The following is a 72,089-nucleotide window of genomic DNA, read 5'->3' as shown; positions in this document are numbered from 1 at the left end:
GCCAGGATGGGGGACATTATTACAGTAAGAGGCCCAGGACCAAGGACATTATACCAGGAAGGAGCCCAGGATTGGGACGTTATTGCTGAAAGGGGCTCAGGATGGGGGGTATTATACACAGAAGGTGGATATTATAACAGGAAGAGGCCCAGGATCGGGGATATTATAACAGGAAGGGGCGCAGGATGGGGAACATTATACCAGGAAGGGGCCTAGAATGAGAGACATTATTATAGGATGGGGCTACAATGGGAAACATCCAAGGCAGGGACGAACACGCGCATCATTATCGGATCTAGAATGCTACAAGGGCCCATACATCTGACCAACATGCTGGTGGGGGCCCAGGTCCAAATTTTGCACATCTGCAGGAACATGGCATATGGCTTAACAGTATGTCATATGTTGGGAAGGGGTTAAGCTACAGCACATTACATAGCCTCTTGCAGCTATATCAATGGAAAAATTAAAAAATGTATGGCTTTTTGAAGAAGGGAAGGAAAAAATGCAAAACAAAAAATTATCCGGTCCTGAAGGGATTAAGGAGTTCCCACCCACAGTAAATGTTGTCACTCAGCTTAAAATCTTCACTTGCTTATTAGCAGAAGCTAAGGTTTCATTAGGATCTCCGAGGCTAAAGTTACATGCGGCTCCAGCTTACATGTAAAGGGGATGGTATCAAGGAGTCTCGCCAAACTTTCCCTACAAATGTCCAACAATTCAGAATTCATATCCATTGATAATTTATCTTCTAAAATGATAGCATTTTTTTTCTATCCTTTTCATTTTATGTGTAATTAACTTTTTGCTCTCCTCCTTTAAGCAATGGGAGGAACGACTGATAAGGATCCAGGAAACCATTGATGAATGGCTGAAGGTGCCGACCCAGTGGCTTTAATCTTCTCTTCTGAGGACATCATGCAGCAAATGCCTGAAGAAGGACGCTTATTCCAGACTGTGGACAGAAACTGGAGAGAGATCATGAAACATTGCGTTAAAGACCCGAAGGTAAATGGATGCTTCATGGTGGACTGATACAAGAAAGCACGGTCATCTTGCATCCAGGATTGATGTTTTCCAAGAGTCCGTGTCCTGATGCTTCCATCACAAGGATCCCGGGTTATGGGGCTCCGCACTGCCTGGACTCCAGCCTCCCGCATCTTCTATTTTCTATCCAAATAGGTTCTAATTTTTCTTTTAATATAAACTATTGGCACAATAGTCAATGAATGTGACCTTTTTTCAGTCTCTATAACTATGTAATGGAATCTTACTTATGGGCTATCTACTTTGTTTTAGGTCTTAAGCGCCACTTCTCTGACCGGACTAAGGGAGAAACTTCAGGACAGCAATGTGCTTCTGGATAAAATCATGAAAGGGCTGGAGAAGAAGAGGCTTTTTTCCCACCGTATAGTCCTTTCACTTGTTGCAATGATTGTATATATTCCTTAAATATTTTTTTTTCTTATTTAAACGCATTGAAATCATTTTTGTAATTGGATTTCATTAATAATTTTGCACTGTTTGCCTTCTATTGGCTCTGTGTTGCGCTGGCTATTGGACTTATTTTTAATCTGTCTTTTTTCAGCTCCTCTTAGCCGATTTATGACCACAGATCACATCAAAGCTGAATGTGCAGGAAACAAAAAGCCTAACGGTGCAACATTTTTAATGAAACTGAATTGTCGCAAATACTCGCAATTAAATGGGTATTCCCATCTCCAAGATCCTATCCCAATATGTAGTAGGCGTAGTAATAATAATAATATTAGCAAATACCTCCAATTAGAAGTGTAGTATAGTTCTTCTGATTCACTATGTCGCTTTCCCCATGTGCAAGGCATTGCAGTAGCTTCGGTATCCATGGTTACGACCACTCATATAGTGACAGTTATTTGCTAGTGGTCGTAACCTAAGCTACTGCAATGCCCTGCACATGGGGTAAGCGACAAAACAAATCAGAAGAACTATACTAAACTTCTAATTGGAGGTATTTGCTAATATTATTATTATTACGCATACTACATATTGGGGTAGAATCCTGGAGATGGGAATACACATTTCAGTTAAATAAAAAAAAGTTCCCAAAGCTGGATAGCCCCTTTAAGCTAACCATACGCATGACATATGAGATACCCGTGGTCTGAATGGTTATTTGGCTATTTCTCCTGACTCCCACCTATTCTGCTGATTTAATGGGGAGAGAGGAGAAAGTCGGTACTGGACACCTCCGGCAGCGGGTTATCTCCCCTGAGAACCAAAAGACCGGGTATTGAAATCCCATCTGCCCTATCCTTCTGGCCCTGACATCCTCTATCGGGGGAGAGTCAGGAGACCCCCATACACATCAGTGGGTAGGCCGGTCCTGCTGCAATCGTCAGGTTTAAACTATTTTAATCCAATGTGTATGGGGACTGAATCTTTACTTTAAAGCTTTGCTTTTCTATTTTCTCACATAGACACTAATACAAATGGCGCCTGACCCAATACTTTAATGACATCTTTATCATATTGTGCATTTTCGCTTTAGCTTTTTCTTCCTGTCCAACGATGAAATGCTAGAAATTCTCTCTGAGACTAAAGACCCTCTGCGGGTCCAACCACATCTAAAGAAGGGCTTTGAAGGCATCGCAAAGCTGGAGTTCCTTCCTAACCTGGACATCAAAGCCATGTACAGCACCGAGGGGGAACGCGTAGAGCTCATCCAGACCATCTCCACCTCCGAGGCTCGGGGGGCCGTGGAGAAGTGGCTCATCCAAGGGGAAGATGTCATGTTAAGGAGCGTGCATGATGTTATTGCTCGGTTACGAATGGTACGGATCTACCTACAGACCAAAAGCATTAATTGGAACTAATCTAGTCTATATATATAATCGTCTTATCCCGTCTGTCTGTCTGTCTGTGTGTCTGTCTGTCCAGGAAATCCCGCGTCGCTCATTGGTCCGGCAGCGGCCAATCAGCGCCGGGGGATTTCTAAAAAAAGATGGCGGCCGTTAGCGGCTCATCTGCGGGACGGAGCTGAGCGGCGATGCAGCCGGGAGATGACCGGCGCAAGGCGCTCATCTCCCGGCCGGCAACAGCAGAAGGAACCCGACCGACGGACCCATCTGCGGGATGGAGATGCAGCCGGTAGCAGCGGAAGGACCGCCGGCGTCGCTGACCTCCATGCGGAAGGGAGGACCGGGGAGCGGCGCTGCGGGTCGGGATACTTCTGCTGTGAGCGCCCGCTATGTCCCGGGTTCTCGCAGCGGAAGTAGCCGCACAGGCAGCGCCGCTCCCCGGTCCTCACCAAGACGATTCGATGATTGATCGCGGTCTTCGGACCCGACCAATCACTGATCTTAGCGCAAAACTTAAACACCGCTGTGCTGATTGGTCGCCGACGCTGCCCGCGACCAATCACCGATCTTGGCTCCACATTTAAACACCGCTGTGGTGATTGGTCGCGGCCGATATTTAAATTTGGCGCCAAAATCGGTGATTGGTCGCGGCCGATATTTCAATTTGGCGCCCAAATCGGTGATTGGTCGCGGTCAGCGTCCGCGACCAATCAGCACAATAGTGTTTAACTTTGGCGCCAAGATCAGTCATTGGTCGCGGGCCAAGACAGCGACCAATCACCGATTTGTGCGGCACTTTTAAATAGCGTCCGTGACCAATTGGATGTCAGCGCCACTCCTCGGTCCTCCCTTCACACCCTAGCCGCATGGATGTCAGCGCCGCTCCCCGGTCCTCCCTTCACACCCTAACCGCATGGATGTCAGCGGCGCTGCCTGTGCGGATACTTCCGCTCCGAAAACCCGGGACATGAGCGGGCGCTCGCAGCAGAAGTATCTGGACTCGCAGCGCCGCTCCCCGGTCCTCCCTTCACACCCTAGCCGCTGATGTCCCCACAGTATCCGCATGGTCTTACAAAGGTCCGGACATTTGTGTTAAAAATCGCTGATTGGTCGCGGGCGCTGCCCGCGACCAATCACCGATTTGGGCGCCAAATTTAAATATCAGCCGCGACCAATCAGCACAGCGGTGTTTAAATGTGGAGCCAAGATCGGTGATTGGTCGCGGCCGATATTTAAATTTGGCGCCCAAATCGGTCATTGGTCGCGGGCAGCGCCAGCGACCAATCAGCGATTTTTAACACAAATGTCCGGACCTTTGTAACACCATGCGGATACTGTGGGGACATCAGCGGCTAGGGTGTGAAGGGAGGACCGGGGAGCGGCGCTGCGGGTCGGGATACTTCTGCTCCGAGCGCCCGCTCATGTCCCGGGTTCTCGGAGCGGAAGTATCCGCACAGGCAGCGCCGCTGACATCCATGCGGCTAGGGTGTGAAGGGAGGAACGGGGAGCGGCGCTGACATCCAATTGGTCGCGGACGCTATTTAAAAGTGCCGCACAAATCGGTGATTGGTCACGGTCTTGGCCCACAACCAATCACGGATCTTGCCGCAAAAGTTAAACACTACGGTGCTGATTGGTCGCGGCCGCTGACAGCGACCAATCACCGATTTGGGCGCCACATTCAAATATCGGCCGCGACCAATCACCGATCTTGGCTCCACATTTAAACACCGCTGTGCGGATTGGTCGCGGACGCTATTTAAATGTGGCACCAAAATCGGTGATTGGTCGCGCCCAGCGTCGGCGACCAATCAGCACAGCGGTGTTTAAATGTGGAGCCAAGATCGGTGATTGGTCGCGGCCGATATTTGAATGTGGCGCCCAAATCGGTGATTGGTCGCTGTCAGCGTCCGCGACCAATTAGCACCGTAGTGTTTAACTTTGGCCGCAAGATCAGTGATTGGTTGCGGGCCAAGTCGGCGACCAATCACCGATTTGTGCGGCACATTTAAATAGCGGCCGCGACCAATTGGATGTCAGCGCCGCTCCCCGGTGCTCCCTTCACGCCCTAGCCGCATGGATGTCAGCGCCGCTGCCTGTGCGGATACTTCCGCTCCGAGAACCCGGGACATGAGCGGGCGCTCGCAGCAGAAGTATCCCGACCCGCAGCGCCGCTCCCCGGTCCTCCCTTCACACCCTAGCCGCTGATGTCCCCACAGTATCCGCATGGTGTTACAAAGGTCCGGACATTTGTGTTAAAAATCGCTGATTGGTCGCTGACGCTGCCGCCGACCAATCACCGATTTAGGCGCCAAATTTAAATATCGGCCGCGACCAATCACCGATCTTGGCTCAACATTTAAACACCGCTGTACTGATTGGTCGCGGACGCTATTTAAATGTGCCTCCAAAATTGGTGATTGGTCGCGCACAGCGTCGGCGACCAATCAGCACAGCGGTGTTTGAATTTGCCGCCAAGATCGGTGATTGGTCGCGGCCAGCGCCAGCGACCAATCAGCGATTTTTAACACAGATGTCCTGACCTTTGTAACACCATGCGGATACTGTGGGGACATCAGTGGCTAGGGTGTGAAGGGAGGACCGGGGAGCGGCGCTGCGAGTCCGGATACTTCTGCTGCGAGCGCCCGCTCATGTCCCGGGTTCTTGCAGCGGAACTATCCGCACAGGCAGCGGCGCTGACATCCATGCGGCTAGGGTGTGAAGGGAGGACCGGGGAGCGGCGCTGACATCCAATTGGTCGCGGCCGCTATTTAAATTTAAATGTGGCGCCAAAATCGGTGATTGGTTGCGCCCAGCGTCGGCGACCAATCAGCACAGCGGTGTTTAAATGTGGAGCCAAGATCGGTGATTGGTCGCGGCCGATATTTAAAATTGGCGCCCAAATCGGTGATTGGTCGCGGGCAGCGCCAGCGACCAATCAGCGATTTTGAACACAAATGTCCGGACCTTTGTAACACCCTGCGGATACTGTGGGGACATCAGCGGCTAGGGTGTGAAGGGAGGACCGGGGAGCGGCGCTGCGGGTCAGGATACTTCTGCTCCGAGCGCCCGCTCATGTCCCGGGTTCTCGCAGCGGAAGTAGCCGCACAGGCAGGGGCGCTCCCCTGTCCTCTCTAATACGATTCCGCTCCCCGCTCCTCACCAATACGATTCGCTGATTGGTCGCGCTCTCCACACCCGACCAATCAGTGATCTTGGCGCTAAAGTTAAACACCGCTCTGCTGATTGGTCGCGTCCGCTGCCCGCAACCAATCACCGATTTGGGCGCCACATTTAAATAGCGGCCGCGACCATTCACCGATCTTGCCGCCACATTTAAACACTGCTGTGCTGATTGGACGCGGACGCCGGACGCGTCCAATCAACGAGATTGGCGCCAAATTTAAGCAACGCTCTGCTGATTGATCGCGGTCGCTGGCCGAGATCAATCAGCAGTATTGGCGCAAAATTTAAACAACGCTCTGCTGATTGGTCGCGGTTATCGGCCGTGACCAGTCAGCAGTATTGGCGCCAAATTTAAACCTCACTCTGCTGATTGGTCGCAACCACCGGCCGCGACCAATCTGCGTTTTTGGTGCCAAATTTAAACAACGCTCTGCTGATTGGTCACGGTCGCCGGCCGAGACCAATCAGCAGCATTGGGGCCAAATGTAAACCCCGCTGTGCTGATTGGTCGCGGTCGCCGGCAAAGACTCATCAGCGATTTTGGTGCCAAATTTAAACACCGCACTGCTGATTGGTCACGGCCGCCAGCCGCGACCAATCAGCGAGATTGGCGCCAAATTTAAACGCCGCTCTGCTGATTGGTCGCGGCCGCCATCCGCGACCAATCAGCGAGATTGGCGCCAAATTTAAACAACGCTCTGCTGATTGTTCGCTGTCGCCGGCCTCGACCAATCAGCGATTTTGGCGCCAAATTTAAAGAATGCTCTGCTGTTTGGTCACGGCCGGCGACCAATCTGTGATTTTGGCGCCGAATTTAAACCCCGCTCTGCATCGCTCTGCTGATTGGTCGCGGTCGGCGGCCATGACCAGTCAGCAGTATTGGCGCCAAATTTAAACACCGCTCGGCTGATTGGTCGCGACTAATCAGCGATTTTGGTGCCAAATTTAAACACGCTCTCCAGTCCTCACTAACACGGTTCGCTGATTGGTCGCGGCCGCCGCCCGCGACCAATCATCGATATAGCCGCCAAATTTAAACACCGCTTTGCTGATTGGTCGCGGTTGCCGAACGCGACCAATCAGCGATTTTGGCGCCAAATTTAAACACAGCTCTGCTGATTGCACCCGGTCGGCCGCATACCTATTCTAGAATACCCGATGCATTCGAATCGGGCCACCATCTAGTTCTTTTATATTTGTATAAGATTATTTGGCGGCAGTGAATGATTTGTGGATGATGTATCTCTTGCAATAGAGCCAGGTAGCAGATCTTCTACCTGCAATCGGTAGAAATGAATTTGCTAGATAATACTAGTAAGGTTGTCCCTCTCTTAAATGCTTCTGTCAACGTAATTTAACTTTGTTTTTTAAAAGGCATACCCTGCGACTGCAAGAAAAGACTGGGTGAGGGAATGGCCGGGACAGGTCGTGCTCTGTGTGTCTCATGTTCTGGACAAGTGAAGTGCATGAAGCTATCGGCAGTGGCCCGGAGGTACGGCATAAGCTCCTTTACTGATCAAGGTTGCTTCACTATAAACAGTCATGGCCGGAAGTGTTGGCACCCTTGAAGTTGTTCCAGAAAATGAAGTATTTTTCCATAAAAAATTGCATGTGTATTTTCTGTTATACACATGTTTATTTCCTTTGTATGTATTGGAACAACACAAAAAAAGGCAAATTGGATATAATTTCACACAAAACCCCATAAATGGGTCGGACAAAATTGTTGGCATCTTTCCAAAATTGTGGGTAAACAATTTTGTTTCAAGCATGTGATGCTCGTTCAAAGTCACCTGTGGCAAGTAAAAGGTGCGGGCAATATGAAAATCACACCTGAAACCTGATACAAAGGGGAAAAGTTGACTCAGTCTTTGCGTTGTTACGTGCCACACTAAGCAGGGAGAACAGAAAGAGGAGAAGAGAACCGTCTGAGGACTTGAGAACCAAAATTGTTGACTAATATCTTCTTTTTGTGTTGTTCCAATATACACAAATGAAATAAACATGTGAACAACAAAACGTGTAATTGTAATAATTTTCTGGGAGAAATACATATATATACATTCATAGACAGACTTCATGAGTTCTCCTGCTAATAGACTGTCATACCCAGAGACGCAGCTTATAGGAGTTTCCAGGGGGGGATATACCATTGGTGCAACAGAGGTAAGGGGACCCACATTCACATCCAAAGATGCAAGCAGCTTATTTCACAGTACGTTATTAGACTGCAAAGAGCCCATGTAGTGTTCTTGCCCAGGGGTCTTCTCCTGGGGGTTGCAGTTGTACAGCGGCTCAATATCTTGAAGGTACCCAAAAGGCTCCATAGTATTGTTGGGATTTTGCATTGATTCATGCATCTTGTCTAGAGATGCGCAACTAAATTTGCAGGACCTTGGTCTAAGAGAGCAGGTTAGTAGTCTGTGGCTGTTGGATGGGAGCCTTGCTAACCGCCTCTTACATGCCGGCATCCCTGGCTCCTCTTTTGATTAGCCGGCCAGGCGTGATGTCATTTGTGCCTCACACCACAACTATGACATCGACATCAAAAGAGGAGCCGGAGATGCCGGTTCACGGGGCTCCGGTCCTGCGGCCGTGGAATACTGACCGGACTGTTGGACCAGAGTCCTGCAAATCCATTCACTCATCTCTACTCTCGTCATATCTACCAATAAGGGAAGACATTGTATGGGATTTCCCATAATACCAGCATAAAATGAATCCATCTGCATTGAGTTTTCCATGCTGTTTGTAGCAGGGTTTTATAGAGGTACATCTGGGTATTTGGAGCAATTTGCGAGGAGGCAAATTGTCCCAGCAGACTCGCAGCACATTGGGGGCTCTCGTCACCATAGAGGGGCACGCTCGTGACGTGGTCAGGGAAATGATCGAAACAGGTTTGTGCAAACATCATGGCTGGCAGCAAACTTTCCAATACCATGTTCTATTTATTATACACTACATGGAGAAAGGTATTGTGCCCCCTCCACATTACACCTACAGGGGCTTTTATGGCCTCCTATTCTAATCCATATCCAGGATGTTAATATGGAGTCCGTCCCTCTACAGATATCACAGCTCAATATGCCGAGCACCTTCATACATTTCACCATATTCCTATGTTCTTTCCATATCTATGTTATGTTCCCCCCTCTTTTCTTTGAGTTTTCATAGGACACAATTGATCTTGTCACAGTAAAGCAATCTTGGGGTGTACTTACAATGACGTCTATGGGGCAGTAGTCATTTCTGCATATTGAGATGGTGGTCCCTATATAGGAATGTTTTGGCATCTGTATGTGTCGGCATCCCCTGTATATGACTCATTGCCACAATTGATCTTCTTTATAGTCAGTGGTTTGGATGGCCTAGGTGCGGTTTGTAATATTTTCTATCAATGGTGTGTGCGCCCTCCTCTGTGCAGTGTCGTTCTATAACCATGGATGGACTAATAAAGGGGTTTTATGTCAATTCCTTTAATGACCTTTTGTTCGGTTTCTTTGTAGGTATTATGTCATTCTCCGAGTGGTCAGCCATTCTAAGCCTGAGCAGACATATGGCAATGTAATTGATGTGTGCCTGACATTGTTCTTCCCTATGTGGCGGTGACATATTTATGCTGCCATTCTCCAGTATTTGTTCTAATTAATCATCCTAAAGGTGTTTAGTGGGGTTGAGGTTGAGAACGTGTGGGAAACAGTTCTGCTCTTCTATTCCCTTAGGGTTGGAAGCTACAATTGTTTAAAATGTGTAACATACCTGGCGGCGTCCTTGCATAGTGGTCCATCTCCCACTGTGCAAGAGCGCGCACTTGATCTCCTGTCCAGAATGTCTCTCTGGCTTCCCTCCATGCTGTCTGTTTGTGTCTGTTTCTGCTGCTTAAGGGCGGCGCCCGATCACTTCCTGCTTTTTGTACCTGCTGTGGGTCACACCTCTTGTGCGTCCTCAGCCTATTGCTGTCTGTCACCTGGTATATAGCTCAGCTGCGCCCATCTATCCCTGCCTGAGCATAGTGTTTCTTTCAGTGTGTGCTTGCACTCTGAAGGTGCCAGGTCCCGTTCTGTGTTCTCTTGTCTGCCTATCCTGGAGGCTGTATTTCCAGGCCTGTCTGAACACGCTCCTAGCCTGTTCCTCCTGCCTTCTAGGGGCCGATTACCTAGACCTGTTCCTGTATCTTGTCTGACCTGTCTGAACACGCTCCTAGCCTGTTCCTCCTGCCTTCTAGGGGCCGATTACCTAGACCTGTTCCTGTATCTTGTCTGTCCTGTCTGAACACGCTCCTTGCCTGTTCGTCCTGCCTCTCTGGGGGCCGTATTCCCAGACCCGCTCCTGTATCCCGCTGCAGTGTCGGTCTCCTCCGTACACTCAGTTCCAGTCTGAACTCTCTCCTATCCTTTACCTGTTTTGCCTCTATGTCCGTTCCCTTCCTTTTTCTGCAGAGTCTGAACTCGTACCTAACTCCTGCTTGTTGTCTCTGTACTCCCGTTTGTGAGTTTGTGGTCCACTCGCTACTTCACTGCAAGTACCCTGTGGGTGTCTGGCTCTGCCTTTCCCTTCCTGTCTGTTCCGTGTGTACAGAGCCCTGTCCCCCCTACTCAGCCTAGCCTGCTCTGACTCCTTTGCTCACCGCTCTGGCGGTTCTAGCCTGCTCTGACTCCTTTGCTCACCGCTCCGGCGGTTCTAGCCTGCTCTGACTCCTTTGCTCACTGCTCCGGTGGTTCTAGCCTGCTCTGACTCCTTGCTCACCGCTCCGGCGGTTCTAGTCTGCTCTGACCCCTTTGCTTACCGCTCCGGCGGTTCTAGCCTGCTCTGCTTCTGCCCGCTGCTCCGGCAGTCCTGTCCTGCCCTGCTTCTGCCCGCTGCTCCGGCAGTCCTGTCCTGCCCTGCTTCTGCCCGCTGCTCCGGCAGTCCTGTCCTGCCCTGCTTCTGCCCGCTGCTCCGGCAGTCCTGTCCTGCCCTGCTTGTGCCCGCTGCTCCGGCAGTCCTGTCCTGCCCTGCTTGTGCTCGCTCCTCCTGCAGCCCTGTCCTGCTCTGTTCTTGCCCACCGCTTCGGGCGTTCCCTCTCTGCTGTGGTTGTCTACCGCATCTGCGGTTCTGTGACCCAGTCTGTACTGGGTCTTAACCTTTCTGTGCTCCAGCCCGTCCTTTCGGCCAGTACCTCCCTGCCTGCATACTCGCCTGTATCCACCCATCTGCATACCTGCCGTGTTTGCTTATATCCACCAGTCTGTGCCAGCCTAACCTGCCTGTTCCTGAGTCCCAGTGTGTACTGGGTCCTATCCCGCCTGTGTTCCTACCTGCTAGTGCCTCCCTGTCTGCACTCTAGCTGTGCTTGCCTGTACCCCTCTACCTGTATTGTTCCTGAGTCCCAGTGTGTACTGGGTCCTATCCCGCCTGTGTTCCTACCTGCTAGTGCCTCCCTGTCTGCACTCTAGCTGCACTTGCCTTTACCCGCCTGCCTGCATACCAGTCGTGCCTGCCTATACCCTCCAGTCTGTGCGCCAGCCTAACCAGCCTGATCCAGTAATCCCTGTGTGGGTCAACCCCCGTGTCCGGAGTTTGACCTGGAGTAGCACCTGGTCCCTCTGCCCGGTTTCTCCCTGGTGCACTGGCGTCGTATGCCGTCGTGCCATCTTGGTCGGATCGGCCAGATACTTAGTCACGCCCCTCCAGGCACTCTCCGGTTCATGGTCCAGTGGAATCACTACAATCACACGCACACTCCGCTCAGCCCGGGCGTGTGCATAACAAAATGTCTTGTGCTGAAGCATTAAGATATCTTTTCACTGGAACTAAGGGGCCTAGACCACCCCCTAAAAACAAGGCCATACCTCCACCACCAAACTGCCCAGCGGGCACAATGCAGTTAATAGGGTAACGTTCTCCTGGCATTCACCAAATCCAGACTCGTCCATCAGATGCCAGATAGAGAAGTGTGATCCGTCACTGCACAGAACAGGTCTCCTCCAGAGTCCTGTGGTGGCGGCTTCACACCACTCCATCCGACGCTCGGCATCGTGCTTGGTGATGTAAGGCTGCATGCAGCTGCTCGGCCATAAAGCTCCAGGCGGGGGCGCAGTGTTTGTGGTGATGTTGTTACCAAAGTAGATCTGGACTCTGCAGTTATGGAGTCAGGAGAGCGTTCTGCCCTCTGCTCCTCAGCACTCAGTGACCCCGCTCTGTAATGTTCTGGGGTCTCCTGAGTTGCTGCAGTTCCTTCCACTCCTTAATAATATCACTCACATGTGATGGGGGAAGATTTAGGAGGGAAGAAATGTAATATCCAGACTTGTTACCCCGGTGGCTCCTATTACAGGACCGCGCTGGTATCAGAGGGCTCTGCACCACCAGCCATTCTGTCATATGTTAGTAACAGCACACCGCATGGGAGGGCGGATGTTATACACCGGGGGGCGTGGGGATTGATGTTATACACTGGTGGGGGGCGAGAGTCTTAATGTTATACAAGGCCGAGGGGCCAGATGTTATACCCTAGGGGTACGAGGGGCTAGATGTTATACAAGTCCGAGGGCTGGATGTTATACACTGAGGAGCAAGGGGACGGATATTATATACCGGGGTGAGGGGACGGATATTATACACCGGGGGCGTGGGGATTGATGTTATACACTGGTGGGGGGCGAGAGTCTTAATGTTATACAAGGCCGAGGGGCCAGATGTTATACCCTAGGGGTACGAGGGGCTAGATGTTATACAAGTCCGAGGGCTGGATGTTATACACTGAGGAGCAAGGGGACGGATATTATACACCGGGGGGGCGAGAGGCCGGATGTTATACACCAGGGGGAGGGAGCGAGGGGACAGATGTTATACACCGGGGGGAGGGAGCGAGGGGACAGATGTTATACACCGGGGCTGGGGGCCGGATGTTATACCCTGGGGGCCAGATGTTATGCAATGGAGGGCTTGGGGTTGGATGTTATACAGTGGGGTTGAGGGGATGGATTTTATACACTGGCGGGGGGGGCGAGGGGAGAGATGTTATACTAAACTAGGGGCGAGGGGTGGATGTTATACACCGGGGGAGGCGAGAGGCCGGATTTTATAAACTGGGGGCTGAGAGTCCGGATGTTATACACCGTGGGCAATGGGACTAAATGAAAAAAGCAGAATTCGGTGACTAGGAGTTTTGTCCTATAATGTATGTGCATTTGCCTTCCCTTTAGAAACTCTCCCTTGTGATTCTGCAGTGTCTTAGAGGTTGACTATCTTTTCCTACATTCCTCAGGAGTTTCTCATGAACAGACTTCCGGTGGCTTGCCCAACTCCGCTATTACTGGGAGAATGAGAATGCGAGAGTGCGAATCATCAACTGCAATGTGAAGTCCGCCTATGAGTACCTGGGCAGCTCCCCACGCCTGGTCATCACTCCGCTCACTGACCGATGCTAGCGGACTCTGCTATGATGTGATGGGTTATGCTCAGAAATGTTTTTGACTTTTGTATGATGCATGAAACTTATTAGCAATTATTATTGATATTTCATACCAGTTCTTTCATGTTTCATTGGTAGATCGGTGCTTTTTATCTAAATCTTGGTGGAGCTCCAGAAGGTCCGGCCGGCACAGGAAAAACTGAGACCACCAAAGATTTGGCCAAGGCGCTGGCCGTGCAGTGTGTGGTCTTTAACTGCTCTGATGGTTTGGACTACATAGCAATGTGAAAGGTACATACAATGTTAAGCTGCTCCATTGCAGATAATAAACTGACTCCATCCGATGTTCTGCTGACATCTTTTGATTATATAGTACAGACCAAAAGTTTGGACACACATTCTCATTTAAAGATTTTCCTGTATTTTCATGACTATGAAAATTGTACATTCACACTGAAAGCATCAAAACTATGAATTAACACATGTGGAATTATATACTTAACAAAAACGTGTGAAATAACAGAAAATATGTCTTATATTCTAGGTTCTTCAAAGTAGCTACCTTTTGCTTTGATGACTGCTTTGCACACTCTTGGCATTCTCTTGATGAGCTTCAAGAGGTAGTCACCGGAAATGGTTTTCACTTCACAGGTGTGCCCTGTCAGGTTTAATAAGTGGGATTTCTTGCCTTATAAATGGTGTTGGGACCATCAGTTGCGTTGTGCAGAAGTATGGTGGATACACAGCTGATAGTCCTATTGAATAGACTGTTAGAATTTGTATTATGGCAAGAAATAAGCAGCTAAGTAAAGAAAAACGAGTGGCCATCATTACTTTAAGAAATGAAGGTCAGTCAGTGCGAAAAATTGGGAAAACTTTGAAAGTGTCCCCAAGTGCAGTTGCAAAAACCATCAAGCGCTACTAAGAAACTGGCTCACATGAGGACAGCCCCAAGAAAGGAAGACCAAGAGTCACCTCTGCTTCTGAGGATAAGTTTATCCGAGTCACCAGCCTCAGAAATCGCAGGTTAACAGCAGCTCAGATTAGAGACCAGGTCAATGCCACACAGAGTTCTAGCAGCAGACACATCTCTTAAACGACTGTTAAGAGGCGACTTTGTGCAGCAGGCCTTCATGGTAAAATAGCTGCTAGGAAACAAGCAGAAGAGAGTTGTTTGGGCTAAAGAACACAAGGAATGGACATTAGACCAGTGGAAAATTGTGCTTTGGTCTGATGAGTCCAAATTTGAGATCTTTGGTTCCAGCCACCGTGTCTTTGTGCGACGCAGAAAAAGTGAACGGATGGACTCTACATGCCTGGTTCCCACCGTGAAGCATGGAGGAGGAGGTGTGATGGTGTGGGGGTGCTTTGCTGGTGACACTGTTTGGGATTTATTCAAAATTGAAGGCATAATGAACCAGCATGGCTACCACAGCATCTTGCAGCAGCATGCTATTTATTTTTCAACGGGACAATGACCCCAAACACACCTCCAGGCTGTGTAAGGGCTATTTGACCAAGAGGGAGAGTGATGGGGGGCTACGCCAGATGACCTGCACTGCAGTCACCAGACCTGAACCCAATAGAGATGGTTTGGGTTGAGCTGAACCGCAGAGTGAAGGCAAAAGGGCCAACAAGTGCTAAGCATCTCTGGGAACTCCTTCAAGATTGTTGGAAGACCATTTCCGGTGACTACCTCTTGAAGCTCATCAAGAGAATGCCAAGAGTGTGCAAAGCAGTCATCAAAGCAAAAGGTGGCTACTTTGAAGAACCTAGAATATAAGACATATTTTCAGTTGTTTCACACTTTTTTGTTAAGTATATAATTCCACATGTGTTAATTCATAGTTTTGATGCCTTCAGTGTGAATGTACAATTTTCATAGTCATGTAAATGCAGAAAATCTTTAAATGAGGTGTGTCCAAACTTTTGGTCTGTACTGTATATACTTTTTTTTAGTTTTTCAAAGGGCTGGCATCATCGGGAACATGGGTGTGTTTTGATGAGTTTAACCATATTGAGCTGGAGGTGTTGTCCGTGGTGGCCCAACAGATTCTCCGCATCCAGAGAGCCATCCAGACGAAGATGGACATGTTCAACTTCGAAGGAACAGAGCTGAAGCTTAACCCAAATTGCTTCTTAGCCATTACCATGAATCCTGGCTACGCGGGACGTTCTGAGCTGCCGGATAACCTCAAGGTAAAGAGTCCCAGTGCCTTGCATCGGGTCCTTCCACAACATTTCTATAGGATTAAGCTCAGGACTATGACTCGGCCATTCCAAAGCTTTATGTTTATTCAACCATTCTTTTGTAGAGCGACTTGTGTCTTTGGGCCATTGTCTTGCTGCATGACCCACGTTTTCTTGAGATTCATTACATGAACTGATATCCTGATATTTTCCTTTAGCATTTGCTGATAGATTTTAGAATTCATTGTTCCATCAATGATGGCAGCCGTCCTTGGCCAAGTGCAGCAAAACAGGCCCAAAGCATGTTACGATTACCATCTTTGTGTTTCATAGATGATAGGAGGTTCTTATGCTGTAATGCAGTATTTTCTTTCTGCAAACATATAGCTTCTCACTTAAAATCTCTATCTTGGCCTCATCCTTCCACAAAGCATTATTCCAGTTAGCTATTGATGTGCCCAGGTGAGTTTTAGCAGTGACATTTTAAATCGCATTGCCTTTCTCCTTGCAATCCTGCCATGCTCACCATTGTTGTTCATTGTCTTTCTGATGGTGGACTCATGAACAATTACATTAGCTAATGTGAGGAGAGGCCTTTAGTTGCTTAGCGGTTACCTTGAGTTACTTTGTGACCTCACAGACTGATGTAGCTTTAAGTCAAATTTATGCAGTAATACAGAAATTTTTGAGGGGTTCACAAACTTTCAAGTAAATGCTAGGTTTACAAAAGAAACATAAGATTTCATCAAAGGGATTATTCTCCCCCAAACCTATATGAGATTGCACATTTCCTATGTATAATCACCACACCTGATGCCCTCATTTCTGCAAGCTCCTTAATATTGATGTCCCATTCTCCTATTTTCCAAAATGGACACAGTAGAGGTGTGGAGAGAGATTTGGAAAGTGTTAAAGGAGTATTCCCATCTCCAAGATTCTATCCCAATATGTAATAGGTGTAATAATAATATTAATAGCAAATACCTCCAATTGGAAATGTAGTATAGTTCTTCTGATTAGCTATGTCGCTTACCCCATGTGCAGGACATAGCAGTAGCTTAGGTATCCATGGTTACGACCACTAGCAAGTAACTAACTGTTACTATGAGTGGTCGTAACCATGGAAACCTAAGCTACTGCAATGTCCTGCACATGGGGGTAAGCAACATAGCTAATCAGAAGAACTATACTACATTTCTAATTGGAGATATTTGCAAACATTATTATTATTACCCCTATTACATATTGGGACTGGATCTTGGAGATGGGAATACCCCTTTAACCACACTTTGACTGACTTTCCTCTGATGTGGAATAGACACATCACTTTTAGGTCTGGGGTGGAGGATAGTGTAAATGGACATAATGGGTTCCCCGGCTCTCTGCCTAGTTTACAGTAATTTAGTTTCATTTGTTGACTGACCCATCTGGTTTGCGCATTTCTGGTTCTTTTCCGGACTGTAGCAATGATGGTCCCCAACTATGCTCTGATTGCGGAGATCGGCCTTTATTCTTACGCTTTTCTGCACGCTAAACCTCTTTCGGTGAAGATGGTAATGACTTCCCGGCTGTGCTCGGAGCCGCTCTCGTCCCAGTTCCATTATGATTATGGGATGCGTGCAGTAAAGGCTGTGCTGACCGCTGCTGGCAATCTGAAGCTGAAATTCCCCCATGAAAATGAAGATATTCTTGTAAGTTCTGAACTGTTGGTCGCTTTACATCTCGTATAGGATAGCATTACCATCTTACCGAGAAGCATTTGGATCACAAAAATTACAGCTGTCTGATTTTATAATAGCAGACAGAGACTTGCAAATAATGTCTGCACATTACTGTTCCTGGCTTGTTAGATCTCATCTGTGCAAAAGTGTCAAAACTATAGTTGTTAAACACGTAGCTTGTTCATCTTATGGGACAGTTTGATTTTTAACTTAAACGCATGTATTTTAGGCTAAAAATCATCTTAACAATTGTTTTTTATTAAAAATTTTGCATCGCTTGGCTTTCACCGGCTTTTTGATTCCCTGCACATTCAATTTTGATAAGGTCTGTGGTCATAAATAAACTGAGAGGAGCTCAGAAAAAGACAGATAAAACATTTACAAACTCCCCGTCAGCCAGCAAAAACGAGTTCACTGACAGTATCTCACTTAACTCATTCTGCAGCCGGCAATTAACAGTGCAACACAGAGGCCACATCTATTCCCTATGGAGAAACAATTCTGCAGCATAATTTACTGCAACTCAGCAGCGTTCCGTTCCTCTTTTATCATTCCTGGAAATGTAGGAATTAATTGAAATCTGTCAATAACGAGTCCCCTACACAGTCTGACAATGTCACCACTGTTTGGGCACAGTCAGATTGTATAGGGTTGTCCCCTATATAGATTATATATACATTATATGTCATTTACACATACATTTCCAGGAGGTATAACAGAGGGACGATACAATGTAGAGTTTTAGGAAAAGAGGTTTCATACTTATTTTTTGGAGAATACTATTCTTTACTAATACAGACATACCACAAGAGCTGACTGCTCCTTTGTAATGGGGTTCTTCACTTTTAATATTGTTTCATGTCATATTGTATATGAATTATTTTATCATTTAATCCTTTTTCATTCTATTTAGCTCTTGCCGTCAATTAAGGATGTAAACGAACCCAAATTTTTGTCTCATGATATTCCTCTGTTCAATGGGATTACCAGTGACCTGTTCCCTGGCATTCAACTTCCGGAAGCCGACTATAAGGTATTAAAATATAATAGTGTCTTAAAGGGGTTTTCCAAGACTTAAAGAGGACTTGTCCCTCGCCATAAATATGTAAATGCCGCTGTTCTCCTGACTCCGGCATTGTTTTTCTTTTCTTCCTGCTCCTCTCCGTTCCTGACATCTGTCACTCTCCTCTAGCCCTTTAAGCCAACTGGGCAAGGCCTTCCTGAAGACTCCCACAGAGAGGACTTGATGACCACGCCCACTTGGCTATTAAAAATTATGAACTAGATTTCTATAAAGAGGCTATATCTCAGGAATGGAGAGGCGCAGGAGCAAAAGAAAAACCGCACCGGATTCAGGAGAACAGCGGCATTTACACCAGGTAATAAAATTGCATATTAATGGCAAGTGATAGCTCCTATATAGCTGGCCAGCTATCATTTGGATGATAGTTATCTTTCAGCAGCAGAAGGGAAGGAAGGGAGACACAGATCCATTACTAGTGGGTTGGCGGAGCCCCACAGGGATAGATCACCTCAGATTTATAAAAAGTGACGGCCGGCCCCTCCAACTTAAGCTCCTCCTACTCCCATGTTCTCCAGTCTGAAATTTGAGGTCGCAGAGGATAGTCGCTGCCTTTGCAGCTCCTCAGAAGATTTTTTATTTTTACCAAAGGAGACCTGGACCCCCCGTGGTCTAGAGGTCTCAGGGGGTCTCGGCGCTGCCGGGACCCCTGCCCTCCCCTGGCAGACCTGCGTACCCCTTAAGGAGGTCCCCGCAGTAACCTGCCGGCCCCGGGGTACATAGGGCGCTTCCTGGCAGAGACGCACACCGCCTGTGGGGTCACAGCACCACACATCCCTGGGGGTCCCTGTGGCGCACAGCGGGGTAAGTGCTCTGTGTATGAGTGCGGCCGCCGCCGTTATTTCATGTGGTGATTTTCTGCTTTTCTGTATTTGCAGACGGTGTATGAGGATCACCGCTGCATTCTCTGACCCTGGGGGCTGGGGAGCAGGGACGGAGGAGCACGGCTCCGTTGGAACGGGGGGCGTGGCTTTATTATCTTGGCTTCCTGCCGTCACTTTTAGGCAGGAAGCCTTCAGGAGAGCGCGCGCTTTCTCTCTGAGCGCGGGCTCTGTGAGTGAGCTCGGGGGGCCGGGCTTCGCGTCGTTCGGCTTCCTGTCATTGTAGTTCTGACAGGAAGCTCCTGGCTTAGCGCGCGCTGAGCTCTCCGCCCCTCTCCCTCCTTCCGGCTTCCCTCCACGTGCACCTCCGGCTCTCTGCTCCCCGTTCACCGCCCTCACAGCTCAGAAGGAGCAGTCACCACGGCACTGGTGAGTCGTTTCTGCCTGTAGGCAGAGGCTCCCTTTTTGTTCTTTCCATTGCAGAGCACCTTGGCTGACCTGCTAAGGCAGGCAAGGTGCTATTTGCCGCTACCGCTTTTCTGGACACTCTCACTTCTCTGACCTCTTAAGGCAGTGAGGTATTTAGCGTGTCAGCAGCATTAACCCCTTCTGAAGGGGTCTGCTCAACAGGGCTGTTAACTCTTTCTGGGGGTGCACACTTCTGTTTCAGAGGGCGCTTCTCCCCAGTTTGTTAGGTTAACTTTTGCTCTGCAGGGCTGGGGTAACTCTCTCTAGAGGAGAGTTTTAACCCTTCAGTGCCTTAAAAGTTAAAAAAAAAAAAAAAGGGGGGAATTTTTTTTTTGTGGAAGCAGGCTGTGTTAGCTATTTTCGCACACCCTAGGTTACCATACTCATTCTAACATGCTGGCATCTGATGTGGGAGGCATGACGGATCAGGGACCAGGGGGCGCGGACCTCTCTCCCGATCCGTTTCAGGATCGGTCTCGCATTTCTGATACACCCAGGTCTTCGACGGCGTCAAGTTCGACCCTTAGTGATGTTAAAGTGGAGGCTCTCACCCGCTCCATTGACAGTCTTTCTAACCTCCTGGGTCATTGGGTGTCAGCTAAGTCGCAACCGACACCACGAGGCAAGAAGCGCCAGAGGGTGGCGCTGTCTCCTCCGTGCGGTGCATCGGAGGCTCCAGATTCACCAACAAGCTCGGTTGGTGAAATCTCCGATTCTGAGGATGAGGATCGGCAGAGTCGTCCTGCTTCGCTTTCGGGCCGCGTGGATGCTCTTATTGGAGCCATGCGGGAAGCGTTACAGCTGTCTGAAGAGCTGACAAAGCCTGGCAAGTCGGCCCGGCTGTATCAGGAGTCGCGTCGGGCTCGTTCAACATTACCGGCGCATGATGAACTTAACGAGGCAGTGGAGAAAGAACGCCGGTGTCCGGATAAATGCTTCCAGGGGATGCGTTTTTTTTATGCCTTGTATCCCTGCGCCACGGAGACGATCGCTAATTGGGTTCCCTCCCCTGAAGTGGACCTTCCTCTGTCTCAGCTTAGCAAATCTTCCTTGCTTCCTGTTAAAGGGAAGGCCAGTCTTCAGGAGCCTCTGGACAGAAGAACGAAGTTAGCGGCGAAGTCCATCTACGAGGCCGCGGGTCATGGATTCCGTGTAGTCTTGGGGGCCATGTGGGCCGGTGAGGCTTCTCTGCGGTGGTTGGACCAGCTGCGGACGGCATGGCAGGATGGAACTCCGCTGTCGGAAGTGGAAAGGCTTTTCCAGCTGTTGGAAGAGGCGACACATTATGGCAGGGACGCAGTACTGGATACTACTTCCATTCTGTCCAGGTCTCAATCTTCGGCCGTCACAGTCAGGAGAGCACTGTGGCATAAACAGTGGACTGGAGACGCAGTATCCAAACAAGGTTTGCTTAGTCTAGCGTACAAAGGCGGTCATCTTTTTGGTTCGGACCTCACGGAGCTGATTGCTAAGGCCAAGGCTAAGGATGCTGCCTTGCCTCAGCGGAAGGCGGCGGCTTCCACGTCTGGCAGGTCAAGTGCCAGTGGTGGTCGTCGGTCCTTTCGGACCAGGGGGCGGTTCGGTCAGCCTTCTTGGGGATCGGGTCGTCCCTCGGCTTCCGGTAAGAAGTCCACCCAGAAATCCCGTATTTCCTGGAAGCAACATTTCCGTCAGGACAAACGGGAGGTTGACAAGAAGCCCGCTAAGGCGGACTGACGCCAGGATTCCGCTCGAGGGCTCTCGGGTGGTAGGTCGTCTGCTACAATTCGGGTCGATTTGGGCGTCCCACATTTCGGACGCCTGGGTGACGCGAGTTATGTTGGCAGGCTATTTCATAGAGTTTCACTCTCGTCCCCCGGACAGGTTTCGTCAGTCACGCACCCCGTCCGAGCCCAAGCTGGCTGCAGCACTGCTGCGGGAGGTAGACACTCTTCTGCAGCAGGGTGTGGTGGTCCCGGTTCCGCCAGAGGACCGGGGAAGGGGGTTTTACTCCAACCTTTTTGTGGTCACCAAAAAGGAGGACAAGTTTCGCCCCATTCTGGATCTCAAAGATTTGAATCTGCATGTCCGGACCCGGAAATTCCGCATGGAGTCTCTCCGCTCTGTCGTAGCGGCCCTGTCGCAGTACGATTTCTTGGTGTCGATCGACATCCGCGACACCTATTTGCATGTCCCTATCGGCAGAGCTCACCAGCGTTTCCTGCGTTTCGCCATAGGTCAGGCCCATTACCAGTTTGTGGCCCTACCATTCGGGTTGGCCTCGGCACCCAGGGTTTTTACAAAGATTCTGGCGCCACTCATGGCGCTTCTTCGAAAACAAGGAGTTATGATTCTACCCAACCTGGACGACCTGTTGATTGTGTCGCCCACAGCGGAGGAGGCGATGACTGCTCGCGATCTCTCCCTCCAGCACCTGGAGGACTTCGGGTGGCTGGTCAATTGGAAGAAGTCGTCATTAAAACCGACGCAGTCAATCCTGTTCTTGGGGATGCATTTCGACACAGTACGGGCAGTGGTGTCCCTGCCTCCGGACAAACAAACGAACCTTCGTCGCCATGTCCAGGCTATGAGGTTGGCGATGGCAATGTCCCTTCGGGAATGCATGCGCCTTCTGGGTCTGATGGTGGCGACAATGGAAGCCGTACCGTTTGCACAATTTCATTCCCGGGATCTCCAAAATCTTATTCTGACCAGTTGGGATCGATCGCCGACTTCACTGGATCGCTCGGTCTTTATCTCCCGCAGGGTGCGAGAGTCTCTTGGATGGTGGTTACGTCCGGAAACTCTATCCCTGGGGAAATCCTTTCTTCTCCCAAGGTGGTCGGTGATTTCCACCGATGCCAGCCTGACTGGCTGGGGGGGGGTTTGGAACGACCTCTGGGTTCAGGGGGTCTGGTCGTCAGAGGAGTCGTCTCTACCGATCAACATGAGTTGAGAGCAATTTTTCTCTGCCTCCGACATTGGACGGTCCTTTTGAGCGGTCTGCCGGTCCGGATTCAGTCGGACAATGCGACGGCTGTCGCGTATATCAACCATCAGGGCGGGACGAGGAGTTCCAGACTCATGATGGAGGTCTCTCGGATCCTGGTTTGGGCCGAGTCCAGGGTTCCAGCCATCTCCGCGATTCATATCCCAGGTGTGCTGAATATCTCGGCGGACTTCCTCAGTCGCAAGCAGGTGGATCCCGGAGAATGGAGTCTTCATCCGGAAGTGTTTGCACTGCTGTGCTCCCGGTGGGGGACTCCTCAGGTGGATTTGATGGCATCCAGGCTGAACGCCAGGGTTCCGACATTCATGTCCAGGTACAGGGACCCGGAGGCTGTGGCGGTAGATGCTCTAGTGGCCCCGTGGGACCAGTTCGAGCTGATCTATGTGTTTCCGCCAGTATCCTTACTTCCTTTGGTGATTTGGCGGATCAAACTGGAAAGAGTATCAGCAATTTTGGTAGCGCCGGATTGGCCACGGAGGACGTGGTGTTCGACGCTGGTGTCGCCTCCGTTTCCACTGCCTCTTCGCCCGGACCTGTTAATCCAAGAGCCCATTCGTCATCCGGACCTGAAGTCACTTTGTTTGACGGCGTGGCACTTGAGACCGAGATCTTGAACCGTCGTGGTTTTTCGTCCGAGGTTATTTCTGCCAGAGGTCCAGCCACGACTAGGATTTATCACAGAACTTGGGAGTCTTTTTATTCTTGGTGTTCTGGATCGTCAAGGAACCCGAGGGTTTTTTCCATCCCCAACTTCTTGGCTTTTCTGCAATATGGTTTGGCCAAGGGTCTAGCAGTTGGTACCTTACGAGGTCAGGTATCTGCACTATCCGCGCTTTTTCGAAGGGCTATTGCTTCACGTAGGGACGTGCGTTCTTTTTTTCATGGGGTTGCTCGTCAGTTTCCGCCTCGGGAGGCGGTTGTGGCTCCTTGGCGGCTTAATCTATTCCTGGAAGCTCTTCAGCATGAGCCTTTTGAGCGTATGGATTCAGCTACGCTTTACTTGCTTTCTTGGAAGGTGGCCTTCCTGGTAGCGGTCACCTCTTTGAGAAGGGTTTCGGAGTTGGCGGCACTGTCTTGCTCGCCACCTTTTCTGGAATTTCTTCCGGATCGTGTGGTGCTTCGTACCCGTGGAGATTTTTTACCTAAAGTGGTGTCGCATTTCCACGTCAATCAGGACATCGTGTTACCTTCTCTCTGTCTGAAGCCGAAGAGTCCAAAGGAGTGGGCCTTGCACTCGTTGGATTTGGTGCGGGCATTGAAGTTCTATCTTACAATCATGCAAGGTTTTCGGAAATTGGACTCTCTTTTTGTGATTCCTGCTGGTCGTCGACGTGGTCAGCGTGCTTCCAAGGACACTATAGCTCGGTGGATACGTTCGGCTATCCTGGAAGCGTACCGGCTCAAGGGCGAGCCTTGTCCGGTTAAAGTTCGAGCTCATTCCACGAGGGCTGTTGGTTCGTCATGGGCTTTTCGTCAGGGGACCTCGGCAGCGCAGCTCTGCCGGGCGGCTACCTGGCGCTCCGTTCACACCTTTACTAAATTTTATAAAGTGGACGTGAGTGCTTCCGCCGATGCGGCCTTGGGACGCAGGGTCCTGCAGGCGGCGGTGGTTTAAGTTACCTCTTTATTTTATTTTATTTTTTATTCGGCGCTGGTTGCGCACTTACCTAAGTTGTTGGGGTGTTGGAGATTCTGCCACTATTTCCCACCCTAGAATTTTGGACTGCTTTGGGACGTCCCACTAGTAATGGATCTGTGTCTCCCTTCCTTCCCTTCTGCTGCTGAAAGACGGATTTTGGTAAGAACTTACCTGTAAAATCCTTTTCAGCGAAGGAAGGGAGACACAGCACCCTCCCATGGCAGAAGTATTTTTTTGTTTCTAGATGCGGCGCGACCCTTTCCTGATGGCGGTCATCTGGTCTGGGGTTGGCGCACTAGGGCTCTTTTCCAGCATCGCCAGCTCATCGCAGTTGTCAGGTCCAGTGAGTTGTACCTAGGACTGTGTGTTTTTTTGCTGTTATTTGCATAACCTGTTTTCTCACATTTCTGAATTTTTCAGAATGGGTTGTACTGTTCTGCTGGTGTTGTCTGCTCTTCCTTAGCTTGTGTACGGACTGGAGAACATGGGAGTAGGAGGAGCTTAAGTTGGAGGGGCCGGTCGTCACTTTTTTATAAATCTGAGGTGAACTATCCCTGTGGGGCTCCGCCAACCCATTAGTAATGGATCTGTGTCTCCCTTCCTTCCTTCCTTCCGTCTTTCCCGGCTCCCCCATATTCAGGAATGCTCGCTCCTGTTTTCTCTATGACAGAGTCGCTGCCAGAATCTTATGGCAGCTGCTAATTTCACGGTCAGAAAGTAAGGATCGGGTGATTAAATTCCAACCGGCCGATTTTTATGTCCCCCAACATAATCTGTCATGAGGCCCCCATACACAGTAGATGGTAGACCAATCCCATTGAAATCACCCGATCCTGATCCACTGCTTTGGAATTGGGTTACATGACCTTGTCACTCATCGTCCGGTCCCATTAGTGCAACCTGGGCAGCTGCACAGGGGCACCAGCGGTAAGGGGGCTCACTTATACCTCCAATGCAAGATGATCTGATGTAGAAAAAAAATGGTTGAAACATCTGTGAGTGATTTATCGCTAGTTTAGTTGTAGATTATGGAGACATTTTTTTTTAGATGAATGAATCAATTTGCAGGAGACTGATCCAATGGCCAGGTGTCATGGGTGCGTCAGATGTGACAGTCGCCCTGCAGTTGGTTGCAGGAGATCCCTTCGTTTGGCATTACAGACATCTTCTTAGCGGTCTCACTGTAGGACCCAGCGGCTACCTCCCTCCTGCTCTAATTGACAATCAGGCCTGGGTGTTTAAATACTTCCTGGTTGCTACACAGAGGTGCCAGTGATATTCACATGACCCCTTGTGAAGGCTTGGAGCAAGTACAGTTCTTACTTCCTCTCTGGTGCTAAGAGGATGTGTGTGCCATCTCTCTGAAGTCGACTCAAGCTAAGCTACTTCCCCCGTGTCTGTCTCCCCTTGCTGTCTTTAGTTGTCAGTGGGGATCGACTAGTGCTCACCCCCCCCCCCCTTCCCTATCCAGGGCCAAACGCTAAGGAAATACAGGGATAGGTTCCTGTACGGCAATTGGTGAGGAACCAATATAGAGTCGGTAGGGGAGACAGGGTGATTGCAGATCAGCCTAGGAGGTCTCCATTTCCCCCTTTCCCTAGTGTCGGTGCTCCCTTCCCCTCATCCCTTTGTGTCGCACTTTGTCTTTCCTACACTGTGTGTGACATCAGGTCAGTAGTGGGCACTGAATGAGACCCCTGAGAGCCACCTTATTTCTTCCTGCCCCCCGGCTCTTCTTCAGATTAGCCGGCCTGGCATGAAGTTATGGTTGCAGCATGATGTACACCAGGCCATATAATCAGAAGAGGAGCCGGGGATGCCGGCAGCTAAGAGGCGGCTCTCAGGGGTCCCGTCCAGCGGCCACAGAATACTGATCTGGGTCCTGAAAATGTATTCTCCCACCTCTAATTGGATCCACTGTAAACAGACTGATGGAATATTTTACCTTCCTTTTGCTCAGGATTTCCTTGAATGCGCACAGGAGAGCTGTGCTGGACACAACATCCAGCCCGAGAAGGTCTTCCTGGAGGACATGATCCAGACGTATGAGATGATGATTGTCAGACACGGGTAAGCTGGAACTACAGAAGTCCATGGGACGGGGGATTTATTCTTCGCGGTTTCCATTTTATACAATGGACCATGCTGCGTTTTGTTTATCCCGTGCAGTTTTATGTTGGTTGGAGAGCCGTTCTCTGGAAAAACGAAGGTCCTCCACGTCCTCGCTGATACGCTGTCTCTTATGAATGAGCGAGGGTGCGAAGAAGAAAAAGTGATTTACCGGACAGTGAACCCTAAAGCCATCACCATGGGGCAGCTGTTCGGGCAGTTTGATCCAGTGTCACATGAGGTTCGTCTATGATTGGAATTATTGTTTATAATACTAATATCTTTGCTGAAAATGGGAAAATCTCCCCTTTTATGGCTTATGGACATGGTAGATGGGGTTCCTTCAGAGACATAGATCCCAGCCATACATTGCCGGGCAATCATTTTATTATTGCTTACCCCCTGTTTGCACAAAAATTGGAAACTGTTTTATTTTCCCCATCAGACATGGAAGCAACAAATTGTATTATTTATGCCAGAAATTAGCATAAATTTGCATACTTCCAGCCACATTCTGAATAGACTGTGTCTAGCCTCACTCAATACACTTGCTTTGAGTGAGGTCATGCACTTCTAGTTGGCATGTGACCGCGTATATGCAAATCACTTACTTGCGGTCTCTCCCGGTGCCGCCACGTTCACTTCAATAGGGGCCACGTGTAGTCAATACATGTGCATCATCAATATCATAATCCCAGGCATTCCCTTTAATAATCCGTTCAATTGTGGGATTGTACTGGATTTTATGGGAAGAGCAATTTTATTGATGCCTCTCTTCATTTGCAGTGGACCGATGGGATAGTCGCTAATACTTTCCGGGAGTTTGCGTTATCTGAGACCCCGGAAAGAAAATGGGTTATCTTTGATGGACCTATTGATACGCTAGGGATAGAAAGTATGAACACCGTCCTAGATGATAATAAAAAGGTAACTCTCTATTTTACTTTGTGAAAACTTTTTTTTTTTTATTTATATCCTTTTCTGTTTTCATCACCATGTAGCATAACAAAAAGTGATACAAAAAGTTATCCTCCATGTATATCTACAGCCATGATGGAGAACAGAAAACATTAGATTTTATGGCATCTTTATATATCTTTAATTAGCAGTAAATTGCAAAAACTGTTTGTATTTCCTAACACTATCCGACAATATCCATTCATGAAGATGGAAATAAGCCTTTAGTAGAGGACTTATGTATTGTATGTGGAGAGAGACGCTTTAAAAGATATTCATTGCAGGATCATCTTCCAATTATAAATCAGCTACTAGATTTTTGCACTTTTTTCAGATATTAATTTGTGCACATAATGATTGTACTTTCTCCACTAAAGCTTACAATGATCCTTTATGAGGTTACTGATCAGACTCCGTGGATTAAGTTATTATTCATTTGTTCAACATTTAATATTGTTTTAAATATGTCCTGTTATTTTTAGCGTTGCTTGATGAGTGGGGAGATCATTCAGATGTCACCTCAGATGAGTCTGATTTTTGAAACAATGGACCTTTCCCAGGCGTCGGTAGGTTTTCACTCATCCTATAAGAGAGGAGTTCCCATATACTTGTACATCGGGGGATCTAATGCTAACTAATCAGATTTAGTTATAGGGTTGACTTTTAGAGGTATTCTCATCTTTTAAAGCATATCCACAAAATGGCCATAATTGTCTGATAGATGAGGGTCTCTCCTCTGGCACCCACCCTAACTTTTCTCGAATATGAGGCCCCATCTTGTGCCGCTGTGAAAGGAGAGTTTGGCAGCACGAGCAACTCTTCCATTCACCGATTTGGAAGTCCTACATACACAGTCATCAGGGGTGTAATGATCGCGGTTGCAGAGGTCGCGACTGGGCCTGTGCAGGTGAGGGGCCCGCCGACATCAGCGCAAACTTCAACTGCATGTGCACCCCCGAACGCACATTCAGACGAAGTGTATTGAGGCGCAGAGACCTGTTGGGTCTGTGCACGACAATGCACGCTGCCGGCCAATCAGAAGCCAGCAGCTGATGTCGGCGTGCACGTGACTGAGGGTGCATGACAGTGACATCATATGCTCCCGAAGCTTGCACTCTGAAGTCAGATGCTGGCTTCAGAAGAGGATGGCGCACAGCGGGGGAGCGGAGGAAAAGAGAGCAGAATCATTTATTTTTTTCCTATGCATTAAAGTACAACGGCAGAATGGGGGACATATACCAGGATGGGGGATATATATACTAGGATGGGGATATATATATATACCAGGATGGGGAATATATATACTAGGATGGGGGATATATATACCAGGATGGGGGGTATATATACTAGGATGGGGGATATATATACCAGAATGGGGGAAAAATATACCAGGATGGGGGATATATGTATCAAGGTGGGGCCCAGGATAAGGGACATATATACCAGGATGGGGGATATATATATCAAGGTGGGGCCCAGGATAAGGGACATGTACACTAGGATGGGGGATATATATACCAGGATGGGGCCAGAACAGGGGACATATATACCAGGAAGGAGCCCAATATGGGGGATATTACTACATAATGGGGTAGGAGGTGCAACACGTATGTCCTTATAGGATTTAGAACACTATAAGGGCCCATACATCTGACCAACATGCAGGGGGTCCAAATGTTGCAATGGGGGCCCATCGGACTCTAGTTACGCTACTGACAGTCATCTCTACATTCACTTTAGTCGCTATAATTAAAGGGATTGTCAGTCCCTTTCATTCTGGTGCTACTACAACAATCATCTAAATGGTGAGGATCCAGTTCCTGACACCAGCACTGAATGTAGGGAAAATGTAATGTTACATAGCTTCTACTCAAATAAATGGATGTCTATGTAATCTATGGATGATGGAAACGTCAGGACACTTGGAAACGACTTTGTAGACTGTTTTTCATCCACCCAGCGAGATAATTAGATAACTGGATGGGCTTGTGTCTTAGGGCAACCCTACTTAGTATATCTCTCTCTCCAGCCCGCCACTGTTAGCCGCTGCGGTATGATTTATCTGGAACCCCAACAACTGGGCTGGGCGCCCCTGGTGAGGTCCTGGCTCAGCACCCTTCCCGATGCACTGAAGACTAAGGACCACCTCGCTCTTCTAGAGGAACTCTTTAAGTGGCTCGTCCAACCTTCCCTTCGATTCCTCCGAAAGCAGTGCAAGGTGGGCGCCATGTGTCCTCTCAATTGTAGGAGCATTGCGCAAGTTTGTAGTCTAGATTTACCCTCAGTGTCCTAATGTCTTTCCTCATAGGATCTGGTGACAACCAGCAATGGCAATGTGGTAATATCACTCACACCATTATTGGAGATGCTGATTTTTGATGTGGTGAGAGAGGATCCGAATAATAAGAACATTCGTATCTGGATCCTGGTAAGTGGAAGATCTGCCGATCCCATACACAGTGTGGCTGATCCACCTGCAGGTATAGACAGTGCTTTCCTATGCTCCTGGAAAACGGGGAAATAATTCCAAGTGGAGAGAAATTGTGAAAATATCACAATTCTGACATTATTTTTTGGGAATTGTTTTTACGGTGTACATTGTGTGGTAAAATTACTTAGCAATATGATTCACTCCTCAGTACGATTACACCGATACCAAACATGTCCAGTTTTTTTATTAGATTGGTAGTGAAAAAAAAAAATTAGAGGTTTGGGAAAAAACATTTTTTTGGGTTGTGTCACCATTTTCCGAGACCCGTGACGTTTTCATTTTTTAGTCGATGGAGCTGTTTGAGAGCTTATTTTTTGTGGTACGAGACAATGTTTTTGTTGATACCATATTGCGATAGATATTACATTTTTATCGCTTCTTACAGCATTTTTTGTGATACTGCATCAACCAGAAAAACATAATTTTGTCGTTCTTGATTTTTTTTCTCGTTACGCCGTTTACTGATCGGGTTAATTATTTTTATATTTTGATAGATTGGACTTTTCTGAATGCGGCGATACCACATATGTGTATTTTTTGTAAAACGTATTTTCTCTGTTTTTACTGGGGGAAAAAACCCATTTCAAGTTTTATGGGTTTTTTTTTTGTTTTTTTTCATACTTTTTAAAACATTTTTTGTAACTTTTCTCTGTATTTATTAGCCCCCTTAGGGAACTTAAAGCTGCGATCGTCTGATCGCTTGTGCTATATACAGCAATGCTACACCATTGCTGCATATAGCAAAAATCACGGTCTCCTTTGAAGCTCGGCCACGTCATCCGCGATTGTTAGAGGCAGGTTCCTGACGTCTGCTGAGAATTGCATGTCAATAGCACCTTTAGAAATATATTTACTTAGAAAATTGGTGACGTGTTCAATACTTATTTCGCCCGCTGTATATTGTATCCCTTTTCTTCTCTTTTAGGCCAGTTTTGCTTTCTCCCTGGTTTGGTCCATTGGCGGCTGTTGTGACACCGACAGCCGAGTGAAGTTTGATGTTTTTTTTCAAAGAAATTGTCACAGGAAAGATCGATCAGAGCCCTTTCCTGTCCTCCGTGGGGAAATGGGAATGTCCTTTGGACAATAAAGGCCTGGTCTATGACTACATGTACGAGGTAAAGGGATTTCTTCATGGAAATCAAGCCTAATGCTCAGCAACTTATAACTTTGGCCTTTGGGTTATTATCTTAGGTCTCTTAGGACATGTTCACACTGTGTTTATGCCGTATATCTATGACTCTGCCAGAGGTTCTGATTGAATCCCCGAAAAACTGAATTCAGAAGGAGACATGGAGTCCAATGACCTAAGTGGATTCCGTCAAATCCTCTGGCAAAGTAATAGACATGCTGCATAAACGCAGTGTGAACAGGACCTAAATGTCAAACTTATGTAATGTGTCAGTGCTCTCTTATCCTTACATCAAATGTGTCCGAATATGGTTTATCAAAGTTGTAACTACTTTTTTTTTCTTTGAAGTTAAAAGGCCGAGGGCGCTGGGTTCACTGGAATGAGTTTATTAAAGGCACAGCCACGTGGGACAAAAGCACCAAAATCCAAGATATCATTGTGCCAACTATGGATACTGTCAGATACACCTTCCTCATGGATATGTGCATCAAAAACACCAAGTAAGAGTAACAAAATGACTCTTATTAGGAAACCTTGTTGACAATTATCCATTTTGCCATCACAATTACTTATTGTATGGGAAAACCATTCGGATAGTGGAGTCGAATTAGGAAACCCTATTGGTCTATACACAGAAAACTGGCCGCCATTCACACCTGTCTGTTTTATGTCTGTACTAAATACAGTTTGTATAAATGAAAATAGTTTGCTAGTTACTTAAGGACGGGAAACACATATCACGATGGACGGACGGGCCGCGGGACCCCTGACCTGAAATTGACAGCCTCATAGACATCCATGAGGCTGGCGAGTTTGGGTCCGGAGATCTTGGTCCGTACATGGATGGTGTTTATCGGACGTCTGAATTCGGGCCTAAATTAGTAGTTTTATTCTCAACACTGTAAAATGTTTGATTTTATGGTTGTCCTACAAACTACTTTCCTTTTTTAGCAGACCACTCTTATTTGTGGGACTGACGGGGACAGAGAAATCTATTTACGTCAAAGACAAACTGATGAACAATCTGGACAAAAAAAAATTCTTTCCCTTCTTCATCAACTTTTCTGCTCGCACCAGTGCCAATCAGATTCAGGTTTGTCTTCTTTTTATCACCCTGCCTTCTGACAAATGAAAGAGGTTGCTTCATTACGATATATAGATGTCATTGGGGGGGATACGCCACTTAGGACCCTCTGCTATGAGCCAGAGAGGAGACCCACAAACAACAGAGGTCTCTCTCGCAGACCCTGAAGATCTGTGTATTAGATGGTCAGACATACATTTAAATGGGTTGATGGACCCATGTGTGTCTTAAAACAAAAAAAATACCCTGTCGCTTCTCCACGCTGCCGCCTGTGTCCCCATCGGTCTCTTCACTTCCTTTTCGACCAGGAGATGTCAATGAAGCCAACCAGTGTCAGATGATCGCCTGCAGTGGTGACTTTCTTTCTGAGCCAGAAAAGAGAGCTAGAAGACTAGTTCTTCTAGGTCGAATGAAACATCAATTCTGAAGCCAATCAATAGCCGCTGATTTGGCTGCAGCGGTCATGTGATGTTTTCTACCTGAAAATGAGACACCGCAGTAGTGGTCAACCTATTGAATCTTCCGACACATAGTTTGCATCTTATTCTAGAATATCATCATGGACAGACTGGACAAAAGACGGAAAGGCGTGTACGACCTCAGATGGGGAAGAAATGCGTCATATTTGTGGATGATATGAACATGCCGGCATTAGAAAAATATGGAGCACAGCCACCTATCGAGCTCCTGCAGCAGTTATTAGACCACGGGAATTGGTAATATTCGCAAAAAAAATTAGTTTTTTATTTGTAAGTTTTCTTTTATCTTTTCCACTATACGTATATATGCAGCGTGTGTATGTATGTATATATATATACAGTACAGACCAAAAGTTTGGACACCCCTTCTCATTTAAAGATTTTTCTGTATTTTCATGACTATGAAAATTGTACATTCACACTGAAGGCATCAAAACTATGAATTAACACATGTGGAATTATATACTTAGCAAAAAAGTGTGAAACAACTGAAAATATGTCTTATATTCTAGGTTCTTCAAAGTAGCCACCTTTTGCTTTGATGACTGCTTTGCACACTCTTGGCATTCTCTTGATGAGCTTCAAGAGGTAGTCACCGGAAATGGTTTTCACTTCACAGGTGTGCCCTGTCAGGTTTAATAAGTGGGATTTCTTGCCTTATAAAAGGGGTTGGGACCATCAGTTGTGTTGTGCAGAAGTCTGGTGGATACACAGCTGATAGTCCTACTGAATAGACTGTTAGAATTTGTATTATGGCAAGAAAAAAGCAGCTAAGTAAAGAAAAACGAGTGGCCATCATTACTTTAAGAAATGAAGGTCAGTCAGTGCGAAAGATTGGGCAAACTTTGAAAGTGTCCCCAAGTGCAGTTGCAAAAACCATCAAGCGCTACAAAGAAACTGGCTCACGAGGACTGCCCCAGGAAAGGAAGACCAAGAGTCAACTCTGCTTCTGAGGATAAGTTTATCCGAGTCACCAGCCTCAGAAATCGCAGGTTAACAGCAGCTCAGATTAGAGACCAGGTCAATGCCACACTGTCACGCTGTCAGAGCGTACAGGGGGGTCAGGGGCCTGAGCTGACCCTAGACGGGGGCCCTGACTAATCCCTCAACCTGGAGGTACTGTTAATGGTACAGAGGTCCAGGCCGCCAGCGTAACCATAAACTTCTGAATATCCCTGAACCTAAGTAATCTAGTCCTGAGAAGGACCCCGATCACAACAATGGGAAACAGGATAGAAAATGCCCAAAACACAGTACTAGACAAACGAGACAGTACAAGGGGAAAACCAAAAACCACCTTGCATACAAAAACTAACACCACAATTACAGAGGGAACAACAACAGGTTAGGAGATAAATGATAAAGGGAGGAAGGGAACAAACCACACCGCATACTCCTCTGAACTCCACCAAACAACGATCCACTCTGAAGGTCTGCAAGAAATGCTTTCACCGACAACTTCCCTAACAGACCAGCAGGTATTTGAAGGAATCCCAATACTGCAGCATTAACTGCAGCTGGGCGAGGCTGAGCCTCGTCAAGCACAGAGAGAGAGAATTAACTCCCTCACAACAACAAAAAACAAAGCACCAAAAACTCAGCTGCGAGAAGTCAGGCTGTGTAGTCGCGACGATCTTCGTGGCGACACACCCATGACACACACAGAGTTCTAGCAGCAGACACATCTCTACAACAACTGTTAAGAGGAGACTTTGTGCAGCAGGCCTTCATGGTAAAATAGCTGCTAGGAAACCACTGCTAAGGACAGGCAATAAGCAGAAGAGACTTGTTTGGGCTAAAGAACACAAGGAATGGACATTAGACCAGTTGAAATCTGTGCTTTGGTCTGATGAGTCCAAATTTGAGATCTTTGGTTCCAACCACCGTGTCTTTGTGTGACCCAGAAAAGGTGAACGGATGGACTCTACATGCCTGGTTCCCACTGTGAAGCATGGAGGAGGAGGTGTGATGGTGTGGGGGTGCTTTGCTGGTGACACAGTTGGGGATTTATTCAAAATTGAAGGCATACTGATCCAGCATGGCTACCACAGCATCTTGCAGCGGCATGCTATTCCATCCGGTTTGCGTTTAGTTGGACCATCATTTATTTTTCAACAGGACAATGACCCCAAACACACCTCCAGGCTGTGTAAGGGCTATTGGACTAAGAGGAAGAGTCATGGGGTGCTATGCCAGATGACCTGGCCTCCACAGTCACCAGACCTGAACCCAATCGAGATGGTTTGGGGTGAGCTGGACCGCAGAGTGAAGTCAAAAGGGCCAACAAGTGCTAAGCATCTCTGGGAACTCCTTCAAGATTGTTGGAAGACCATTTCCGGTGACTACCTCTTGAAGCTCATCAAGAGAATGCCAAGAGTGTGCAAAGCAGTCATCAAACCAAAAGGTGGCTACTCTGAAGAACCTAGAATATAAGACATATTTTCAGTTGTTTCACACTTTTTTTGTTGAGTATATAATTCCACATGTGTTAATTCATAGTTTTGATGCTTTCAGTGTGAATGTACAATTTTCAAAGTCATGAAAATCCAGAAAAATCTTTAAATGAGAAGGTGTGTCCAAACTTTTTTCTGTACTGTATATACACACACATATATATACTGTATATATACACACACACATATATATATATATATATATATACACACACACATATATATATATATATATATATTGTATATATACACAACACATATATATATTGTGTATATATACACACACACACATATATATATATACTGTATATAGACACACACACATATATACTGTATATAGACACACACACATATATACTGTATATACACACACACATATACAGTATATACTGTATATAGACACACACATATATATATTGTATATAGACACACACATATATATATATATATATATATATATATATATATATATATACTGTATATACACACACATATATATATACTGTATATATACACACACACAAATATATAGCAACAGGGCCCCGCTGCGTCCTCTGTGTCTCTGTACAGATATAAGTGTAACACGTACTGGATCCAGCACAGGTGACAGTCTGCCATAGAGCTGACGTGCAGTACATACACTGTGTTATGGGGGCGCTCACCTGTGCGGACCCCGCTCTCCGGCCGCTACTTCTTTGCTCATATAAGGTCTCATTCTGCCATTAAACAATTCGGTTGTCATGGCAGCGGGGGTGGGGCGTTGGTAGGGGGCGTGTCTGGTATAGGGCAGATTGGGGCGGGGCTGTCATGCAGTGCTTGTCTCATCCCTGTAATTTCCTGCTGATGCCACCTGGTGGACAGCATTGGTCAGTACACGCTGAGAATGCTACATTTGCATTGTACTGTGGGAGCTGCTGGTACTACTGGTGCTTCCTGACTGCTGTCCCTATGAGGTATGCAGTATGTCACATGGTGGGGGAGGAACATTTTATATATGTATATGCACTGCTCAAAAAATAAAGGGAACTGTGCGGCCCTCCAAACAAATGCCACCCCACACCATTACTGACCCACTACCAAACCGGTCATGCTGAGGGATGTTGCAGGCAGCAGATCGCTCTCCACGGCGTCTCCAGACTCTGTCACGTCTGTTACATGTGCTCAGTGTGAACCTGCTTTCATCTGTGAAGAGCACAGGGCGCCAGTGGCGACTTTGCCAATCCTGGTGTTCTGTGGCATTTCTTTGGATGGCCGCACAGCCCTCCTTGTGCTCGGCAGAGGTAGCCTGACTGCCATTAGGTACCGAGATGAGATCCTCAGACTGGCGACTTTGCCAATCCTGGTGTTCTGTGGCATTTCTTTGGATGGCCGCACAGCCCTCCTTGTGCTCGGCAGAGGTAGCCTGACTGCCATTAGGTACCGAGATGAGATCCTCAGACCCCTTGTGAGACCATATGCTGATGCAGTTGGCCCTGGGTTCCTCCTAATGCCGGACAATGCCAGACCTCATGTGGCTGGAGTGTGTCAGCAGTTCCTGCAAGATGAAGGCATTGAAGCTATGGACTGGCCCGCCCGTTCCCCAGACCTGAATCCGGGACACATCTGGGACATCATGTCTCGCTCCATCCATAAAACGGACAAACAACACAAATATTGGTTCTATCTTTTACACATTTGGGGTAGCCCTTAAGAGGGCCATTGGGTCAAAGAGAGAAGAGAGAGGGGAGGGAGAGAAGAGAGAGGGAAGGGAGAGATACCGGGAGATACCAAGAGAGGGAAAAAAGAGAGACCCAACCAGTGCAAGGCTAAGCCGGGCAGGCGGCAGCGGCTATTTATACCCACTGCTGATCTCTGATTGGTGGAAAATCTGGGTATGGCTGCTCTGATTGGTGGAAAAACTGGGTGTGGCTGCTCTGTGATTGGTCAGCATTATGACCTCACAGTGGCGATGACTCATACCTCCTGGGTGGTTGTTTTTAATGTATTTTTTGTTGTAACATTTTGTATGGCTGTTTGGTGCAGGGGGTGGGGTCGGGAGTATTTTAACCCCTGCACACCCCCATGACCATATGCCTCGACCCGTAGAAGCGTGATAGACACGCGAAACGGCCGTCGTCTGCATAAGGCGCCGCTTCCCTGTATTTTTAATGGAAATAGAATAAAAGAAGATTTTATTAAATCGGTGTGCCACCTCGCTTTCTTCATGTATGAGTAGTATAATAATGATGATTTATCCTGGGGATGGGTTATCAATATCAGATCGGTGGGGCTCCGACACGCGGCACCGGCTCTACCCATCAGCTGATTGCAGCGCTCAAGTGTAAATAGTGTGAAGATTGAACATCACAGCTCCATTCACTGTACTGTGGGTCCTGCAGATCAGCTAATATTCATGTAATAGGAGCTGATCTGCAGCACCAGGGAGCGGCCACTACAGAGTGAACAGATCAGTGATTTTTCAGCTCCTCAACACTGTTCACATCTGACCTCGGCCGAAGCTGCAAACAGCTGATTAGTGGAGGTGCCGTGTGCCGGACCACCACAAATCTGATATTAATGAGCTAACCAGGGGATAAGCCATCAAAATGTTTGTCCTGGAAAATCCCTTTAAGGCCCACCTGCACATAATAAATATATATATATATATATATATATATATATATATATATATATATATATATAGCAAAGAGTAGGAAGGGGTTAATCAAAGGCTCATAAAACGGACAAACAACACAAATATTGGTTCTATCTTTTACACATTTGGGGTAGCCCTTAAGAGGGCCGTTGGGTCAAAGAGAGAGAGAAGAGAGAGGGGAGGGATAGATACCGGGAGATACCAAGAGAGAGAAAAAGAGAGAGACCCAACCAGTGCAAGGCTAAGCCGGGCAGGCGGCGGCAGCAGCTATTTATACCCACTGCTGATCTCTGATTGGTGGAAAATCTGGGTGTGGCTGCTATTTATACCCACTGCTTATCTCTGATTGGTGGAAAATCTGGGGGTGCCTGCTCTGTGATTGGTGGAAAATCTGGGCATGGCTGCTCTGTGATTGGTCAGCATTATGACCTCACAGTGGCGATGACTCATACCTCCTGGGTGGTTCTTCTGGGCAATTCTGTTTTCTGATTGGTGGAAATTCTAATCAGCATTATGACCTCACAGTGGCCGTGACTCATGTTTCATGGACTGTTCTATCTGGGTGACCTGAAACATGCTGATCTCTGATTGGTTGAAATTCAAGTCATCTTCATGACATCACAATCGAGAAGAATGAATATCCAATTTACTTAATATAAATGACCAGCAATGCTGTTCTCTTAATGGTGGAAATTCAAGTCATCTTCATGACATCACAATCAGCATGTTATTACTGCCGATATGTCCAATTTTTTTCCTAAATTTCCTACGTTTGTCCTAATTTATTAGCACATATATACCACTCATTCCTACAATCAAAGGATCAGGAAACCCCTCTGAAATCAATATCCTACAATTTACCCCAACAGCAAAAAAACAACTATACACAAAATACCAAAAGGTATATCAGATTATTAATGAGCAAATAAAAGACACATAAAAATAATTTTTAGAAATGTGTAGAAAAAATGCTGTAAAGTAAGAATGCTTCAAAAATAGAAATGTTAATGATCTATTTAATCAATTAACAAAATACAAGTGAATGAACAAACGAAAAATCTAGATCCAATCAATATTTGGTGTGACCAACTTTTCACTTTAAAACAGCGTCAATTCTTCTAGGTACACCTGCGCAAAGTCAGGGATTTTGTAATAATGCAGTCAGGTGTCTGGTCATACACCATGGCAAGACTGAGCAAGAATACACAAGGAAGTTATACTACATCAGCAAGGTCTCTAAGGCACAAATTTCAAAGCAGATTGAGGGTTCAAGATGTGTCATTCAAGCACTAGTGAAGAAGCACAAGAAAATGTGCAAGGTTGAGGTCAATAGATGCAGTGGTCGGCCAAGGAAACTTAGTGCAGCAGATGTATGACACATTATGGTTACTTTCCTACAAAAGCAGAAGATGTCCAGCAGTGCCATCAGCTCAGAACTGGCAGCAACCAGTGGGACTCAGCTTCACTCATCTACTGTTCAGAGAAGACTGGCCAGAAGTGGTCTTCATAGCAGAATTATGGTGAAAAAGCCATATCTTCCACATCAAAACAAGGCCAAGTGACGCTGAGTCACTGCATTAAAACAGAGAAAACGGGGAAGGAGGGGGGGGATTGGCAAGATGTGCGCGGTTGAGCCAAAATATGAAAAATGTGGTTGTTACTGTAGGGAGTTTGTTCACTGAAGGGCTGGAGAGCAGAACAATAATGAGTGTCTGTGGTCAATAGTGATGCATAACCACGGTGAAGGGTCCTGTAAGTTTGGGGCTGCATTTCAGCAAATGGAGTTGGGAATTGGGTCAGACCTCATGCTATAACATTTTCCCCCATCATGGGCCCCTCTCTGGCATATTGTCCCCATTCTGGCATAATTTCCCTCATTCTGGTTTAAGACATCGCTGTTTCCTCCGCTGCACCTTCTGCATTCTTCAATATCCAGATCCATATTCCAGTTTGTCTTCTCTTCTGCACTACGTGAGTCCACAATCAACTGAGGAATACCTACGTCTGCTTACTATCCTTATTTCTGTTTGCATATTACTGTACCTAAGTAAACTTGGACTATCGTTAACGTTTACATACCCTAATAGTAATGAAGGCCGTGCCTTACAGATTAGGTTCTAAGAAGTATTGTTTGGAATGAACTTACCTTCATAAACTGTTTGCTGTGATCTTTTGCACTTGAGTTTAAAATAGACTTTCACACTACTCTTGTCTCAGTCTCTGCTTTTGGCCCACGCCATTGGACTTCAGGGTATCTACTAACATCGTAACAGGCAGTTCCTTTGAGCTCATGATTCTCATTTGGTCTGACATGCACTGTGAGCTGTGAGGTCTTATATAGACAGGTGTGTGCCTTTCCAAATCAAGTCCTATCAGTTTAATTAAACACAGCTGGACTCCAATGAAAGAGTAGAACCATCTCAAGGAGGATCACAAGAAATGGACAGCATGTGACTTAAATATGAGCAAAGGGTCTGAATACTTATGACCATGTGATATTTCAGTTTTCCTTTTTTAATAAATTTGCAAAAATTTCTACATTTCTGTTTTTTTTCAGTCAAGATGGGGTGCACAGTGTACTTTAGTGAGAAAAAAAAATGAACTTTTTAGAATTTACCAAATGGCTGCAATGAAACAAGGAGTGAAAAATGTAAAGGGGTCTGAATACTTTCCGTACCCACTGTATATAGTACTCAATGGGTGTGGCCTGCCTCTGATTGAGAAGTGCCTCTTCCGGCAGTCTGAATAAGGGTCTATCATTAGGGGTGTGACTAATTTGTTTTCACTTAGGGTGATATATGCCCGCTTTTAATGAGATTTAATAACATTTGTATTTTAGGGTTTCTATTATAATTCTGGGATTTCCTAATTTGTTTATAGAATTTTTGAATTGCATAACACATAGGATAAGGATAATAGGTTTAGTATATGAGATAGGAAATAGTTATTGATAGAACTAGTGCAGTGGATGGGCACTAGTGTTAATAAAAAGAGGGGCATTTCCTGATAGTGTGCGCCATGTCCCATGATTTGGGAATCTTACAGACCATATTGCACTATCATTAAGTTGCTGTTTTGTTGCTATGCAGTTAGGTTTTCCTTTCTTATAAGTTTGTCCTTTGTCTCTCCCTGTCTCTCTCAGATGTAGCTGTGATGTCAGTAACCCCTCCCTTCTTCTCCATTCTTCTTCCTCATTCACCATTTTCAGCCATGTTAGAAGCTGATGTGCTTCCAGCCCGTTTCTAAAAAAGTCTTTTTACCTGCTGTACATTTGCACATCATCGAGTATTCTGCTAGAAAATAAATCTTCTTCTGAATCTTCAACAATGTGCTTCTTGCAGTCGAGTTAAACTATCTGAAGACATCACTATGTGTGAGTACGGTAAAGAGACAGCCTAGAAACGGTGTCTCACAGCGCCCTATGCTTGCAGCTTAGTCATGGAGTCAGAATAGTGTGAGTTCAGTGAGAGTTAGTGAAGTGCATAGTGAAGGTGAAGTTCAGGTGCGGTGGGCTGCTAGGGGCAGCATGTGTCACTTCTTCCAGGCAGTGGGAGGCATTACTGGGATCCAGAGCAATCGCTCCAGTCACGTCCAGAGCCTAAGGTCTGGTATAGGAGCTGCCGGACACTTTGTGTACTCTGAAGTACAAAGGAAGATGGACAGGGACCTGCATAGATGGAAGTTGAAGGCCAGTCCCGGGTGCACTGCAGAGGTGGACGAGAAATACAGGATGAGCTAGCAACAGGGCTGAAGAGGAGTTATGCTAAGAAGGAGGATAATGTGAATTGCTGTGCCTTATCCTGTCTGTACCCACCTGATGAACTAGAACTGTCAAGTATATGTTTGACTGTTACAAAGAACTTTGTGTCCCCTAAATTGTGTGCGGCGGCTTCTGAGGAAAGAAGCCTGAAGGCAGTGGAGGCCTGCGGCCTACAAGAGAATGTGCTGCACCCCACACCCTAGACCACACTGGGACTGGGACACCCATTGTCTGTAAAGTGCCAGAGCGAAATCAGACAGACGTTCAGTCACGACTACCGCTCTGTGCCACTTTACAAGATGAGTGATAAGGGAACTTCTCGATCAGAAGAGAAGAGGAAATAATGGTCGCTGCCCAAACTGTGACAAGAACAGGACCACAATGTGTGTCACCCTGGCCTGGATGCCACAAATGTATAATAAAGCTGTGTCTGAGAGCAAAGGGGAGGTCCTCTAGTCAAGGGCCATTAGCATGCAATACCTCCTGTCACAGGCCAGTAGGGGGAGCAGGCTGCCCCTATAAAAGCTGGAACTGGGGGCAGGGTTAGAGAGAACTGGACAACCTGTCTCTGGATTGAGAGGTGTCCCAGAGCCGGGACAGACAGTTGTGTTGCAGCCTAAGAGGACGTGTGGCAGTAGGAGAGCCACGAGCCAGCGACAAAAGGCGAAGTGAGTCTGTCCTGGCAGATAAAGAAACTAATCTTCCAGACTTTGGTGTCTGAGGCTGTGAGGATTCCACATCCTACAGCAGATAACCAGTCCGCAGGGGACTGTATGTTCCTTGGCCTAAGAAGCCCGGAGGCTCCGCCATAGCAGAAGGGACCAACAGAGCCGTACCAGGCCGGGAGTAGCAAGGGACCCAAGTTGCAAGCCATACGGGCGAGAGGACACGGTGAGCTCAGGAACGTGGGCTGTTACATTACCAGAAGGGAAATAGCCAGAAGGAGCACAGAGAGCACGGTAGGCCGACACCCTCATCTTGACCAGGGCCAGCTTCCCACTTGCTCTCAGACATCAAGGCCCCCTCCTAGCCGGGCCTGTTTCTGGGTCGTTTTACCTGTTCTAATAAAGACCCTGAACTGTTTAAGAGGCCTCCGTTTCCTGGCTAACGCGGTTGGAATCATCCCCTCCATCATCCATCATACACTGCCCTGGGGCCCTACTCTTCCCGTGGGGAGTTGTACTATTCGGAGCTGCACATTTACATCTGCCCCAGAGGTCTGCACTGTAGCGGCGGTTAGCACTGACCGCAATCCACGGGTGGCGTAGTCGGACATTACTTAAAACTTATAAAGGACTGCCACTGGCCTGACCACCCTAAGCCACGGACCGGGTTGCCACCACTACCCCCATCGTCTCCCTATTGCCCGGCTCCGAGTGTCCCACGGCCCAGGGGGTGAGTCAGCTTTGGCGTAGTCGGCAGGATTGTAACCAACCCGCCACAAACGGGTATTGCGTGCCTGAAAAAGACTGTACACGTACCTGAAGAAGAGTTTTTCCACCACCCGGAGCCGTTTCCCGCCATTTTCAACCGTCTCCCGCCATCTTCCGTCGGTTCCCGCCATCTTCAGCCGTTTTCCCGCCAACGGATGCCATCTTCAGGACGCTGCGCGGGAAGAGGAGGGGCGTGGACGTCCAAACCGCGCGAGACCCGAATCTCCGCCCCACGCACCGACGCTGCGTAAGGTCCTGGAAGGGAGAGAGAGCGACGCTGACGTCATCAGGACGCGACGCAGGTCCTCGTCCGGAGCAGCACCAGCGGAGTTGCGGCCTACAGAAGAGGATCGTCAGAAGGTAGACCACGCTTAACTAGGGGGGAGGAAGATGTCGGACACTGAGGCGCCCACTACCACCAGCACAGCTGCAGCAGCGGTGATGCCATTTTCCCTGCCCTACGTCAATGGAGGGCCTGGTTGCCTAAGTATTCAGGGGAGCCCCATGCCCTAACTGACTTTAAGGAAAGGCTGTACAGTTTGTTCCAAGTTTACCCCCTGACAGAGGAACAGAAGATTAGCATACTGACAGGGCAGTTAACTGGCACAGCCCAGCGGGAGGTAAAGTAATGGCCCGCTGAGGAGAAAAGGACCGTAAAGGACATTCTGGCCCGGCTGCGGGGTACCTTTGATACACGTACCTCCGCTGAAATTAAAATGCGGTTCTACGGATGTAAGCAGCGGGCACAGGACAGCATCAGAGACTATGCCCTAAATTTGCAGGAAGCCTTGAGAGCGATCAAACAAGCTGACCCTGGCAGCGTGCAGGATACGGATAAGCTACTAACAGAACAGTTCATAGAAGGTCTGCTGTCTAGTGCCCACAGGACCCAGCTGCGCCTCATGTTCTTTCAGAACCCTGATCTGACCTTTGCCCAATTCAAGGACAGGGCCATAAGGGTGCTCCGTGAACCCGCAACAAGTGGCGCTATAAACCCCCGGCGCCCTGCTCTCACCTACCACCAGAAGGCGGCGCCCTCCTCTGTGGACTCTGTGGGGGACGATGCACAGGCCCTGAACCAAGCCCCGTCGAAAGATCTGCATCACCAAGTCCAGGAGCTGACCAGGAGCGTTGCGGCATTGACCAGGACCGTCCAGGCGTTACAAGTGGACCCGTCAAGACCCATCGAGTTGGCTTCAAGTCCGGAGGATGTCCCGTGGCGTCGACAGAGGAGGACCCCGTTGTTCCGAGGGAGGCCCACAGATCGCTACGCAGAGGATGGACAGCCCATTTGCCGTCGATGCAACCAGCCCGGACACATTTCCAGGTACTGTAATTTAAACGGGTCCAACCTGGGGCAGAGAGCCAACCCCCAGGCATAAGATCACCAGGCCCTTATAATTGGCGTGATAAGTACGTTGGGGGGGGCGCCCGGTTTTACCCGTGGTGCTGAACGGTATCCCCATGAGCGCCTTGCTGGATACCGGGTCGCAAGTAACTACTATCCCTTATGTACTTTTTAAGCAGTATTGGACTGATGCTGATATAACACGGTACCCAGACAGTGACTTGAGCATCATCGCCAGTAATGGCTTGCCCGTGCCGCAGATGGGGTTCAAGGAAATGACCATTAAAATTGGTAAAGTTGAACTACCGGCACAGGGAGTGATTATTGTGGACATTGACCGTCGTGAAAGTCACCCTAAAATAACTGTGGGTACTAACGTGATTGAAAATTGTCTTTCAGAGGTAATTGTAATTCTACAACAGGTGGCAGTGAATGCTAGTTCCAGCCAACAGAGAGTCCTCAACAAGGAGATAAAAGCCCTGATGAGACGGCAGCAGGTAGAACTGTCTGGTGGTGAGATCGGTAGCGTAAGACTGAGTGACCCATTCCCCATTTCCATGCCTCCCAAAAGTGAAATGATGATCTGGTGTCGGACTGCAATCGGGTTGAGAGGTAGAGACTACCAAGCCATGGTAGAACCCGTGTACTCAGACAGCAGGCCCACCATTTTGACAGCCTGGGGGGTGGTTGATGTCCGTCATGGGAGGGTGCCCGTTCACATTCTCAACATTGGGGAGAGGGAGGTACACTTACCCAGGTACGCTACACTTGCCAAACTGTTTGCTGTTGAGCACAAAGCTATCAGGGCCGTGGAACCTTTGCCTCCCTCTCCACAGGCGGAGAGTAATGGCTCCCAGAAACAAAAGGAGGACTGGTGCCAGAAACTCCATGTGGGTGCTGACTCCACTCCCCTGCACCAAAAACAAGGAGTCTACCGGGTGGTACAGGAGTACGAGAGAGTCTTTAGTAAGCACCCGCTAGACTTCGGCAGAGTAAAAGGGATAGAACACCACATCCCCACAGGGAGCCACCCACCAATAAAAGAGAGACACAGGCCTGTACCCCCTGCACATTATCAGAACGCCAAAGGTATGCTGCGGGAAATGAAAGAAGCTGGGGACATTAGAGATAGCTGTAGCCCCTGGGCAGCCCCCCTGGTTCTGGTAAAAAAGAAAGACGGCACCATGAGAATGTGCGTGGACTATAGACAAATCAACCGTATCACCCACAAAGACGCATATCCGCTGCCTAGAATAGAAGAGTCTTTAGCCGCACTAAAATCAGCTAACTTCTTTTCTACTTTGGACCTTACTAGCGGGTACTGGCAGGTTCCTGTGGCAGAGGCTGACAAGGAGAAGACCGCCTTCACCACCCCGATGGGACTGAGCGAGTTCAACTGTATGCCCTTCGGGCTCTGGAACGCACCAGGGACCTTCCAGAGGCTGATGGAATGCTGTCTAGGGCACCGAAACTTCGAGACTGTCCTCCTTTACCTGGACGACGTGATCGTCTATTCGAAGACTTACGAGCACCATCTAAAGCACCTGGCCGAGGTGTTCGAAGCCCTGGCAGGCTATGGCCTGAAGGTGAAACCATCAAAGTGTCACCTGTTGAAACCGAAGGTCCAGTACCTAGGGCACGTGGTAAGTGCGGAAGGAGTAGCCCCCGACCCTGAGAAGGTCACGGCAATCAAGAGCTGGCCAAGCCCTTCGAACATCAAGGAAGTGAGGCAATTCCTCTGGTTGGTAGGCTACTACCGAAGGTTCATCCCCGGGTTCACTAAGATGGCAGCTCCTATGCAGGACTTCCTGATAGGACAGTCTAAGTCCAGAAGCCAAAAGCCACCCTTCAAGTGGGATAAACCGGAAGAGGAGTCCTTCCGTCAGTTGAAGATGGCCCTCACAGGGGATGAGATCCTGGCCTACCCTGATTATGGCCAGCCTTTTATTCTCCACACAGACGCCAGTAATGTGGGACTGGGAGCCGTACTGTCACAAAACCAACAGGGCAGAGAAAGAGTGATCGCGTACGCCAGTCGGAAGCTGAGGCCCACCGAGAGGAACCCGGAGAATTACAGCTCCTTCAAGCTAGAATTCTTGGCGGTGGTGTGGGCCCTAACGGAACGCTTCAAGCATTACCTGACCTCCGCAAAGTTCACTGTGTACACGGACAACAACCCGTTAACACACCTAGACAGTGCAAGACTTGGTGCCCTGGAACAGCGGTGGATGGCCCGTCTCTCCAATTATGACTTCGTGATCAAGTACCGGGCAGGCAAAACCAATGCCAACGCTGATGCCCTATCGAGAATGCCTCACTTACCTGAAGGTGACGAAGACCCAGAAGAGCTGGAGGAGGTAGAACTCCCCGCGTTTCACCGGTATGGGGCCGCTCAATACTCCCACCGCGTGAAGGAGGAAGATTTAACAACCGTTATGATCAATCCCCTACCTCACCACAGCTGGGCCGAGACCCAAGATAGTGACCCTGCAATCCGCCTGGTGAAAGATCTGCTGACCCAGGAAGATGCCCGCTTAGATCCGGATGCTCCAGAGGAAGCCAAGCAGCTATGGAAAGAGAAGAGCAAGCTGTTCCTCTATGAAGGCAAGCTGTACAGAAGACTTGTCAACCACCGGACACAAGAGCTGACCTGGCAAGTCGTGGTCCCAAGGCGGGATGCAGCTATGGTCCTGGGGGCTTACCATGACAGAGCGGGGCACTTCGGTTGGAAGAAACTGGAGTTCCTGCTAAGAGGACGGCTCTTTTGGGTCGGCATGAGAGGGGCTGTAGAGAAGTGGTGCAGGGACTGTGGCCCTTGTAACTTAAGGAGAAAAGACCGCACCAGCCAGAAGACACCCTTGAAGCCCATCGTCACCCAGCAGCCTCTTGAGCTGGTAGCTCTGGACCACGTCAAATTGGCTCCAAGCCGGTCAGGATACATCTACGCCCTGACAATCGTGGACCACTATTCCCGTTTTCTAGTGGTGGTCCCGGTAAAAGACTTGACAGCCCAAACGGCGGCCAGAGCCTTCCAGCAATACTTCTGCCGTCCACACGGGTATCCGGAACAGGTCCTGACGGACCAGGGTCCAGCGTTCGGAGCTGAAATCTTGCAAGAGTTCTGCAACCTCTATGGCTGTAAGAAGATTCGGACAACGCCTTACCGCCCACAAACCAATGGGATGTGTGATTAAATGAACAATATAGTCATTGATCTCCTGAAGACGTTGCCCCTGGAGGAATGCAGCCTGTGGCCAGAAAAACTGCCGGACCTGATAGACTTATACAACCATATCCCGGTGAACGCTACAAACTGCACCCCGGCTTACCTGATGCGAGCCAGACCAGGTAAGCTGCCCCTAGATCTGGAGATGGGAGTCCTAACACCTGAGGACACCTCCCTGGATGCGGACTGGGATTCGGAGAGGCGACTGCAGTACAAGAATGTACAGGAGAGTGTGGAGAAGAGCCTGGCCCAGGTGAGAGAAAGGCAAGAAAGACTCTTCAACCAACACGCCCCTGCTGGTCCCCTAGAACCTGGTGAGCAGGTCCTGAAGCGAAAGAGAAGGCTACATAAGATGGACGACCAGTGGGAAAGGGAACCCTACACCGTACTGCAGTCTGATCATGACAACTCGAAGGTGTGCGTGATCACCAAGGATGGAGGAGAAACCACTAGTACCGTCTCCAGAGACCACCTAAAAAGGTGCCCCGAACAACTCCGTAGTGCAGAAGAGGATCAAAGTGACCTTGAACCCGCAGAGGACAAGGAAGAAATGATCAGCACCGTTCTCTGAGAGTTCCCTCAGTCCTGGACTCGAATAAACGATGCCATAGTGGTACCCGTCCTGCATTTCCTGCAACCGGCTCAGCAACAACCTACACCAGAGCCGGAAGGTGAAGAAGAGCAAGCAGTTCCAGAGGCAGAAGAGCCTGTACCAGCAGCCCAGGAGAATCAACCCTCTGCTGACAGTGAGCCTGCCATGCCTGCGATGAGCCAAAGGACCCGTAGACAGCTGCCTGCCCTACCTGTACACCAAGCTGGTAGCTCTACCCCTAACGCTAGTGAAGAAAACCAGGTTGGTCCACCACCAGACAGTGGGTTACGCAGGTCAACCAGAAGCACAAAGGGGCAGATACCCGCTCGCTGGAGAATATAGGGTGCACTAAAACTGTAAATAACCCTGTTGCCAAGTGTTGAAATGTTTGCAAATTTACATGCATGATTAGTAATTGTGTATTTCAGTTTCTTACAGTTACCGTACGGACTCAAAGGTTATGGACTTTTAATAACCGGGACTTTGTATGGACTGCGTTCGGAGCCTGACCAAGGAATGAACTAAGACTGTAAAGGACTTGGGGCTAGGACAGACCCCCACCTGGTTAAGGCTCCCCGTTGTGTTGGTGAAAATGGACACCCGGTCACAGACCACACTGTGACCTTAAGAACTCAATCTGTGCGTCACTTGCCTGATAATGTTTTATGGTCATGCATATGATCTTTGTTTATTGTTTAGTCCCGGAGTACTAAATTTTACTAGGGGGGAATGTGTCACCCTGGCCTGGATAACACAAATGTATAATAAAGCTGTGTCTGAGAGCAAGGGGGAGGTCCTCTAGTCAAGGGCCATTAGCATGCAATACCTCCTGTCACAGGCCAGTAGGGGGAGCAGGCTGCCCCTATAAAAGCTGGAACTGGGGGCAGGGTTAGAGAGAACTGGACAACCTGTCTCTGGATTGAGAGGTGTCCCAGAGCAGGGACAGACAGTTGTGTTGCAGCCTAAGAGGACGTGTGGCAGTAGGAGAGCCATGAGCCAGCGACAAAAGGCGAAGTGAGTCTGTCCTGGCAGATAAAGAAACTAATCTTCCAGACTTTGGTGTCTGAGGCTGTGAGGATTCCACATCCTACAGCAGATAACCAGTCCGCAGGGGACTGTATGTTCCTTGGCCTAAGAAGCCCGGAGGCTCCGCCACAGCAGAAGGGACCAGCAGAGCCGTACCAGGCCGGGAGTAGCAAGGGACCCAAGTTGCAAGCCATAAGGGCGAGAGGACACGGTGAGCTCAGGAATGTGGGCTGTTACATTACCAGAAGGGAAATAGCCAGAAGGAGCACAGAGAGCACGGTAGGCCGACACCCTCACTCTGACCAGGGCCAGCTTCCCACTTGCTCTCAGACATCCAGGCCCCCTCCTAGCCGGGCCTGTTTCTGGGTCGTTTTACCTGTTCTAATAAAGACCCTGAACTGTTTAAGAGGCCTCCGTTTCCTGGCTAATGCGGTTGGAATCATCTCCTCCATCATCCATCATACACTACCCTGGGGCCCTACTCTTCCCGTGGGGAGTTGTACTATTCGGAGCTGCACATTTACATCTGCCCCAGAGGTCTGCACTGCAGCGGCGGTTAGCACTGACCGCAATCCACGGGTGGCGTAGTCGGACATTACTTAAAACTTATAAAGGACTGCCACTGGCCTGACCACCCTGAGCCACGGACCGGGTTGCCACCACTACCCCCATCTTCTCCCTATTGCCCGGCTCCGAGTGCCCGAGAGCAAATACATTAAATCACTAGCAGACAGTGCAGTTATCAAACAATAAAAAATAGACAGGATTCAAATGCAAGCAACATAATGTCAGAACTGATATACACATTAAGTGACTAGATTCCCTGGATAGCTAAATTCGCTGCTGAGGCCAGAACATGGGCTGCCCAGCACTATTTAAGTGCAACCCATGAAGATAGACACTCTAATTTACAAGGCCATAACATATAGGTGCATCTCACAAAATTAGAATATCATCAAAAAGTTAATTTATTTCAGTTCTTCAATGCAAAAAGTGAACCTCATATATTATATAGAGTCATTCCAAACACAGTGATCTATTTCAAGTGTTTATTTCTGTTAATGTCGATGATTATGGCTTACAGCCAATGAAAACACAAAAGTCATTAACTCAGTAAATTAAAATAATTAACAAAAAACACCTGCAAAGACTTCCTAAGCATTTAAAAAGGTCCCTTAGTCTGTTTCAGTAGGCTCCACAATCATGGTGAAGACTGCTGACTTGACAGATGTCCAGAAGGCAGTCATTGACACACTCCACAAGGTCCCAGAGTTCCAATTTTCATTTGAAATCAAGGTCCCAGAGTCTGGAAGAAGAGTGGAGAGGCCACGATCCAAGCTGCTTGAGGTCTAGTGTGAAGTTTCCACAATCAGTGATGGTTTGGGGAGCCATGTCATGTGCTGGTGTAGGTCCACTGTGTTTTTTCAACACCAAAGTCAGCGCAGCCGTCTACCAGGAAATTTTAGAGCATTTCATGCTTCCCTCCGCCACAGTATCATAGCTACCAGGGGGGCAAAGGGGCGGTGGCCCCGGGCCCCTCGCTCTTAGGGGGCCCATCCAGGGCTACGCCAGTGTAACTGTATCTGGCATGCCCCTGGTGCCAGCATCGGGCCCCACCGCCCGTCACCGCCGCAAGTTTACTGATGAGAGAGGGAGCGCGGATCTCTCTCCCATTAGTCCCTTCTGTGACTGACGTCTCTGGCATCATCACTTGGCGCCCGGCCCGCTCTGCTGAAGATGTGTGTGGGCTGGGTGCTCTGAGCAGCGAGGGAACCAGGAGGAGAGGTGAGTACCGTTTATTTATTTTTTGCCGGGTGGGGGGCGGCATTATATTACAGACTCTGCCTATGGGAAGGGGGAGGTGCATTATACTACAGACTCTGCCTATGGGGGGCATTATACTACAGACTCTGTTTATGAGCAGGGGAGGGCATTATACTACAGACTCTGCCTATGGGGGGGACATTGTACTACAGACTCTGCCTATAAGAGGGGGAGCATTATACTACAGACTCTGCCTATGGGGGGTGCATTTTACTACAGACTCTGCCTATAGGTGGGGCATTATACTACAGACGCTGCCTATGAGATGGGGGGGCATTATACCACAGACTCTGCCTATGAGATGGGGGGGCATTATACTACAGATTCTGCCTATGAGGAAGGGGGGGGCATTATACTACAGACTCTGCCTATGAGGAGGGGGGAGCATTATACTACAGACTCTGCCTATGGGGGGGGCATTATACTGCAGACTCTGCCTATGGGGGGGCATTATACCACAGACTCTGCCTATGATGATGGGTGGAGCATTATACTACAGACTCTGCCTATGGGGGGGAGCTTTATACTACAGACTCTGTCAATGGGGGGAGCATTTTACTACAGACTCTGCCTATAGGGGCGCATTATACTACACGAAGGACTATGGGGAGTGCATTATACTATATTGAGGACTATCTGGTGCATTATACTATGGGGGGCATTATACTACAGACTCTGCCTATGGGGGTGCATTATACTATATGAAGGACTATGGGGAGTGCATTATACTATATTGAGGACTATCTGGTGCATTATACTATATGTAGGCTATTTATACAGTGTGGGAGATAATGTGGGTTCTTTGAACAGTGTGGGGGCCATCATACAGTGTGGGAGATAATGTGGGATCTTTGTATGGTGTGGAGGCCATCATACAGTGTTGGAGCCATCAGCTTGGGGGCTACTAAGGGGTCAGTATACTGTGTGGGGGTACTATACAGTGAGGGGGAATTATATAGTGAATAGGAGAACATCATACTGGTTAGAGCGGAGCTCTACATGGGGGGGAGACTCAGGACATTATTAAATCTTAGGTGGGCACTTATTGTTATAGGGGAACTCAGGTTATCGTGACTGTCGAAGGGGCACTATTACTTTGTAGGGTGCACAATGTGGGCACTGTTTTCTAGGACACTTGCACACGGCATTACTTTATTTTAGAGGTTTGTTTTACCATCTAGAGGGCACACAGTAGGTGCAGTAATAGGGACACATTTTGCAGCAGAGGCTCAGTATTGGGGTATCAGCAGGATGAGAAGTTTGTGCAGGTTGGGGATAGATGTGGTCAGTGCCTGAAATGTAAGGAGTCAAATGTGTCTTTGTTGTGATCTCTGCATACCTGAGACTCTGAGCCCTGGCTGGAGAAGTTGTCGTGTCGGTCTGGGCCAGATGGAAAAGACGGGGAAAGTGAACAATTTAATCAGAAAGAACGTCAGCTGTAAGGTACTATATATAACTGAGCTGTGATCTCTTATATGTTCTGCAGGACTGGCATCTATCAATATATGTCACCATATGGCGGTAATATCAGTGCTGGTCTTTGTATAGAAATTATTTTTAGTAACAGCGCGGTCATCTGCTGAGGTTTTCCTACATCCACTATCTGGGTGCGCCACTATAGTTGGAATCAGGGTTACCTGGTTAGAGGCCCACTCAGAAGTTTCGGCCCCCTGAACCAAAACCTTAGCTACGCCAAGCTTTTTGGAGATGGAAATGTCATTTTCCAGCAGGACTTGGCCCCTGTCCACACTGACAAAAGTACTAATACCTGGTTTACACACAACAGTATCACTGTGCTTGATTTGCAGCAAACTCACCTGACCTTAACCCCATAAAGAATCTATGGGGTATTGTCAAGAGGAAAATGAGAGACACCAGACCCAACAATGCAGACGAGCTGAAGGCTTCTATCAAAGCCACCTGGGCTTCCATAACCCCTCAGCAGTGCCACAGGCTGATCCATCCATGCCACATTGCCGCATTGATGCAGTAATTGATGTAAAAGGATCCCCGACCAAGTATTGAGGGCATTTATTGAACATACATTTCAGTAGGATAACATTTTGGATTTTGAAAACATTTTTCAAGCTGTTGTTATAAGGTATTCTAATTAATTGAAATAATGACTTTTGAGTTTTCATTGGCTGTAAGCCATAATCATCAACATTAACAGAAATAAACACGTGAAATAGATCACTCTGTGTGTAATGGCTCTATATAATATATGAGTTTCACTTTTTGTATTGAAGAACTGAATTAAATTAACTTTTCTGGTGATATTCTAATTTTGTGAGATGCACCTGTAGATGGGCTTGGCTGCACCCTGAATAAAAATAGCATGTAAAAAATATATATGATATATATGAGGTATTGGTCGATATTTTGGCCAAAATATACAAGCTCGCAACCTGCTCAAGGGTCCTCATAGTTGCGAGTCCCTACACTAACATTAAAAGCAAAGTCACAAAAACAAGGAATTAAAGTTCCCACCAAAATTCAAGAATTAACACAGCAAATACAGCAACAATAATTACAAGGATGCAGCAAACCCATATAATGAAGAAGTCAGCAACACAGGTGCAAAATATTGATGAGACAACCACTCAAAACCTACCAATTCATGGAGGGGGTGATTGCTTAGTATTAAAACTGCACACAAATAAGCCTTGTATAGGGCACTGGTCACACACAGGTAGTGCACAATGTCTGGCTTACAGCCTATTAGTGAAGCCCAAACTATTAGATTAGGCGGGCTGCCCAGCACTTTTTAAGTGCACCCCATGAAGACAGACACCCTAGTTTACAAGGCCAACATTGATGGGTCTGGCTGCACCCTGAATAAAAATAACGTGCAAAAAATATATATGATATATATGAGGTATTAGTAAATATTTTGGCCAAAATACACAAGCTCGCAACCCGCGTCAAGGGTCCTCATGCTTGCGAGTCCCTACACTAACATTAAAAGCAAAGACAAATTTAAATTCCCACCAAAATTCAAGAATTATCACAGCAAAAAAAGGGCAACAGTGTTTACCTGCCTAGGTCTCAGTACTAATCATGCCATATAATAACGATGACAGCAATACAGGTGCAAAATACTGATGCGACAACCACTCACATATTACCAATTAATGGAGGGGGGTGATTACATAGTATTAAAACTTTACCCAAAAATTATATGGGATTGCTACATCCTAATAGTGCATTAGTTCTGAGATCTGGGCAGGTAAATGCTATATTAATAATTGATTTTTGGGGGAAAGTTAAATTCTCTTTTGTTGGCTTTACTTTTAATCTAACTGAAATAAACAAAAGCTTTTTTCCTAAACATTAGGATCTGTGTAGAGCCATCAGCTCAAAACGGCTTCCTCGGACAGACTTGGCATAAGCAGGTCAAAAGGAACCCTGACCTTTACCATTACACCCCTGTACAGGAATGGAGACTTACCACATGCTCATGGTTGCATCTACAGAGTAGCTGCTTGCCAGAGGAGCGAGCTTGAGGCTATAACTCTAAGTAAAGCTTTTTTATTACTAAATGATGGGTTCTGTCTAAGGCCATTGGCTCAAAAAGGCTTCCTCGGACAGACTTGGCGCAAGCTACTCCATTCTGCAGATCCCAAGGGAACCCTGGCCTTTACCATTACACCCCTGTATAGGGATAGATACTTACCATAGGCCCAGGGCTGCATCTACAGAGTAGCTGCTTGCCGGAGGAGCGAGCTTGAGGCTATAGTGGTTGATTCAACTCTAACTAAAGCTCTTTTTTCCTTAAATACTGGGATCTGTTTAAGGCTGTTGGCTCAAACAGACTTCCTCGGACAGACTTGGCGCAAGCTACTCCATTCTGCAGATCCCAAGGGAACCCTGGTTTTTACCATTACACCCCTGTACAGGGATAGATACTTACCATAGGCCCAGGGTTGCATCTACAGAGTAGCTGCTGGCCGGAGGAGTGCGCTTGAGGCTTGAGTAGTTGAATCAATCCTAACTAAAGATAATCCTATCTAATGACACTTTGTTGTTAGGACCTGTCTGAGGCCTATGGCTCAAAAAAGCTTATTTGGAAAGACTTGGCAAAAGCCAGTCTATCCTACAGGTTCCAAAGGAACTCTGGCCTTCACTCTTACAGCGCTGTACAGCGATAAAGACTTATTACATGGCCTTGAATGCATCTACATAGTAGATGCTGACTGGAGGGGCAAACTTAAGGCTAGAATGGTTCAGCCAACCCTAACTATTGCTACTTTCTTAAATGTTAAGATATTTCTGAGGCCGTTGGCTCAAACAGGTTTCCTTGGACAGACTGGGCGCAAAACACACCATTTCTGATGGTTCCAAATGAACCCTGGGCTTCACCCTTGAACCTCAATACATGGACAGTTTCATAGTTTTAAGGTTGAAAGACACAAGTCCATCAAGTTCAACCTAAAAGCTAATGTGTTGATCCAGAGGAAGGCAAAAACCCCATGAGGCAGATGCTAATTGCCCCATATTAGGGGAAAAATTCCTTCCCGACTCCACATATGGCAATCAGACTAGTTCCCTGGATCAACATCCCATAACAAAATCTAGTACGGATAACCTGCAATTTTATATTATTCAAGAAAGGCACACACATGCCCTCCTTGAATTTTGTTTTAGAAAATTAAGTATTTCAAGTTCATGTGGTAGACAGTTTCATAACCTCATTGCTCACACAATAAAAATTTGCCAACTAACTTCCTTTAGGCTGAGTTCACACGATGCATATTTAATGCGTTTCCGCGGCGTTTTTGCAGTTGCGTAAACGCCGCGGAAACGCATGAAAAACGCATGGTAGAAGGGCAGCAATGTTCCCCAATTGAAATCCGCATGTGCTGTGCCCATGATGCGGATTTTTCCGCAGCGTAAACGCTGCGCTCAAAAATCCGCAGCATGTCAATTAATTTTGCATAAACGCAGCGTTTTCGCCGCCATTGACTTGCATTAGAACGCGCCAATTCCGCAAGACAGCATCTGTACTTGCGTAATTGGCGCGTTCTAATGTGCGGATGGTACCCGAGTGTGGAGAAGAGGAGAGTCTCCTCCACACCCAGGTACCATTAAAAAAGCTGTAAAACAAGAATAAAATAAAATATATATATATACTTACCATCTGTCGGCCCGCGCAGCGCTCCTGCTTGGTTCCCGGCACTTGCAGTGAGTTGAAGGACCTCCGCTGACGTCAGAGTCATGTGACGGGTCACGTGACGCTGACGTCGGCAGGTCTTTCAATTCAAAGTTGCCGGCAGCCGGGAGAACGGAGTGTAAAGCAGGACAGCGCGGGCCATCGGAGGTAAGTATATACACTCTCTCGGGTCACGCTATATAAATGCATGCTGTTTGCATGGATTTATATAGTGTGACCTAGTTGTCAAGCACTTTCCAGGTGATGCTAAAATCGCCTGGAAAGCGCTTGTCAATCTGCATGCGGAAATGCATGTGAATCCGCATGTATTCTGCAGGAAAAACGCATGCACAATCTGCATGCGTTTTTTCTGCCAGGGAGATGCAGAAATGATGCAGAAATTTTCTGCTTCATTTCTGCATCGTGTGCACATACCCTTAGACAAAGTGAATTAGAATCTTTATGCTAGAGTAATTGAATTAACTCTAACTGAAATAGATTAATGCTTTTTTCCTAAATGTTGAAATTTGTTTAAATCCATCAGCTCAAAAAGGCTTTCTCGGACAGACTTGGCGCAAGCTACTCCATTCTGCAGATCCCAAGGGAACCCTGGCCTTTACCATTACACCCCTGTATAGGGATAGATACTTACCATAGGCCCAGGGCTGCATCTAAAGAGTAGCTGCTGGCCGGAGGAGCGAGCTTGAGGCTATAGTGGTTGATTCAACTCTAACTAAAGCTTTTTTTTTCCTAAATACTGGGATCTGTTTAAGGCTGTTGGCTCAAACAGACTTCCTCGGACAGACTTGGCGCAAGCTACTGCATTCTGCAGATCCCAAGGGAACCCTGGTTTTTACCATTACACCCCTGTACAGGGATAGATACTTACCATAGGCCCAGGGTTGCATCTACAGAGTATCTGCTGGCCGGAGGAGTGCGCTTCAGGCTTGAGTAGTTGAATCAAGCCTAACTAAAGAAAAACCTATCTAATGACACTTTCTTGTTAGGACCTGTCTGAGGCCTATGGCTCAAAAAAGCTTCTTTGGAAAGGCTTGGCAAAAGCCAGTCTATCCTACAGGTTCCAAAGGAACTCTGGCCTTCACTCTTACAGCCCTGTACAGCGATAAAGACTTATTACAGGGCCTTGATTGCATCTACATAGTAGATGCTGACTGGAGGGGCAAACTTAAGGCTAGAATGGTTCAGCCAACCCTAACTATGGCTACTTTCTTAAATATTAAGATATTTCTGAGGCCGTTGGCTCAAACAGGCTTCCTCGGACAGACTGGGCGCAAAACACACCATTTCTGATGGTTCCAAATGAACCCCGGGCTTCACCCTTGAACCTCAATACAGGGACAGTTTCATAGTTTTAAGGTTGAAAAACACAATTCCATCAAGTTCAACCTAAAAGCTAATGTGTTGATCCAGAGGAAGGCAAAAATCCCATGAGGCAGATGCTAATTGCCCCATATTAGGGGAAAAATTCCTTCCCGACTCCACATATGGCAATCAGACTAGTTCCCTGGATCAATGTCCCATAACAAAATCTAGTACGAATAACCTGCAATTCTATATTATTCAAGAAAGGCACACACATGCCCTCCTTGAATTTTTTTTAGAAAATTAAGTATTTCAAGTTCATGTGGTAGAGAGTTCCATAACCTCATTGCTCACACAATAAAAATTTGCCAACTAACTTCCTGTAGACAAAGTGAATGAGGATCTTTATGCTACAGTAATTGAACTAACTCTAACTGAAATAAATGAATGCTTTTTTCCTAAATGTTGAAATTTGTTTAAATCCATCAGCTCAAAAAGGCTTTCTCGGACAGACTTGGCGCAAGCTACTCCATTCTGCAGATCCCAAGGGAACCCTGGCCTTTACCATTACACCCCTGTACAGGGATAGATACTTACCATAGGCCCAGGGCTGCATCTACAGAGTAGCTGCTGGCCGGAGGAGCGAGCTTGAGGCTATAGTGGTTGATTCAACTCTAACTAAAGCTTTTTTTTTCCTAAATACTGGGATCTGTTTAAGGCTGTTGGCTCAAACAGACTTCCTCGGACAGACTTGGCGCAAGCTACTCCATTCTGCAGATCCCAAGGGAACCCTGGTTTTTACCATTACACCCCTGTACAGGGATAGATACTTACCATAGGCCCAGGGTTGCATCTACAGAGTAGCTGCTGGCCAGAGGAGTGCGCTTGAGGCTTGAGTAGGTGAATCAAGCCTAACTAAAGAAAAACCTATCTAATAACACTTTCTTGTTAGGACCTGTCTGAGGCCTATGGCTCAAAAAAGCTTCTTTGGAAAGGCTTGGCAAAAGCCAGTCTATCCTACAGGTTCCAAAGGAACTCTGGCCTTCACTCTTACAGCCCTGTACAGCGATAAAGACTTATTACAGGGCCTTGATTGCATCTACATAGTAGATGCTGACTGGAGGGGCAAACTTAAGGCTAGAATAGTTCAGCCAACCCTAACTATTGCTACTTTCTTAAATGTTAGGATATTTCTGAGGCCGTTGGCTCAAACAGGCTTCCTCGGACAGACTGGGCGCAAAACACACCATTTCTGATGGTTCCAAATGAACCCTGGGCTTCACCCTTGAACCTCAATACAGGGACAGTTTCATAGTTTTAAGGTTGAAAGACACAAGTCCATCAAGTTCAACCTAAAAGCTAATGTGTTGATCCAGAGGAAGGAAAAAACCCATGAGGCAGATGCTAATTGCCCCATATTAGGGGAAAAATTCCTTCCCGACTTCACATATGGCAATCAGACTAGTTCCCTGGATCAATGTCCCATATCAAAATCTAGTACGAATAACCTGCAATTTTATATTATTCAAGAAAGGCACACACATGCCCTCCTTGAATTTTTTTTAGAAAATTAAGTATTTCAAGTTCATGTGGTAGACCGTTTCATAACCTCATTGTTCACACAATAAAAATTTGCCAACTAACTTCCTTTAGACAAAGTGAATTAAGATCTTTATGCCAGAGTAATTGAATTAACTCTAACTGAAATAGATTAATGCTTTTTTCCTAAATGTTGAAATTTGTTTAAATCCATCAGCTCAAAAAGGCTTTCTCGGACAGACTTGGCGCAAGCTACTCCATTCTGCAGATCCCAAGGGAACCCTGGCCTTTACCATTACACCCCTGTACAGGGATAGATACTTACCATAGGCCCAGGGCTGCATCTACAGAGTAGCTGCTGGCCGGAGGAGCGAGCTTGAGGCTATAGTGGTTGATTCAACTCTAACTAAAGCTTTTTTTTTTCCTAAATACTGAGATCTGTTTAAGGCTGTTCGCTCAAACAGACTTCCTCGGACAGACTTGGCGCAAGCTACTCCATTCTGCAGATCCCAAGGGAACCCTGGTTTTTACCATTACACCCCTGCACTGGGATAGATAGTTACCATAGGCCCAGGGTTGCATCTACAGAGTAGCTGCTGGCCGGAGGAGTGCGCTTCAGGCTTGAGTAGTTGAATCAATCCTAACTAAAGAAAAACCTATGTAATGCCACTTTCTTGTTAGGACCTGTCTAAGACCTATGGCTCAAAAAAGCTTCTTTGGAAAGACTTGGCAAAAGCCAGTCTATCCTACAGGTTCCAAAGGAACTCTGGCCTTCACTCTTACAGCCCTGTACAGTGATAAAGACTTATTACAGGGCCTTGGATTGCATCTACATAGTAGATGCTGACTGGAGGGGCGAACTTAAGGCTAGAATGGATCACCCACCCTAACTATTGCTACTTTCTTAAATGTTAGGATATTTCTGAGGCCGTTGGCTCAAACAGGCTTTCTTGGACAGACTGGGCGCAAAACACACCATTTCTGATGGTTCCAAATGAACCCTGGGCTTCACCCTTGAACCTCAATACAGGGACAGTTTCATAGTTTTAAGGTTGAAAGACACAAGTCCATCAAGTTCAACCTAAAAGCTAATGTGTTGATCCAGAGGAAGGCAAAAACCCCATGAGGCAGATGCTAATTGCCCCATATTAGGGGAAAAATTCCTTCCCGACTCCACATATGGCAATCAGACTAGTTCCCTGGATCAACGTAACATAACAAAATCTATTACCACTAACCTGAAATGTTATATTATTCAAGGAACATTTTTCATCAAGCAGTTTTCACCGGAAATGTGTTGCACAACTGTTTGAATCTCAGTAAATTCCTGCGCAACTTACATTTAAATACTCTGACCTTTTTACACCCACTCTTTTAACTTCTTAAATAGTGAACAGAGCTTATCTGGACCGCTTGTGGCTTAGCTTTACCTGAAAACTTATTACAAATTAGGCTGGAAAAGTGGTGTAAATTAGGACTGAAATTGACTCCATCTTTTGACTGGAGTACATTTCTTGAGGTGTAGTACGTCAGCTTTAAGGGGATATTTCAATAAATGAATGACCCTGGCTGCAGGTATAAAGAATCAAACTGTGCTGTCCTGACCCATTCCTGGGATTGTGTATGGCACTGACATCACCTCAATACTGCCGCAGCCAACAAATGTAATCAGACGGACTGCCCAGCTGAGCGCACTGAGCTGCTGCAGCTCTGAGATGGTGGAACCTCTTTTTTTTAATTAAATGACCTGCAGCTAGGGACATTCATTTATTGAAAGGGAACAACCCCTTTAAGGATGAGTCAAATTCATTAAGAGGTTTAGTCTTTTTAATGAATTTGGTGCACGTTCCTCCAATAGGCGCTTCATGAATGCTGGTATAGAAATCCACCAGCCTTGATGAATCGGCCACCATAGGTTTACATGGCATGAGCATATACAGAACAGTTGTGTAGTATACGTTACCAGGCCCTCATGATGCTCTTGGTCCTGGATGGCCTTCCACAGTCTGCTTTCTTGCTTCATCATCTTGAAGGGCTCCACTTTCTTTTCTTCTGGCTGGCATGGTGCGGCTCTATCATCCTGCTCCTTTAACACGAAGGGACGACTGTAAAGCTGCCAGGAGCGTTTTTTTATCCCCTTAGATCATTGTGACACCACAAAGTGATGACATAGACAAGTGGGTGAGGCGCCTTTATTCAGTCATCGGGTGTGGTCAGAAGAAATTAGCATATTCCGTGATGTTACTACAATGAGAACAGACATGAACATTCTATTCGGAACCCGACCGCCATTATCAGCGGAACCTTCACTGCTGTCAGATTGGCACTAAAAACAAAAAGAGACAGCGGTGAACCTGGACAGTAACAATCTACAGGGACTGTGACTGCTAAGCGGACTTCATGTCAGATGTTATGCAGTTTTGTCAGAAAAAAAACAATAAAATATATAAAAGACAGGCTCCAATAAACCTTAAACACTGGGCTGTAGTCACAGATTCTCCTTCCACCTGCAGCACATTGCTCCCCTGCCTAACCCTCCCCGTCCTGCAGCATATTTCTCACCGCTTAATTCTCCCACTCCTGCAGCACATTGCTCCCATCTAATCCTCCCCTCCTTGCAGCACATTGTGCCCTTTCTAAATCTCCCCCTTCCTGCACCACATCGCCCACTGCCAAATTCCCTCTTGCACCACATCGGCAACTGCCAAATCCTCCACCTCCTGCAGCATATCGCTCCCTGCCTAATCCTCCCTCTCCTGCGGCACATCGCTCACCTGCCTAATCCTCCCCCTCCTGCAGCACATCGCTCACTGCCTAATCCTCCACCTCCTGCAGCTCATCTCTCTCCTGCCTAAGCCTTCTCCTCATGCAGCACATCGCTCTCCTGTCTAATCCCCTCCAGCAACATTTCGCTGTCTGCCTATACAGCCACTGACTGCAGTATATCACTCCTCTCAGCACCGTGCTGCAGTACATCGCTCCACTCATCTATATACTGGTTATTTCTGCAGCACATCTCTAACTGCTTAATCCTCCTCCTGCATCACATTGCTACCCTGCCTAATCCTCTCTCTCCTGCATTTCATCAGTCCCCTGCCTACTCCTCCTTTTCTTGCAGCACATCGCTCCCCTGCCTAAGCCTCCCCCTCCTGCAGCACATTGCACCCCTGCCTAATCCCTTCCCCATCCTGCAGCACATCGCACCCCTGCCTAATCCCCTCACCTTTCTGCAGCACATTGCACCCCTGCCTAATCCCCTCCCCTTCCTGCAGCACATCGCACCCCTGCCTAATCCCCTCCCCTTCCTGCAGCACACCACTCCCCTGGCTAATCCTCCTCTTCCTGCAGCACATCGCTCCCCTGACCCCCTCTTACGTGACATCTTTTCTATCAGTTACATTTGTGAAGTAACTGCTGTCTCCTGTGAGCAGTGGAGAGCGAAGCTGAGAGCCAGGAGGCTCTGCCCCTCTGCCCCTTCTTGCCACATCATCATCCATCTACATCAGGGCTGTCAAACTCAAATATATAGAGGGCCAAAAGGAAGAGTTTAACTCAGAAAAATAAGTCAACACTTTATCAGATGTTTCTGTGAAAACTTGAGTACAACAAATAAGATTTTGTTATTTTCCCTCAGTTATAAAAAACATAGTTATGAGAAAAGTGTGACAAAAAGGAGTCATAAAATGCACCAAAATGAAATATCACAATTTATGGCTCAAATTGAGGTGAAGCAAGGAAGAGGTTGAGCTTAGCTAATGAGATGCATCAAACATACAGGTGCTTCTCACAAAATTAGAATATCATCAAAAAGTTTATTTATTTCAGTTCTTCAATCCAAAAAGTGAAACTCATATATTATACAGAGTCATTACAGAGTGATCTATTTCAAGTGTTTATTTCTGTTAATGTTGATAATGATGGCTTACAGCCAATGAAAACACAAAGTCATTATCTCAGTAAATTAGAATAATTAACAAAAAACACCTGCAAAGGCTTCTTACGCATTTAAAAAGGTCCCTTTGTCTGTTTCAGTAGGCTCCACAATCATGGGGAAGACTGATGACTTGACAGATGTCCAGAAGGCAGTCATTGACACACTCCACAAGGAGTGTAAACCACAAAAGGTCATTGCTAAAGAAGCTGGCTGTTAACAGAGTGCTGTATCCAAGCATATTTATGGAAAGTTGAGTGGAAAGAAAAAGTGTGGTAGGAAGAGGTGCACAAGCAACCGGGATAACCGCAGCCTTGAAAAGATTGTTAAGGAAAGGCCATTCAAACATTTGGGGAAGATTCACAAGGAGTGGACTGCTGCTGGAGTCATTGCTTCAAGAGCCACCACACACAGACGTATCCAAGACATGGGCTACAAGTGTCACATTCCTTGTGTCGAGCCACTCATCACCAATAGACAACGCCAGAAGCATCTTACCTGGGCCAAGGAGAAAAACACCTGGACTGTTGCTCAGTGGTCCAAGGTGTTGTTTTCCGATGAAAGTAAATGTTGCATTTAATTTGGAAATCAAGGACCCAGAGTCTGGAGGAAGAGTGGAGAGGCCACAATCCAAGCTGCTGGAGGTCTCGTGTGAAGTTTCCACAATCGGTGATGGTTTGGGGAGCCATGTCATCTGCTGGTGTAGGTCCACTGTGTTTTATCAAGACCAAAGTCAGCGCACCCGTCTACCAGGACATTGTAGAGCCCTTCATGCTTCCCTCTGCCCACAAGCTTTTTGGAGATGGAAATGTCATTTTCCAGCAGGACTTGGCCCCTGTCCACACTGCCAAAAGTACCAATACCTGGTTTACACAACAGTATCACTGTGCTTGATTGGCAGCAAACTCACCTGACCTTAACCCCATAGAGAATCTATTATAGAGAATCTATGGGGTATTGTCAAGAGAAAGATGAGAGACACCAGACCCAACAATGCAGACGAGCTGAAGGCTTCTATCAAAGCCACCTGGGCTTCCATAACACCTCAGCAGTGTCACAGGCTGATCGCCTCCATGTCACATTGCCGCATTGATGCAGTAATTGATGCAAAAGGAGCCTGGCCAAGTATTGAGGGCATTTACTGAACATATATTTCAGTAGGACAACATTTCAGATTTTAAAAACATTTTTCAAGCTGGTGTTATAAAGTATTCTAATTTACTGAGATAATAGCATTAACAGAAATAAACACTTGAAATAGACCACTCTGTCTGTAATGACTCTATATAATATGAGTTTTACTATTTGTATTGAAGAACTGAAATAAATTAACTTTTTGATGATATTCTAATTTTGTGAGAAGCACCTATAGTATGCTATATGCCCAATTTTAACAAATGTACTGCAATTTTTGCTGAATGTGTTCAGAAATGTACTGATGTGTAAGCAGACAAATGCAGAGACTTAGGCTATGTGCCCACGATGCACAAAAGCTCCGGATTTTTCCTGAGCGTTTCTGCATCTCCCTGGCAGAAAAAACGCATGCGGATTGTACATGCGGATTGTACATGCGGATTGTACATGCGGATTGTATATGCGGATTGTGCATGCGGATTGTGCATGCGGATTGTACACGCGGATTGTACATGCGGATTGTACACGCGGATTGTACACGCGGATTGTACATGCGGATTGTACATGCGGATTGTACATGCGGATTGTACACGCGGATTGTACACGCGGATTGTACACGCGGATTGTATATGCGGATTGTACACGCGGATTGTACATGCGGATTGTATATGCGGATTGTACACGCGGATTGTACATGCGGATTGTATATGCGGATTGTACATGCGGATTGTACATGCGGATTGTACATGCGGATTGTACACGCGGATTGTACACGCGGATTGTACACGCGGATTGTATATGCGGATTGTACACGCGGATTGTACATGCGGATTGTATATGCGGATTGTACACGCGGATTGTACATGCGGATTGTATATGCGGATTGTACACGCGGATTGTATATGCGGATTGTACACGCGGATTGTACACGCGGATTGTACATGCGGATTGTACATGCGGATTGTATATGCGGATTGTACACGCGGATTGTACATGCGGATTGTACATGCGGATTGTACATGCGGATTATACATGCGGATTGTACACGCGGATTGTACATGCGGATTGTACATGCGGATTGTACATGCGGATTGTACATGCGGATTGTATATGCGGATTGTACACGCGGATTGTACATGCGGATTGTATATGCGGATTGTACATGCGGATTGTACATGCGGATTGTATATGCGGATTGTACATGCGGATTGTATATGCGGATTGTACACGCGGATTGTACACGCGGATTGTACATGCGGATTGTACATGCGGATTGTATATGCGGATTGTACACGCGGATTGTACATGCGGATTGTATATGCGGATTGTACATGCGTTTTTCCTGCCAGGGACATGCAGAAGTGAAGCGTTCTTCACATGCATTTCCGCATGCGGGTTGACAAGCGCTTTACAAGCGATTTTAGCATCACTTGGAAAGTGCTTGTCAACTTGGTCACACTATAGAAATCCATGAAAACGGCATGGATTTATATAGTGTGACCCCAACGACTGGTTAAAAATAAAAAAATAAATCTATACTTACCTTCCGATGGCCCCCGCAGTCTCGCTTCGCTCCGTCCTGGCTGCCGGCAGATCGCGGTACACTGAAGGACCTGCCGTCACATGACTATGACGTCAGCGCTGGTCCTTCAGTCCATCGCGAGCTGCCGACATGGGAGGACGAGCGCAGCGGGGGCCGTCAGAAGGTAAATATAACATTTATTTTTTATTTTATTCTTTATTTTGACAGGTTCTATGGTACCCGGGTCCGGAGGAGAGTCTCCCATCCTCCACACGCGGGTACCATCCGCACATTGAACGCATGTATTCCGCATGTGCTTATCTAGTGAAGCGGAATCCATGCGTTCCAATGCAAGTCAATGGCCAGGAAAACGCTGCGCTTCCGCAAAATAATTGGTAGTGCTGCGTTTTTTTCCGCAATGATAATCCGCAGCGGAAATTTCTGCAGCATGTGCACAGCACATGCGGACTATCATTGGGGAACATGGCAGACCTTCTAACATGCGTCTTTAAGCGTTTCTGCAGCGTTTTTGCCATGCGGAAACGCTTAAAATACGCGTCGTGGGCACACAGCCTTAGGCTATGTGCCCACGTAGCGTTTTTGTAGCGTTTTTGCGGCGTTTTTACGGCCGCGAAAACGCTTGTAAAACAGTCTGCCATGCAAAGCCATGTGAATTCGGATGTGCTGTGCACATGATGCGCTAATTTGCGCGCCGAATTCGCATTACTTTGCAAAACGCAGCATGACCATTTCTCCTGCGATTACGCTGAAGCTTATTCGCGATGCGTGTGGTATCTGGGAGGAAGACGAGACTACAACTCCTCTTCATCCCGGCTACCACGCGGTGAAAAAAAGAAATAAAAAAGTTAAAAACAAACAAAACCTGTATATTCACCTCTCCGGCGGCCCCCGGTCTGCTCTCCGGTCTCCTCCGGTCTGCTGTCTGTACTGTCAGGACCTGCGCTGACGTCATTTAGTCAGGTGATGGTCGCATGACCGCTGACGTCGGCATCAGGTGATGGTCGCGTGGCCATCAGCTGACTAAATGACGTCACCGCAGGTCCTGACCGTACACTGCGGGACGCTGAAGAGAGAAGACGCGGCCGGGAGCAGACCGGAGGAGACCGGAGAGCAGACCGGGGGCCGCCGGAGAGGTGAATATACCGTTGTTTTTTTTTATTTATTAACGTTTTCTTTTTTTTACTATAGATGCTGCATTTAAAGCATCTAAGTTGTTCACACATTATAGATCCAATTCGGTTGCATGGATTTATATTGTGTGATCAACTTATCAAGCACTTTTCCAAGTGATGCTCAAAATCGCTTGGAAAATTGCTTGAAAAAATGCATGTGAAAACGCTTCTCTCTAGCAGAAAAAACGCATGTAAATCTGCATCAAATCTGCTAGGTGTGCACACAGCCTTATAGCTGGTTTTGCTCTGAGCTGAGATGTCCAGGCTGAATAATGCTCTGGGAGCAGAACCCATCAGCAGAATCTGTCTGTTTCCTGCCTTGTAGCAGTGGATCCCGGCTATTTAGCTCACAGAGCATTGTCTACACAAGATACAATTGTATCCAATTTTCAGCTGGGAACAGGACTATGGACAAGTTTTGCAGCAACTGCATTTGTGATATTAAATGTTGATCAATCTAGATTTTCTTCAGTGTTCTTATTCATTGCAGAAAATCTTAAAAAAGCCGAGGAATGTGGGCAACATGGTGGGTCAATGATTAACGCTGTGGGGCTGGGTTCATATAATAGCAAGGACAACATCTGCAAGGAGTTTGTATGTTCTCCCCGTGTTTGTGTGGGTTTCCTCCGGGTTCTCCGGTTTCCTCCCACACTCCAAAGACCTACTGATAGGGAATTCATATTGTGAGCCCCAATGGGGACAGTAATGATAATGTCTGTAAGAGTGCTACAAAATCTAACGGCGCTATATAAGAGAGTAAAATAAATATATAACTAAATAAAATGAATGTATTAAAAGGCTAAGATTGCAAAGAGCTTGTAAAAACAAGAAACTTTGCAATTTCCTTCTTATTCAAAATCTTCTCTGTTCTCAAGAAGGAAAAGATTTTTAATTCTGCAGTGTACAGCTCATTGCTATGGTTACTGACCACCTGAGAAGTGGCTGGTCTCCTTGGCAAGAAGCGCTCACTTGCAGACTGGTGGACTTCAGCGCCCCTGTGCCTGTCCCATTCTGCAGAGGCAAAGCCGCCTCTGCCCGCAGAATGCAAGAGGGCACAATTCAGACAAGCGGCTCAGCCAAGCCACCGGCCAGAACTGTAAATCTTCAGCTTCTGATGAGAGGAACACAAGACCACCCCTTTAATAAAGGAGTAGAGCAGAACTCATACAGTGATTAGTGGGGGTCTGACACCTGAAATCCCCAGACATCAGCTACTTCTGCAAGATGATGTACACAGTGTTAAGAGCTGGAATAGCACAGCTCCGCACACTGTGCAATGGCTGGTTTCGGGTACTACAGCTCAGATCACAATCATTTCAATAGGAGCTGCAGTACCAAGATCGGCCACTACACAGTGTACAGCGCTGTGCTGTTTGGGCTCTCTACGCTGAGTATTTCCAGCTGCTGTCTTATTGGTGAGGGGGCCGTGTGTTGGAACCTCACTGATCTGATATTGATGACCAGGGTCGGACTGCGGTGTCTGGGGCCCACAGGGGAAATTAACTCTAGGGGCCCACCTACAGCAAGATGCAAATATCTGTTATCCGCTCTCGCTGTTATAGTGGAGCATTGACTGGCGGCTCCTGCACATCTACTGGGCGACACTCTAACTGGGATGGACATGTTTGCATTAAAGGGCTTCTTTGGTTAAAACTAGTGTTGAGCGAGTATGTTCTGTTAACCCTTTCGGCGAGTATGCTCGGGCCGAGCTCCGAGTATTTATAGCTCCTCGGTGATATGGTTGAATCGCTCCCGTGTGCATGATTTGCGACTGTTTGACGGTTTTAATACATGTGAGGAATGTGTAAGAAATAGACATTCCTCACATGTATTAACCCCTTAAGCCGCGGAGCATTTTCCGTTTTTGCATTTTCGCTTTTTGCTCCACTTGTTCCCAGAGCCATAGCGTTTTTATTTTTTGGTCAATATGGCCATGTTAGGGCTTATTTTTTGCGGGACGAGTTGTACTTTTCAACGCCATTACTAGTTTTACCATGCCGTGTACGGGAAAACGGGAAAAAAATTCCAAGCGCCGTGAAATTCCAAAAAAAGTGCAATACCACTGAAGTTTTTTTTAATTTTTTTTTACCACGTTCACTGAATGCTAAAACTGACCTGCCATTATTATTCTCCAGGTCATTAAGAGTTCAAAGACACCAAACATGTATAGGTTCTTTTTTATTTAAGTGATGAAAAAAAATTCCAAAGTTTGGTAAAAAAAAAAAATGGTGCCATTTTCCGAGACCCGTAGCGTCTCCATTTTTCGGGATCTGGGACAGGGTGAGGGCTTATTTTTTGTGAACCGAGCTGAAGTTTTTATAGATGCTATTTTGGGGTAGATCCGATGTTTTGATCGCCCGTTATTGCATTTTATTGCAATTTTACGGCGACCAAAAAACGTAATTCTGTCGTTTAGAATTTTTTTCTCATTACGCCATTTACCGATCGCATTAATTCTTTTTTTATATTGATAGATCAGGCGATTCTGAACGCGGCAATGCCAAATATGTGTATGTGGGGTTTATTTTATGATTTTAGGGGGTGATTTAAACTTTTACATTTTTTTATTTTTTTTCATATTTTTTAAAACTTTTTTTTTTCACTTTTTGCTTGCTTCCGTAGTCTCCATAGGAGACTTGAAGCAGCAACTGTCCGATCGCCTCTGCTACATACAGGGGACCAGCAGTTCCCCTGTATGCAGCAGAAATGGTCCTGTCCTATGAGCGCCGACCACTAGATGGCGCTCATAGCGACAGGATCATTACAACCACTGGTGTCTGCTGCAGACCCAGGGTTGTCATGACCACACATCGCCGACCCGCGATCATGTGACGGGGTCGCCGATGGGCGGGGTAAGTGACGCGCTTCCAGGAAGCGCGCATTAAATGCCGCTGTCGGAGATTGACAGCGGCATTTAATATGTTAACAGCCGCTGGTGGATCGCGATTCCACCCGCGCCTGTTGCGGGCACATGTCAGCTGTAATAATCAGCTGACATGTGCTTGGTTCAGTGCGGGCTCAGCGCCGGAGCCCTCACTGAACCGGAGGATAACGACATGCGCGTACTAATACGTGACATGTCGTTAAGGGGTTAAAGCTGTCAAACAGTTGCAAATCATGCACACGGGAGCGATTCAACCATATCACCGAGCAGCTGTAAATACTCGGCGCTCGGCCCAAGCATACTCGGACAGAACATACTCGCTCAACACTAGTTAAAACAAGTTATCAACGATCCATGGGCTCTACAGGATAGGTGATCACTTATTGAGCATTTGTGTCCGAACATTGGAAAACGCACCTATCGGAAGAATGGGGAAGTTTTATCCCTGACAGAACACTTATCCCTATTTTAAAATGCTGCGGCAGGTGGGACGTCTGACCGCAGCTCTATTCATTCTCTTAGAGACTTGCAAAAAAGAGCAGCGCTCACAGCCACTGAGAGAATGAATGGATCAGTGGTCGCATCTCACATGCCGCTCCAGTCTAATGGGGAGAAAAGCTCCACATTCTGCCGGTGTGTGCAAGCAGTCAGACCCCCACCAATCAATATTATCAATGATCCTGTGGAGAGGTGATTACTTGTTTTCACCGGAGAACCCCTGTAAGTGCATCTCTGCCGCTCTGGTCCAAGTATTTAATCGCTAAGGCCACGGCCCTACTATCAGTATTCGGTCAGTGTCCAGTCAGTATTTTTTCTCAGGAGTGGGAGCCAAAACAGGTGATGAACAATCAGAGAAAAGGTATAATAGAAACAAGTCACCAATTCTGCATTAATCAACCATTCCTGGTTTCGGCAGCCACTCCTGAGAAAAATACTGACCAAATACTGATGGTGGGGCTGTGGCCTAATGGAAAAAAATCTTTTCCTAGTTAAGATCAGCGAGAATAAAATGACCGCCATACACAACACAGTCCACTATATCAACACCAATAATACCACATACAAAAGGGACAAATATCGCCACACCTTGACTAGATCACATATTACCACTACATAGTGACCGAATAATACCACATACAAGGAACAAATATGGCCAAACTATGACCAGACCATATATTACCACCCCAAGGTGACCAAATACTACAATACTGATCATGAATACAAAACCACAATACTAACAACACTGTTATTACCACCAGCAACATTATACACAGGAGCTCTGTATATAGTGTCAGTGTACAGGTAACACAGTGATCACCAGTGACATTATAGACAGGAGCTCTGTATATAGTGTATAGGTAATACAGTGATCACCAGTGGTCAAAATTGTTGGTACCCCTCGTTTAATGAAAGAAAAACCCACAATGGTCACAGAAAAAACTTGAATCTGACAAAAGTAATAATAAATTAAAAATCGATGAAAATGAACAAATGAAAGACAGACATTGCTTTTCAACCCTGCTTCCACAGAATTTAAAAAAAAATTTAACTCTTGAAATAGGCCTGGACAGAAATGATGGTACCCCTGAAAATAATGTGACAAAAGGGACATGTTAAATCAAGTTGTGTCCACTAATTAGCATCACAGGTGTCGACAATCTTGTAATCAGTCAGTGGGCCTGTATATAGGGCTACAGATACTCACTGTGCTGTTTGGTGACATGGTGTGTACCACACTCAACATGGACCAAAGGAAGCAAAGGAAAGAGTTGTCTCAGGAGATTAGAAAGAAAATTATAGACAAGCATGTTAAAGGTAAAGGTTATAAGACCATCTCCAAGCAGCTTGATGTTCCTGTAACTACAGTTGCACATATTATTCAGAAATTTAAGATCCATGGGACTGTAGCCAACCTCCCTGGACGTGGCCGCAGGAGGAAAATTGATAACAAATCAAAGAGACGAATAATATGAATGGTAACAAAAGAGCCCAGGAAAACTTCTAAAGAGATTAAAGGTGAACTTCAAGCTCAAGGAACATCAGTGTCAGATCGCACCATCCGTCGTTGTTTGATCTAAAGTGGACTTCATGGGAGACGACCAAGGAGTACACCATTGTTGAAAAAAAATCATAAAAAAGCCAGACTGGAATTTGCCAAACTACATGTTCACAAGTCACAAAGCTTTTAGGAGAATGCCCTATGGACAGATGAGACAAAAATGGAAGTTTTTGGCAAGGCACATCAGATCTATGTTCACAGATGGAAAAATGAAGCATATCAAGATAAGAACACTGTCCCTACTGTGAAACATGGAGGAGTCTCTTTTATGTTTTGGGGCTGGTCTGCCGCATCTGGCACAGGGTGTCTTGAATCTGTGCAGGGTACAATGAAATCTCAAGACTATCAAGGGATTCTAGAGAGAAATGTGCTGCCCAGTGTCAGAAAGCGTGGTCTCAGTCGCAGGTCATGGGTCTTGCACCAGTATTATGACCCAAAACACACAGCTAAAAACACCCAACAATGGCTAAGAGGA

At 47.0% G+C, this 72,089-nt stretch overlaps 1 protein-coding gene across 1 annotated transcript; it reads left to right on the top strand.

Moving 5' to 3' along the window:
• The first annotated feature begins 15,395 nt into the window (after window positions 1-15,395).
• LOC141217709 (dynein axonemal heavy chain 12-like) lies at window positions 15,396-49,317 on the top strand. Its single transcript, XM_073665847.1, has 13 exons — window positions 15,396-15,621; window positions 18,247-18,366; window positions 26,292-26,401; window positions 26,501-26,681; window positions 27,227-27,367; window positions 27,880-27,963; window positions 29,427-29,615; window positions 29,706-29,825; window positions 30,814-31,003; window positions 31,366-31,517; window positions 31,969-32,110; window positions 32,652-32,817; window positions 48,456-49,317. The coding sequence occupies exons 1-9, from the start codon at window positions 15,508-15,510 to the stop codon at window positions 30,973-30,975; spliced, it is 1,221 nt and encodes a 406-aa protein (XP_073521948.1). The 5' UTR covers window positions 15,396-15,507; the 3' UTR covers window positions 30,976-31,003; window positions 31,366-31,517; window positions 31,969-32,110; window positions 32,652-32,817; window positions 48,456-49,317.
• Window positions 49,318-72,089: the final 22,772 nt, after the last annotated feature.

The sequence above is a fragment of the Phyllobates terribilis genome, unplaced genomic scaffold (assembly GCF_046119375.1).
Source record: "Phyllobates terribilis strain yellow unplaced genomic scaffold, ASM4611937v1 Scaffold_246__1_contigs__length_2949330, whole genome shotgun sequence".
NCBI lineage: Eukaryota > Metazoa > Chordata > Amphibia > Anura > Dendrobatidae > Phyllobates > Phyllobates terribilis.
Note: the sequence above shows the minus strand (reverse complement) of the source record. Positions and strands in the feature narration are given on the sequence as shown.

Coding starts and splice junctions, on each gene's coding strand:
- LOC141217709 (XM_073665847.1), top strand. CDS start 15,508: ATGGACATGTTCAACTTCGAAGGAACAGAGCTGAAGCTTAACCCAAAT. Junction 26,682..27,226: donor TTGATCCAGTGTCACATGAG/GTTCGTCTATGA, acceptor CTTCATTTGCAG/TGGACCGATGGGATAGTCGC. Junction 29,826..30,813: donor ACATTCGTATCTGGATCCTG/GTAAGTGGAAGA, acceptor CTTCTCTTTTAG/GCCAGTTTTGCTTTCTCCCT.